General features: G+C 39.1%; 1 protein-coding gene across 1 annotated transcript; it reads right to left on the reverse strand.

The window, feature by feature from the left end:
* Window positions 1-25,549: 25,549 nt before the first annotated feature.
* Window positions 25,550-41,691, reverse strand: BDNF (brain derived neurotrophic factor). The gene is made up of 2 exons (XM_083350306.1): window positions 41,623-41,691; window positions 25,550-27,026 (listed from the first exon to the last, which is right to left on the reverse strand). The coding sequence occupies exons 1-2, from the start codon at window positions 41,635-41,637 to the stop codon at window positions 26,265-26,267; spliced, it is 777 nt and encodes a 258-aa protein (XP_083206432.1). The 5' UTR covers window positions 41,638-41,691; the 3' UTR covers window positions 25,550-26,264.
* Window positions 41,692-72,089: the final 30,398 nt, after the last annotated feature.

Raw genomic sequence — 72,089 nt, forward strand, 5'->3', positions numbered from 1 at the left:
TCTTATGTTTGATTGAAGAAATAAAGATAGCTCAGGCTGAACTATGGGATCCTTGATGCTCTCTGAGTTTGGTTGTTTGCTTGCATACATTTCATTACCCAACTACGTAACATTATCATTCTAAGTGTGGGATTTGCTATCATATACAGTAACTTGCCTGCCAGTATTGGTGGAGGTGTGGTTTTCCTTGGTAGCTCCTTGATTAGCGTATTCTTTTCTTCTTGTTTGTCTGGTGTTAAAACTTGCCTATCTGGTTCAGCATGAATATGGTGTTCATGAAGGATGGGAACTGTATACACCATGACAGTGACAACAGAGCTCTTATTCCTCTGTCCTATACTTTGTGAGAGCATAATGAGAAACTGGTGGCCTGTACACACTGAGTGCCATCTTGACTTGAAATAAACTTAAGAAAGGAACCTGTAGGTTTACTAGAGAAAAAGATCAATGAGCACAATCCAGCCATCATAAACATGTGCAAATATTACTGTTTTTAATTATACCCATGTTTCTTTCAAATCAGTGGAGTTTAAATATATTCATTTCCAACATGTTTCTAGCCACAATAAACAGAGCTTAATGTAAAGACCATCCTCTGTTCTTTCAGATTTTCTCACCATTGTCAGTGTTCTTTCTGTATTGCAATTGTAGTATAAGGCAACTCTTTGAAGAAAGACAAGTTTTAAATGTATGTTTTTTGAATGTTAAAAAATTAGTGCTGTTAATATTACATGTACTTAATGTCACTGGGTATTATTTCTCCACGTTTTTCAGAGATTGACGGCCCGACTCCATTGTTGGCACTGAGAATTTGGAATGAATTAGATTATATCTCAGAATTTCAAGAAAAATCACAAGGTGCTATTAAACATAAATAACAATTAATAAATTTAGTAGTGATGCTTCCTTAGCAATGACTTTCTAAAACAATAATTACTAGGAACTTTTGATCCTCCGAGGTGAGCTGAGTTGTATAAATAGAGAGGATCTAGCAAGAAATCGTCTTTACATTCCATCAGAGTTCAAATCCAGTGCATGGATGATACTGCTGAGAGAGTATTTCTGAACAATGTTTGGACATCTAATCAGATACAAGAAGAATAAGATTCATTCTCTCTTGTTGTCTTTGTCTGTCTGTCTGTCTGTCTCTCTCTCTCTCACACACACACACACACACACACTTTCTCACCCTCTCTCCCCCCCCCTTCCTCCCTCCTTCTCATTCTCCTCCTGTCTCTCCTTCTCCCTGTCCCTAAACTGAATCTCACTCCCAAAGTGCTGGTACTTTTTAATATTCCCATAATTTTTGATATAAACTATTGCCAGAGTGCTTATCTCTTATATAAACAGTGAAACCCCACCATTCCTTGTAAAACAAGTAAATTCATTACTTTGGCTTGTCCTGCAGTGTATTTATTAGAGTCCTTTTCAAGCTAAGCCATAGGCCAGGTTTTATACCATCTATTTATTGAGATATTATCTAGATATTTCCATTGTTTAGTAATGACTAACTTGGCTGGCTAAAGTAAAAATTTAACGAGTTTTATTTTTTACTTTGTAATTCCTTTTTCTGCCCATCAAGTAGGTGTAGAAAATCTAACATGGGAAAAAATCATATCCTTTTGTGAAACCCATTCTTCCAAAAATCTGATACTTCTATTGCATTCCCCCCAAAGGTGAAAGAATGTTCATTTCAAATTACAGCCTTCCCACTGAATACTTCGAAAACACTGTACAGGTAGTCCTTGACTTATGACCATAATAGAGCCTGACCATTATGGTCATATGTTGCAATGATCCTTAAGTGTTGTATCTCATTTAATGACCACCCCCATCCCTGCTCTTCCCAATGAAATGGTTAAACATGCAGGTTGTTAAGTGGAGCATGGGGTGCCTTAGGGGTGAGGAGAAGCCCTTGGAGGCCTAGCATAGACCCAGGTGCACCTGCCTCGGGCCTCCCAAGGCCTCACCCATCCCCAAGGCCCCTGGTGTTCTGCTCCCTGTTCCCTAGGATTCTCCAGGCCTCCACCTCTTCAGCCAGGCAAGGGAGGCTGAAGCCAGTCAGCAGAAGCATCTGGCACACAGACGGCAGTTACAGCCTGTAGACCGAGGCCTACTTTCCATCCAGCCATTTGTTTTTTTCCAGAGAAGCCTGGCTAATGCGACCCGACACGATTGGATGAGGCTGAGATTTCTTGCAGAGGCTGTTGGCCTTATGGCAACCTTGTGTTATTCTCCTAGCAAGCAGTATTCTTGCAAGACTGTAGGAGTCTCCATTGCAAAAAAAAAAAATTGGGCTTCTCTCCAAAAAAGAAAAAAGGTTTTTTGCTGGATGCTGCTAGGCCCTGAAGCTGGTTGAGGGGTCGAGTCCTGCAAGTCCCTTGTGTGGCTGGATGGAGAGTAGGCCTTGGCCTACAGGCTGTGACTGCCATCTGTGTGCCAGTTGCTTCTGCTCACTGACTTTAGGCTTCCTTGCCTAGCTGAATAGCTGGCTTTGGAGAAAGGCAGAGAGGCCTGGGGAAATCTTTTAACAACAACTTTATTGATTAGCCCTTGGGCCATATCAAAGTACAAAGTTCCAGCAACAAACCATCACCAAAACTTGATAAAAGCAATCCAAAATGGAATTTGATAAAATACAATTTAAAATGGAATTAAAATACAATTTAAGTTGAAATAGTAATAAAATACAAATTTAAGATATAGATAAAATATGATAACATTATATTTCGGAGTCACCCTTACAATATACCCCAATCAGTCCCACATATGCAGATCTTAACTGGATCATTTTGTTTAAATACTGTGCTACGTTGAATGTTCTTTTCAAGTTCTGGCCGGACATAAGGTAAGTTATTTTGATATGGGGATCCCAATGGGTCATTCGTTTGGTATATAGACCAAGATACCTGTCTCTCACCCTCTTATACAGACAACAGTCAAATAGGATGTGAGCCAGGTCCTCTACCTCTGTCGCTCCGCAAATGCAGAGACGCTCATTGTACGGTATAGCATGAAATCTCCCATATCTGACCATTGTATCAAGCTGTTCGAATCTCGCTCTCGTAAATATCTCCCTAAGATGTTTTGGGAGTTGTAAATTCAAATAACTGTCCACTTGAAAAGTACATTTGTATTTACTCAGCCATTTCAAGTTACCCACCTTACTAAGGATAGCTATATCAGTTTGTGCTTCTATATCCTTAATTCTTTGGGCAACTCTTTTTTTAGATTGTTCTCCTGTTACGCAAGAAACAGGAAGGCCACAGCTTCTTACAAAATTTGTTAGTTTGGTGATCCAGGAGACTTGTGATTGCAGTTTTATTTGCTCTAGTAGGCATAATTTGGGGAGTCTATCAGTCTCCATTTCATTAACTTTGCACCAGTAGTTATAAGCTCTAATTTTAGATAATGCCTGAATTGTATGAATTTCCAATTCAGCTCTAACTGCTGCAGCAGATATTCTTGGATCTACACCCAAAATACATCTCAGATGCTGGGACTGTGTTTGTTCTAAAGCTGTGGTTGAATAAAGACCCCAAATTTCTGCTCCATACAAGAGCATTGTCGTAACCTTAGCCTTATAAACTTTGAGTAGTGGAGCTAGGAACCCTGGGTAACTATGGTTCTTTAGTTTGAGCAATAAATTCAAACGGGCTTTTGCTCTAAATGTACTTTGTTGATGATGGCAGGCCCAAGATCCAGTCTTGGAAAAAGTTACTCCCAAATATACAAAGGTATTAACCTGCTCAATTGGTTCACCATCTAATTGCCACTTATGTCTCTGGTGGTTTCTTCCAAACACCATTATTTTCGATTTGGATTTGCTAATAATTAGGGAGTTATCCTGGCAATAAGAGCTGAATCTTCTTAATAGCCTACGTAATCCTACTTGTGAGTATGATAATAAAATCATATCATCAGCATAAAGCAAGCTGTTACAGTAAGTATTTAGGATCATCGGCATGTGTACCATGGTATCCTTCATTAACCCTGGCAAATCATTGATGTATAAATTAAATAATAATGAGGCCAGGATACACCCTTGCCTTATCCCTTTATTTGTGTGAATCCTGTTAGTCAGGGCCCCATTAACCCCATACCGCACCCTCAAACAGGTACTTGTGTAAAGGGCTTTAATCAAAGCCAGGAGTCTGGGTTCTATTTTAAGAGATGTCAATTTACTCCATAGTACGTCTCTATTTACCATATCAAATGCTGCTGTAAGGTCTATAAAAGCAGCAAACAGGGGTCTCCTCTTATAGGCATATTTGGCAATTAGATGGTTCAAAACAAAGCAGTTATCAATAGTACATCTGTTCTGTCTAAAACCTGCTTGTTCTTCTGTGAGGATGTTGTTTTCCTCTACCCAGATTTCAATTCTGTTCAAAAGGTACCTAGCATATATTTTTGCTACAATGTCAATCAGGCTTATGGGCCTATAATTACTAGGATCCTTTTTATTCCCTTTTTTATATAGTATTTAGTATTTAATATTTATTATATTTGTATACTGCCCTTCTCCCGAAGGACTCAGGGCGGTGAACAGGGCATATATAAAAATACAGAATACAAAAATTAAAAAAGAATTAAATTAAATAGGAGCCCAAACTAAAACAATAGATGGTAATAAAAAATCCACAATAAAAACCCCAACACATCCCCCATCAGGCCAGGCCGGCTTGTTCAAACAGATAGGTCTTCAGACCGCGTCGGAAGGAGCGAAGGTCAGGTGCCATCCGGAGTTCAACCGGCAGCTGATTCCATAAAGCCGGGGCGCCCACAGAGAAGGCCCTCCCCCTGGGGGCCACCAGCCAACATTCTCTGACCGGTGGCACCCTGAGGAGGCCCTCTCTGTGGGAACGCACAGGGCGGAGGGAAGTTGACGCCGGCAGCAGGTGATCCCCGAGGTACTCCGGACCCATGCCATGTAGGGCTTTGAAAACCATTACCAAAACCTTGAATCTCACCCGGAAGACAACTGGTAGCCAATGCAGCTCGTGGAGCAAAGGTGTAACATGGGAGTACCGGGAAACTCCCAAGACAACTCTTGCGGCTGCATTCTGTACCAGCTGGAGCCTCCGAGTGGTCTTCAAGGGAAGCCCCATGTAGAGAGCGTTGCAGTAGTCCAGACGAGAGGTCATGAGCGCATGACCGGGTCATGAGCGCATGAGCGCATGACCGGGCATCCCGGTCTAGATAGGGCCGCAACAGGCGCACCAGGCGAACCTGGGCGAAAGCCCCCCTAGTCACAGCCACTATATGAGCTTCCAAAGTAAGCCGCGAATCTAGGAGGACTCCCAAATTGCGAGCCCTATCTACGGGGGGGTAAAAGCTCACCCCCCATGGAAAGAGGTGGAATATTCTGAATATCCAGGGATGCCGGCATGCACAGCCACTCAGTCTTGTCGGGGTTGAGTTGAAGTCTGTTCCTCCCCATCCAGACCCAAACCGCCTCCAGGCAACGGGACATCACGTTGAGGGCATCACTGGGGTGGTTTGGGGTCGAAATGAAAAGCTGGGTATCATCAGTATGCTGATGATACCCAACTCCCAACTGCTGATGATACCCAACTCCAAAACCATGAATGATCTCACCCAGCGGTTTCATGTAGATGTTGAACAGGAGAGGCAAGAGGACCGACCCCTGAGGAACTCCACAAACGAGAGACCTCGGGGTCGACCTCTGCCCCCCTGCCAACACCGACTGCGAACGTCCCAGGAGATAGGAGGAGAACCACTGAAGAACTGTGCCTCCCACTCCCAATCCCCTGAGACGCTGCAGCAGGATACCATGGTCGATGGTATCGAAAGCTGCTGAGAGGTCTAATAGGACTAGGACAGAGGAATATCCCCTGTCCCGAGCCCTCCAGAGATCATTCACCAGAGCGACCAATGCTGTCTCCGTGCTGTACCCAGACCTGAAACCCAATTGGCACGGGTCTAGATAATCCGCTTCATCCAGGACCAGAGGGAGCTGATGCGCCACCACACTCTCAACAAGAAAGTGAAGGTTGGAGACCAGACGAAAGTTAGTTAACACAGCTGGGTCCAAGGCAGGCCTCTTGAGGAGAGGTCTCACCATCGCCTCCTTCAAGACGGCAGGGAAACTACCCTCACTCAAAGAGGCAGATATAACCGCCTGGAACCAGCCTCGTGTCCCCTCCCGAGCTGCATAAACCAGCCAGGAAGGGCACGGGTCCAATAAACGTGGTGGAGCTCAACCTCCCCATAATCCTGTCCACTTCCTCAGGGGTCACAGAATCAAACTCCTCCCAGATAACATTGACAAGACCGCCTGTGTCCTGATCGTCAGACTCTGCCCAGTTGGAGTCCAGACCAGTCAGAATCCGAGCGATTTTATCCAACAGATGTTGACTAAACTCGGCACAACCCTGCAAGAGTTCCTCCCTCACCTCCTGATTAAGGAGGGAGTGGGTCACCCTAAACAGGGCGGCCGGGCGGTTATCTGCGGACGCGATAAGGGCGGAGAAGTAATTAGACCTCGCCGCCCTTATCGCTGCGAGATAAGACCTAATGTGGGTTCTTAGTCGCAATCGGTCGTATTCGGATCGGCTGGACCTCCAACAGCTCTCTAGGCCCCGTCTCCGACGCTTCATCTCCCGAAGCTCCGCGGAGAACCATGGAGCTCGCTGGGATCTGCACCGGGTCAGGGGCCGCAAGGGTACAACTCGGTCAAGTGCCTCCATGGCTGCCCTTTCCCAGGATTCCACTAAGGCATCCGCCGAGTTGTGAGCAACGGAGGCAGGTGGGGACCCCAGCACTGCCTGGAACCTATCCGGATCCATTAAGCGCCTGGGGCGGTACCATCTAGTTGGCTCCATACACCCACGGCAGGGGTGGCAAAACAGAAGACCAGCCGCAGCAGATGATGATCGGTCCATGACAGGGGTATAACAGTTGGGGAACCCCCACCAAGATCATCAAACCACCGTCCAGATAAGAAAACCAAGTCAAGGGTGTGGCCTCCCACATGAGTTGGTCCAAGAATTACTTGCGTCAGGTCCATGGCCGTCATGAAAGCCATGAACCCCCGAGCTAACTCAGATGATCGTCCCAGGGATGGTAGATTGAAGTCCCCCAAAACTATAAGTTTGGGGAACTCAACCACCAACCCCGAGAGGATGTTGAGTAGCTCAGGCAGGGCTGCCGCTGCGCGACTAGGCGAAAAGTACACCAGCAGCAAGCCCAACTGCGCCCCAGGACCATATCACGCCCACGCTATCTTCTTGCTGTGGCGCGCTCTGACCCTCTGGCTCCCGCTTGCTGCCCTGGGGAAGAGGGAGGTCTGACTCCTGAGCTCAGGCTGATCTATTTTAATGCCAGGTCTGTTGTGAATAAAGCTCCCCTCATCCATGACTTGATCGAGGAGGAAGGCGCAGACCTGGCATGCATCACGGAAACCTGGCTGGGCCCAGAGGGAGGGGTCCCTCTGACTGATTTATCCCCTCCAGGTTTCCGTGTGCTACATCAACCTCGAGCTCAGGGTAGGGGAGGTGGCGTGGCGATCGTTATCAGAGAGACCCTCCATCCGCGGGAGGCCACTGCCCCTCAGATAGACGGATGTGAATCCCTCCTCTTAAGGTGGGGTCCTGGTGGTCAGTTGGGCCTACTTCTGGTATACCTCTCTCCAAGCTGCACAGCAACGGTTCTACCCAAGCTACCTGACGCCATCTCAGGATTGGCGGTCGAATTTCCAAAGCTTATGGTACTGGGAGACTTTAATCTACCTTCCCTGGGCAGTGCATCAGAAGTGGCCCGAGAGTTCATGGCCTCCATGACGGCCATGGACCTTACTCAAATTACTCAGGACCCAACTCACGAGGGAGGAAACATGCCGGATCTAATTTTTGTCTCTGGGCAGTGGCTAAACGGGCTGGGTGGGGTTACTCCAACATCACAACCCCTTTCATGGACAGACCACTACCTCCTGCGGTTGGGCCTCCGTCACGTCACCCCCCGATGTCAGGAAGCGGAACCGACCAGGTGGTTCCGCCCCAGGCGCCTGATGGACCCAGATAAATTCCAGATGGCGCTTGGACCGATTCCCACCTCCCTCTCCCACAACCCGGTCGAGTCCTTAGTTAATGCCTGGCAACAGGCTGCTTCGGAGGCGCTCGACCGCGTTGTCCCTTTGCGGCCTCTGACCCGGCGCAAGTCCCGACTCGCTCCTTGGTTCTCCAAGGACCTGCGGGAGATGAAGCGCCAGAGAAGGGGCCTAGAGAGCATTTGGAGAGCCAGTCGGTCTGAGTCTGACCGAACACAGTTAAGATCCTTTTCTAGATCCTATCTTGTGGCAATGAGGGTGGCAAAGCGCGCCTACTTCACCACCCTCATTGCGTCCGCAGATAATCGCCCGGCCGCCCTATTTAGAGTGGTCCGCTCCCTTTTAAGTCAAGAGACGGGAGAGGACCCCCTACATGGACGGGCTGAGGAATTTAGTAAATATCTGGTGGACAAAATTGCTCAGATTCGGGCTGGTCTGGACTCTGACTGGGCAGTATCTAACGAGAGGAAATCGATGAAGTTGGCCAAGTACATCTGGGAAGAGTTCGATCCTGTGACTCCGGATGAAGTGGACAAGATCATGGGGAAACTAAGTGCCGCCACATGTTTGTTGGACCCGTGTCCCTCCTGGCTAGTCTATGCTTCTCGGGAGGTTACACGAGGCTGGCTCCTAGCAGTTATCAATGCCTCACTGAGTGAAGGGTACTTCCCTGCTGCCTTGAAAGAGGCGGTGGTAAGGCCCCTCCTCAAGAAACCGGCACTGGACCCAGCTGTTTTAAACAACTTCCGTCCTGTCTCCAACCTTCGCTTCCTTGCGAAGGTCGTTGAGAGTGTGGTGGCGCGACAGCTCCCTTTGAACCTGGAGGAAGCTGAATATCTAGATCCGTACCAATCGGGTTTCAGACCGGGGCACAGCACGGAGACGGCATTGGTCGCGCTGGTGAATGATCTCTGGCGGGCCCGAGATAGAGGTTATTCTTCTGTCCTGGTCCTATTAGATCTATCAGCGGCTTTTGATACCATCGACCATGGTATCTTACTGCGTCGTCTTGAGGGGCTGGGAGTGGGAGGCACCGTTCTGCGTTGGTTCTCCTCCTACCTCTCGGACCGTTCGCAGACGGTGTTGGCAGGAGGGCAGAGGTCAAGCCCTAAGCCTCTTAATTGTGGAGTGCCTCAGGGTTCGGTGCTCTCGCCCCTCCTGTTCAACATCTATATGAAGCCGCTGGGAGAGATCATCCGTAGCTTCGGGGTGAAATATCATCAATATGCTGATGATACCCAGCTATTCATCTCCACCCCGAACCAACCCAGTGATGCCCTTGATGTGATGTCCCGTTGTCTGGAAGCGGTACAGATTTGGATGGGAGAAAACAGGCTTCGACTCAACCCGGCCAAGACTGAGTGGCTGTACATACCGTCATCTCGTTTAGTCCAAGAGGTTCCATCTCTGACTATAGGAGGAGAGATGTTACCTCCCATTGATAAAGCACGCAATCTGGGCGTCCTCCTAGATTCACGACTCAGTTTTGAAGATCACATTGGAACCGTGGCTAGGGGGGCATTTGCCCAGATTCGTCTTATATACCAATTGCGCCCCTTTTTGGACCGAGATGCCCTACGTACAGTCACCCACGCACTCGTTACCTCCCGTATTGATTACTGTAATGCTCTCTACATGGGGCTGCCCTTGAAGACCACCCGGAGGCTTCAGCTGGTGCAGAATGCAGCTGCACGGGTTGTGATGGGAGCTTCCCGATACTCCCATATTACACCCCTCCTGCGTGAGCTGCATTGGCTACCAGTTGCCCTCCGGGTGAGATTTAAGGTGCTGGTACTTACCTTTAAAGCCCTACATGGCTTGGGTCCGGGATACTTGCGGGACCATCTGCTGCCGGGGACAAATTCCCATCGTCCAGTACGCTCACACAGAGAGGGCCTCCTCAGGGTACCGTCAGCTAGGCAATGTCGGCTGGCGACCCCCAGGGGGAGGGCCTTCTCTGTGGGAGCACCAACCCTATGGAATCAGCTCCCCCCTGAGCTTCGGATAGCCCAAAACCTCCAATCCTTTCGCCGCGGCCTCAAAACACACCTGTTCCACCAAGCTGACCTAGACTGACAGGCATTTTAATTAATTTATATTTAGTATTTTTAATTCATTTTAAAATTCTCTAATTTTTTATTGCACTGATGTTCTCAATTTTCATTTTATCTTGATTTATGTACTTATTATATGTTTTATTGTGAGCCGCCCTGAGTCCTTCAGGAGATAGGGCGGGATATAAATCCCATCAATAAATAAATAAATCTCAAAAAGAGAGACTCACACCCGACTATCTGGGGAATGGTGGTCTCCCGCGGACACAAGGTCTCCCTAATAACTACTGCCACTCCCCCGCCCCTACCTTGAGCCCGAGGCCGGTGCAGCACCCGGAAACCTGGTGGGCAAAGATCAACCAAAGGAACACCACCCTCTGGGCCCAACCAAGTCTCCGTGATGCAAGCCAGATCTGCGTGCTCACCCTCAACTAAATCCCGGACAAGGGGAGCCTTATTAACAACGGACGTGGCATTCAGGTACACCAGCCGGAGCTCAGGTGGCTGCACATCCTCGCTCCCAGGACCTCGGGGAAGAAACAGAGGGTCGGAGCGCCTCACCGCTTGTAAATAGCGGAGATGCCCTCCCTGGTATATGGTATATGGGGACAACTATTGCCATCTTCCACCCATCTGGTATATGGCAGGTGTTATTTATGTGTGTAAAAAGACCTGCTAATACAGGGCCCCACCAGTTGGGAAATTTCTTAAATAATTCTGCTGGTAAAAAATCCTTGCCTGGGGCTTTATTGCTCTTTAAGCTTTTAATGATGGACTGTATCTCCTTTTCTGAGACTGGTGGCCAAGGGGGGAGAGTTCTAGGATTTACCAAATCACTGTTTAAAAATAATTTCTTTACTGGTTCGGTGGGGGCAAACAAGCACTTATAATAATTCTCCCAGTCCGCAGCAGAGATTGGTATGTCAAATGCAAATCTCCATTCCTTCAGGATACCTGCTACAGAGTGCAAAATAATACTGAATTATGACTTCTGGCAGCTAACTCAAGTTCTGACCAGATTGAAATGGCAAAACGTTTTTTCTTTAATGTTATAGTTTTTTATATTCCCTTCCTTCTTGTGTGCAGCATCTTAGCTTGTATATGTGCAGTAGGATTCCTCTGGACAAGCCTCATGGCTGCCTTCAATTTCTTTTTCTGTCGCTGGCAATCAGGATCAAACCAGCGAGGTCTACCCACTTGGGCTCTTTTTGTAGTAGGTTTAGCTGTTAGGTGTTTCTTCAGTATGTTACAAAGATTGGAGAATGCATTGAAGGCTGACATCCAGTCAGTAGTAGATGACTGTATTGTTCTAGCCCACTTAGTAGCATTCTCTGTTTTAAGGCATTCTAATATTGCCTTAGTATCAACTTTGGCCCAAATTAACCTTTTATTTTGGGTCACCTCTACCTTTTTGGTGAGCCATCTGTCAGCCATGTTATATGGTCTTAAATCTGAGCGGCCTCGCAATGTCACACTTACAGGCTGATGGTCGCTATTGTCGCTAAGGTGTACTGTGACCTCTGAGAAGAGGTCAGCCTTATCTCTAGACACACAAAAGAGATCCAGTACACTACTTGAATTGGCTAAGTGGTATGTATAAGGGTATGTACAATTCTTGTCCTTACCTCCCAAAATTTGGAGATTACCCTTAAAAATTAAGGAGACTAGGAGCAGGCCAGCGGCATTACTTTTACAGTCTCTCGAGAGCCACTGAGGATGGTTATCAAAGGACTCCCCTGGGATTCCCTTCTTCTGGGCAAGCTCATACAGAGAGGGACCCAGTCTAGCGTTCAGATCTCCTAATAATACCACTATGGACTGAGGGTACAATATAGATATATCTTCTAAGATAACTTCCAAGCCCATCCAATATTCAAAATTATAGTGCTGGGATGTGCTTGGAGGGATGTACACATTTACCAATATTAACACAAATTTGACAGCTAGAAAGTATGGATACTTATCTTCATTATATAATTTCTCTCCCTGCCATTGCAACTCTTGCTTTATAAGAATGCATAGCCCACCAGAGGGTCTCCCTTTGTTCTTTGTTTTTAGGGCTGGGGAGGCCCATCCCTGAAAGCCTGGCAATTGTACTGGTTCATCCACTTCGGTTAGCCAGGTTTCTTGAAAGGCTATTACGTCAAATCTAGAAAGAAAGCTCATTAGTCCACTATCAACCATCCCTTTCCAGCCAGCTATGTTCCAGGTCATCAACTGTATGGGGGTTCTCAGAGGCAAGGTGGTCTGACTTGGTTGATTGGCTAGATGGTGGAAATGCCAGATGTCAACTTGACAGTGGAGCTGGGTCAATATCATCTAAGCTTCCCATATAAACACAGTTGTTGTGAGGTTCGATATTTCTCCTCGTGGGTTGCAGAACTTGTTGTTGCTCCTCTATATCTCGGTTGCCAGTGTGCCTCTGCTCTTGCTCCAAGAATGATTTTTTTTCCAAAGAGCAGGTACTCTGGCTTAAGTCTATAAATGTAGATTTATGTCCATTTTTGGAGGGGCATGGCTGAGGGTTCATCTTGTGGAAAGATGTGGGAACTTCTAAATCAAATGAGGATGTAAGCTGGATTATGTCCTTAGTGTTTGTTAGCTTAGGGGGCACTGTGTGATGAAGCCCTTTGTCTTTCAGTTGTTTCTCAGAGGCTGGGTCAGTCAGTGCAGTTACTCCACTCTCAGCCTGTGTGACAACACCTTTTTTTACTGTTGAGGTAAAGGCAGATTGTTGATTAAATATCTTGTCACAAGGTTGCGTGGTTAGTGGAGCCAAATTAAATAAGAGGCTTTGCTGTAGATTGGGTTGTTGTCAGTGCCTCTTTTAGGTCATCCAATCTTTGAATGATGTTAACTTGCTCAGGCTCTGGCAATGCACTGAATAGGTCAATCAACATTTCCTCTGGCACATCCTCAGCAGTTCCTGCAGCTGTGGGTAACACAGTTCGTATATTGCTTCTTTGCTTTCTCAGGGTCAGTTCAGTTGCAGCAGCCTCAGGCTTAGTAGTGTGAGGGCTGTTGCAGCCTAGATTTAAAGCGACAGTTCCCTCTTGGTGACGCTGTTTCAGGAGAGGGCACACTTTTTCTGAGCAAAAGACCCTTATTGGAAATATTGAGAAAAAGCTCAGAAAGGGCTTCATTCTGAAGAGCATGGAAGGAATTGTGGGCTGCTTGAATGATAGGAGAATTCTCATACGTTGTGTTCTTGCTGGCAGCCACTCTGCATGTAGTAGATCTATCAGAGTGAATTCATAGCGGAGCAGCTGGCTCAGGGACAGCCTAATAGCTTTTCTATTGCTCCAACGCCCTCTATTTACTCTCTTGTCATAAATTTGCAAAGTAACCTGGTTAGTTTGCAGACTGTAGTTATATTGGTCATCTCTTAGACCTTTGCCTGATTGAGTGTTTTCTCTGTAGGTGTTCAAATTTTTGGGAGGAGAACAAGGTCCTTCTCTACTTTCACCTTCTGAGTTAGCCATCCCATGTCTGTCCATGGTTATCCTCCCAAGTCCTTCCACAGTATTTGGGTGGCTCCTAACAAACTCTGCAAAAGACTCTTTCAGGCAATCGACCTTATCCATGACAATTGACAAGAGATCATATATTGAGTTTACAGTTTGAGCTGTAAGCAAACATTGTCTAGAGAGGAAGTCTGTCACATTTTCCCCCTTCAAATTTGCTACATCTCCCTCCTGTGTAAAAGAGGCTGTTGCCAGATTCCAAGGAGGGGAGCCATTCTCCAAGAGGGAGGAGGACAACTCCACACGCTGTCTGCTTTCCAGTTCGGTTTGTAAGTCCCATTCCAATGAGTCACATAAATTAAATTTATCTGATAAGGTGCCTGCGAATGAGTTACTTACTGGAGCAGACTGTCTGTTTGCAATATAATCCTCCATTTTCTGCTGCTTCAAAGGCTTGGATATACTTTCTGCTGCAGAGTGCTGTCTCTTCCTCCTTTTCCCCATTCAGGTTTGTTAAAACAGGTTTAAAAATAAGTTTAAAATTTTGAAGGAGCTCTTTACAGCCTTTGCTGCCTCTCCACCATCTTGGCTCCGCCCCCTGGGGAAACCTGAGAAACGGGGAGACTTTGGGAGGCCCTTGGGTGGTCAGATGGGAAGTGAACCTCAGACTACAAGCTGTAACTGTCCACCAGTTACAAAAGGCAAAAGGAGGGACGGAAGGATGGGAGAAGGGATGGAACAAAGGGAGAGAGGAAGAAATGAAGGAAGAGGGAGGGAAAGAAGGGAATGAGGGAGGAAGAAGGAAGAAGAGAAAGAAAGGGAGGGGACAGGAGGGAGCCATTATCTGTTTGCTGAAAGGGGAGGGAGGGAGGGAAGGAAGGAAGGGTTTCTGATGCTCATTACCATTTTTCCACAGGGAAATTCATTGGGAAAACTGGCAGGAAGTTGGCATTGCTCCCGCTGCTGCTGCTGCTGCTTTTTTGCCCACCCATGGTTATTCTGTTTCCATTTAGGTAATAAAACACCCCTGAAATGATGATCTAGTAGGTCACAGGTTGTCTAGTTAGTAGGAATTAATTTTGAGAGTGCCATCCATTATAACTTGCTACTGAAAACCTCCCTTATTCTTCTCTTTGATAGAATTTATATCCTGGTATTAATTTAGGGAAAACTGTAATCTGTTGCTCAGAAGAACTGGCACTTAATTAGATGGCTAAGCTAATTTATTTGTTAACTTCCATTTGGCAATACTTAACTGAAAAACTACACTCACTCACTAACTGACTGCTGTAAGAAATGAAATGTTGCTGTGAACTCCACCATAAAATAATACAAAGACAACGGATTTTTATTTCTAAAGCTGTGAGGAAATATCTGGATTCACTATTTATAGCTGCAATGAAGCTAAAAACCCTTGGGTGCTTAAATAAAAGAGCTACTTCTAAAAATAACAGCCCTCTCTATTTGGTGTCTGTAATTTTCCAAAAGCAAGAGAGCAACAGAAGCTACAGATTTCAGCCAAACTAACTGTCCTTTAGTTTAAGAATTTGAGGGCTTAGAATAGGCCACAAAAACACTCTTCTGTTTGCTAATACAGACATGCATTCAGACAGCCAGTTACTGTTGGGTTAAGTCTTAATACTGATATCCAGTTATCACTCAGTGTGATGCTGTTTTATAGTTTTGTATTATGAAGATCTCAGGAATGACAAACTTTCGCTTGGATCACTGAATTGGGAATTTCCTCTCTGCAGAACTGAAAGAGGAACAAAATCACTCAGACATACCAATCTCTGGGAGAAAATGACTCCACTTTGATGGGAATTGCCCTTTATAAGAAGACAGGAGGAGATGAACTGCTCTATTCAATTGCTCCTTTAAAATTGTATAAGGCAATTCACTTTAGTAATATGGGTTGACCAACACTTTGCCATTTTAGTAATTACTGAGAAATTTCTGCCTGTGGACTAAATATGTGTGTGATTCAGTGTATTTCCATCATGTGACATTTCTGTCTCGGTAAAAAGTGATGATTATCACATCTATTTTTAATAGATACAAAAGACCAATTCTCAATTTTAAAAAATATACTGGAAATAGCAGAGGTATAAAAGGATAGAAAAACATCCTGGAAGAGGGTAATGGCAAAATATTTCCATATCACTGTCCAGAAAAATATGCAAGAATCAAATCTGAATATAAAGAATTTTGCATTTTCTAAAAATAACAACTTGAACTAAATCATTTATTAATCAGAACTTGTAGTCCATCTAATCAAATTGTCATATATTGATAATCTTCCAGGGATTTAATGAATTTTCAGAAATTTCTGCCTAATTTCTATCCAAAATTTCAAAATAGGTAGAAATGAATAAATGCCCCTACAAATTAAACCATATGAAACAGTCTGATTTGATTCAAATTGGGGACTGGCAATTCTAAGAGACAGCAATCTATGTACTGTTGTGTATTTGTTTGTAAATTTCAATTGAGTAAATGTATATCTTAGGGCAAGAATTTTTGAAGTTACTGAATAATGAGACCCATTATTCCTGTGGGAATAAAATTTTGGAAAGTTATTCCCACTTCAGAGCTGCCATACTGCTGCTGCTTCAGTACCACCACACTGTTGTGTGCACATGATTGTCATTTCCAGTGCTCCCTGACACTTCCACAAGTCAGTTGGGAAGCCAGCAGGAAGTGTATACTCAGTTGTGATTGCTGACATTCCTTCCTAGCTTACCACAAGCCAAAAAAAAAGTCACTAAACAGTTAGCAAAACTTTTATGATGACATTGGCTGAATTAGTACATACTATAAAGGGTCCTACAGAAATTTAAAACTACAGAATTCCACACAACCTTTTTTAAAAAGAAATCTTTCCTACTTTCTTTTCTAGGATTCCAGCCATGACATAGAGTGAAGAATGGTCGGCATTTTCACAAATTGTGTAGGGAAAGGATTTTTTTTTGCCTCTGATCAAAGGTTTTTTGGATACTAGAAGGGCTGACCTGGATATCTGGCAAATTTGGTCCCTTCTGGGAACGACTGTCTTCATCATTGGTGGGATTTAATTGCAGCTAGAGCAGAATGGCTAAGTGAGGCTCAGTGTCACAGAGATAATCAACCCACAGAATAAAAAAAAAGTGGCTCAGAAAAAAACAAATGTTTTCCAGTCTTGCCATCTTGTATCTATTTTTAGAGCAGTAAAAGGTTGGGACAATGCCTAGGACCCATTCACTTATAGTCCTCCTCCAATTGTTCTATATTTATATGGGAGGGCAATCTTGAGCCAACATTCAGAGTGCCAAGAGTTGGAAAGAGAGGCAGGATAAATGCAGAGAAATGTAAAATTCTTTGTGTGTGTGTGTGTGTGTGTGTGTGTGTGTGTGTGTGTGATATTTTTTGTTAAAAGTTTTAGAAGAAGATAAAAACTAACAAAACTAATATGATGTAAAGAAAGAGATGGTAGGAAAAGAAAGAAAATATTCATCACTGGGAACCCCACAGAGAAGTGTAAAATTGTATGAAACCAAGAGAAACCCAAGTGGAGACTTGTGACCACACTGCAAAGTTGAAAAAGGTAGTAAATCCTGAAGTAAAGTTAGTCTTGTCATCATCCCAAAGAGTTCTTAGTACCGTAGGAGATAGGTGGGTTTTTTTTTCTGTTCAATCATGTCTAACTTAGAGAGTGCCTGGACAAGTCCCTGTAGTTTTCTTTTCCCCACAAGTGGTTTGCTATTGCATCTTTCCTAGGACTGAGAGAAAGTATCTGGCCTAAGATCACCCAATTAGCTTTATGCCTAAGGCAGGACTAGAATTCACAATCTCTTAGTTTCCCCCTGATGCCTACACAGATCTGGCTCTAGGCAGAGTTAATGATGCTCATAATTGATTGCCTGGCTATTTATATCACTGTCCATGACTCCTTCGCACCATTCGCTTTCCCTTTAGCTTCTCCTTACACAGAACTGAATTGACCACAATGTTTATTGTACAGTATGAAGTCACAGATGTACTTATCAGCCACCATTAGTGCTTTAGCATGTACCAGTCCTATCCTTCACCTATATTCAATTATGGAGTTTCATTCAATTATGGAGTTCTGAAGGAGAATCTAAGCATACTACTTGATGTAGCCATGCTATTCCTAGCCATTTTTTTATTGATTAAGCCAAGTGAATACAAGATTTACAAATTATATAATTGTGGGAGTTTTGCACAGCAAATTAGATTCAAACCCAACAATCTAGTGTCATTTAGCCTAATACAACATATGAGGCCAACCTAAGAATCTTCTCCATAATTAGAGATTTTGGTCATGAAAAGCTACTGTTTGTGAGTTGAATTTTCCACTCAACCTAGGAAGCCTGAAAGGGACAAAAGAGAACTTTTGTTTGTGGGGATGTAGAAATGTGTGATCTTCTACTTCTTTTCTGAAGCCTGAATAGGACCATGTCCCCTTAAAAATAATAGGATACTTACAGTGTGACTTAGCAAGCCAACTTTAGTAGGATTAAAGCTGCTAGGAGCAAAAAGTTGGATAGATTCAATTTAAATGTATTGATGTGATTTGGATATTGGTGTCCCCATTTTTCAACTCAGAATGCTACACGGCACCAACTATATTAAATAATAGTTCTACTGTGTACTGCATTGATCAGATTTCACCTCATGTATTATATCTAAGTCTAGGATCCACATGTAAAGAAAGATTCAGACAAACGAGAACTGATTCAGAGACATGTGAGAAGCATAATCAGACCTCCCTCTATCCAAAAGGATGACACACTAAAGAAAGTCAAATTTTACTTTTCAATGCTGCATGTTGCCGAACACAGAATAGTTGACTAAAGTTATTGGAAGACAAATTTCATTTGAATGCAATAAAAAATAATCTAATTGTAAGGGTTGATCAACAGTAGAGCCCAAATTAGTTACAGAGCGTTCATTTCTTCAGTAACCTACCAGAGAGTTGAACTGGTGCCCACAATGAAAATGTTATGGTCCAATCATATTTCAAATTTAAATTCCTCATCATAAAGTACATTACTTAGTTCTCTTATGTGGTCTGTAAAGAGCTCATGAAGGACCCAATGGAAGACAGTGATGTGGGTTTAAGATATCTCAGATAGTTTTAATTTTAAATACGTTGGGTTAATAAAATCCTTCTTTAAATGTAGTTGGAGGATACAATGGCATAGAAGCACACCCTTCACCTTCTCCATCAGTGGTACCATTTTTTTCTTCTTTCACAAGATACAAATCTACCTAGACATATCCATCAGGCATGAAGTTTCCAAGCACAGGATGAGAGTAAAACATTTTGTTGCCTAGGGGCAAACAGTTCATGCATGGGGGCAAACTGACTGATGGGCAAATTTGATTTCAGTTCTGACGAGAAAACAATGTCTTCCATCCCACCTGAGAGCAACAGTCTAGTTTGCTGGATGTGGGACAACCTAGGGCACAAACTGCTCTGCCTCCAACTCTCAACACTGCACCTCCCATTCAGTATGTGCAATCTACAGTGACTGCCACCTTCAGCCTAGTGGTAAAGCCAGCCTTGCCCAAGCATCTATTATATATAGCATTTACATATTAACCATGAGAAAGCAAATGATAACATGATTTCTCTCAAAAGTAGAACATACTGGCCTTATATAATACTTCCCTCCGCCCAGTACGCTCCCACAGAGAGGGCCTCCTCAGGGTGCCGCCGGTCAAAGAATGCCGACTGGTGGCCCCCAGGGGGAGAGCGTTCTCTGTGGGTGCACCGGACTTATGGAACCATCTTCCGGTAGAGCTCCGGATGGCGCCCGACCTCCGCTCCTTCCGGCGCGACCTTAAAACCCATCTCTTTAAGGAAGCGGGCCTGGCCTGATGGGATGGGGTGGGTTTGTTATTATGACTTTAATTTTAAATTTGTACTATGGGCATTGTTTAATCATGTTTTAATAATTTTAACTTTTGTATCTGTCTTTTACGTATTGCCCTGTTAACCGCCCTGAGTCTCTTGAGAGAAGGGCGGTATATAAATTAAATAAATAAATAAATAAATAAATAAATACGCAATGATATGCTTTTCTTCCTCAGGGAATGAAACTGATGGCTTGCCTCAGAGCTAAAGTGGAGACTGCTACTTTTGGTTCCAACTGGTGATAAGTATGTAATGTTTGTTAGTATGTAGTTACTTAATCCCCTGCACCCTAGAGTTCATTTCAGAGTTGAAATTGCTTGGAATTGCTATGTAATTTCCCCCCACGTTTCAGAGTGGTGCTACAAGCTGGGGAATATTCTAGGAAATTGAAATGGCTATTCAACTCCAGCAGCATATTTAAGCATTACTGCTGAAGTGGTATGCATGCTATACTGTTGAGGAAGTGTTCTGCCATAGAACAGAAGGGGGGCACTGCAGGGTGACTTAGATGCAAGTTCCCACCATTCTGAACCAGCCCTTGCAACTTTAGTTGATGTGCTGTGTACGCTCAGTCTCAATTAAACTGGTAAAGTACACACATTGAGTTTATTCTGCTGAATAATATTAATTGTATGCTTTGGAGATGTGTTTTGTTATACATCTGAAAGGTTTTATTTAATAATCTGGAGTACCTTAAATCAACTAAATTAGAATGAAAATAAGATGTCTTACATGGGTCTGGATAAAAGTGTTGAGTGTGAGTGCCATCTTTTTAAACATTGAGTTGCCCACTGAGATGCACACAACGTATTGTTTTCTTTTTTAAAAAAAAACGAGTCTCCTCAACATGTCTTTTAAAGTAAACTTTTAGTAGAGTTCACTTTTAGTAGAGAGAACTACCATTTCTTGAAACTGTTGAAGAATTTACTGGCATTTATATAGATGGGAAAAGTTTTATTTTTGGATTTCCTAAAATTTAGTTTCAGTATGTTTTCAGCAAAATGGCTATGAGACAGTGATATTCACAAGTGTACAAAGGCTTGGCAGTTGTAGAGAGGCAAATTTGTTTAACAGTATATCAGATATAGTGGAATCCACTAAGAGGATGTCCTTATACAGCCATGGTTATTGTTTTTTAACATAGTAACAGAAATGACTGAATAATAAACTGATTTAATATTTTCGTTATTATCCAGTACTTCTTAGTGAAGCATATGTTTATTATATTACCATTCGAGTACAGCCTAAGTATAACATTTCTATAACTCTCATCCTACTTTTTTTTAAAAAAAACAGGAAACATAAGACTGCAGAGCCAAATTACGCATACTTTATAATAGGATTGTACCACTTCAGACTGTTGGCTGGTAGGTTGCTTGTGTGCAAATCACCTGCCTCACATCTGGCAAAGGGAAATTAGGAACTAATGGGCTTGATCAAGACCTGTTAGCTGGGGAATTTTGGGAGTTGAACTCCAAACATCTTACTGTTTGCCAAGGCTGAGAAACACTGTCATAGAGTAATCTCTCTAAAATAAATGGGACATGTTAATGATGTAACTCCCATGGATTCAAAAGATCAATTTCAGTCCTCTGCACATTTATCTGAGATTATCATAGCTTCCTTTTGTATTGCTCAACTAACAATAATGAGGACGGACTTTATATCATTTTAAAGTTGATGAAATGATACATGAGAATACAGTAAAATGCTAGTTGGGATATGGCCTAGATCTAGGTCCATGTCATTGTTTCTAACATGTTACCTTTTTATAGACAGTTTTAGATGTAGGAGAAACTTTCAAAGAGATGATTCTGCATTTTGAAATGATAGAGCTCCAGAAGAAATCTGTATATTTTTCTGTAATGTTCTATTTTGATAAATCAAGTTTCTGAACTGTCTGCTAATTATTGTTCCTTTTGCCTAAGTTCTAGGCACTGCTTTATACAATAAAGAATGGATTTACATATGCAGTATCATTTCTGAAAGAAATAGAATCACCCTTAATTGTACAAAGTAGCATGTGCGCCTTCAAGACATTGCATGTGTTCTGCACACATTGAATTATGGCATCTGCACAAAATTCATTTGTTCTGTGATTTAATTATTTGACTTGAAAGTTATAAATGTATGTTTAGCCATTATTATATTTTAAAGGTAATAAAAGCTACTGGGTCCAATTCAAAGTTAGTCTTTATTGTTTTCAGCTAAATAAAAAGGCTTGATTCTGGGAATTATTCTTTCCTTTTCTTTCCTTTCCTTTCAACCTCTTGAAATACCCTCCCATTTGCCAATTTGTCCAAATATGAAACAGCTGCCTAGCTGCCTTACCAAAAAGATTTTATTGTTAAAATAAAAGTAGATTTTGTTTCGGGAAAAAAGAACACACATATTCTTTGTAAAACTCATGTTTGGTTTACAATTAGAGAAAAGTCACATGGTCCCCAAAAAGCCAAGGGTATTTTTTCTACATATATATGTATGTATATGTGTGTATATATATACATATATATATGATATTTAAAAACATAAACATCTATATTTAAACATATATTATATGTTAATCAGTACATTTAAATATAGCTTAATTATATTTACAATGTGATGCAGATTTTGTAAGGTTTAATGCCAGATTAATTTTTTCCAAAAAAGTCCAATAAAATTATATAAATATACAATAAATATCTGTTATACATGGAGAATAAGAGAGAGAACAAGGCCACAAACATTAACTTACATTTCCAATTTTTTTCAAAACAAAACAATAGGGCCAATGACAATGAAATATTTCCGCCACAGACAAAACACAGCAAAACGTCAACTGACTGACATTTTTGAAATCTCAGTTCCACTAAAACTGCCAAGTCTGTTTTAGTGTATTTTGCAATAGTAGGTCTGGCCTAGACTAACCAATGGGTGTTAAAAATAGTGATGGGGCTGGGCATGTGGGGGGGGGGAGCTTAAAAATAATTGCAATGTTTAGGAAAATAATTCATGAAATGGTAATTTGTTGCATAGCAAATTAATGTTTCTGTATCCTAGTAAAGAACTGTGACTATTTGCACATTTCAAATGCAGCTATCAGTCTAGGTTTACTACTGTTATATGAAATGCACCTTCATATTACGTTCCCATTCTGTGATCCTCAAGCCTCATCCTCATCCTTCTTGTCGGATAAAGTGGGAATCCTACAGCAACTAGAGAAGGTTAGACTTTAATTGGAAGGTTTATAAGCTTATACCATTATGCGTCTCCTTGTCTATTCCCCAATGTCTTGGGTGGCATCTTTCTATTATTATTTCATAACCATTAGGGAGATATTTCTTTAATGCTAACTAATTCTAGATATTTCTAATTGCATCTTGGTTAATTCATTTCTTTTTACTGTTAAAAATTAAAATGAAATAGCAACATTTTCAATTCAGAGTAAGATTATGCCTATCCAAAATCACTGTGGATACCAAGATGGATAGCATATAAATTTAATGAATAAATAAAATAAATATGTTCTAGATCCCCCCCCTTTACAGGTCACACTAATAGAGCATATTTGATATGCAATTTTGATTATGTTTAACTCTTTCGGACTGCAGACTACAGTTGTTGCTCATCATTTAAGGGAATTTGGATGGCTTATTTCAGAAATCCCTATTCCTGTGGCAGGGTTGGAGGGAAATAATTTTTTTTATGAATATGATTATTTTTGAATCTGTGTACTGTAGTTAAGAAGGTTATGTAAGAGTAACACAGAGAAAGAAAATTTAAGCTAATAGATTAAGAAAATCAGGATATGGAAATATCTCAGAGATTACTTCTGCTCTCAGTTGTGTGAACAAAAAAACACCTTCTTATATGGAATGGTTTTATCCAATCTTTTTATTTATGTAACAGGGATTTTTATAACAGATATTCTTTTCCATTTCATAATAAGAAGATGGTATTATTATAGGTTTAAAGGAACAGGTTAAAGAAACGGATGGTCATAGGCTGGAAAATGTGAGTCAACTCCAGCTACATCTTCCCTTACAAAGGATAATGTTCTATCTGTTTTGCTTTAACAACCATTTGGTTGCCTGACTTTAGGCAGATATTGTTGAATAATGAAATGGTATTTACTGCTTAGTGTCATTGATCAATAGCATTGGTTTACTTTAATACTAAACTCATGTCTAAGGACAGCATGTTCAGCTTAATCAGAATCAATCCTATTTTTCAAATATTAGAAGCCAGTAAAAAGCTTTGCTATTTTAGTTTTTTTAAAGAATATGTACTTAGATTTTTTTTCTATGTCCACATTTTCCTTTTGATAACTCTACACTTGCATATTAATGATATGGGATGACTAGTTTCCATGATTAAAGTAACAATTCCAATAGTGGAATTACAGTAGCTAGTACCTAAGTTACTGATGCTTTAAGTAAGACATATTCTGAGATCTTAATCTTTTAAAAAACACCGATTTTGGTAAAGAAATATTATCTTAGTTTTGCTAGCCCCATTCCCTCAAACACTTAAAACTCCCCCAAATCTATGCCTAAACTGTATTAAAGACTGAATTAGGCTTCTCTAGCTCCTCCTCCCAGGAAACTACTAATCAAAGAGAAGGGCATTTGCTTAGCCTTTTTGTTGACTTTCTAAGCAGGTTGTCCTTCAGAAATGGAGAGGGAGGTATTCTATCTGCAGTCTGAAGTGGTACAGTCCAAACTTCACCTATTTATATGTTTCTTATATCAAATATTTATTTGTAGCAAAACAAACCATCCTGGAAAGCATGCCTTGTTGCTATGAAATAATGATAGATACTAAATAACATTGTTATTACATGGATCATATGAGAAATGCTCTTAGGGGAAAAATGCACTTCTTCAAACTTCTTGCAAGAATAAGAATACTTGTATATATTAGACTAATTGACTATTTGTGTTCTGGGTTGTGTTGGATTTGTTTATCATTATACATGGCCTAAGGCTTTAATTCTGTGGTCAGCTCCTTGCATGTGCATCCCACTGAAATCAGCTATAATTAAAGTGCATACAACCGATGCCAGGTTTGTATCCCATCGTTTAGGGATTTTAAATCAAAGCTCCCTGTAGGAGTTAAGGCTATTTTGTGCTACCCTTTAGAAAGACATAGATGCATATAGCCATATTTAAAAGCAACAGGTAGTTAGGTTTTGAGGTAGAAGGCTCTGTCTTTCTGATTCCAGAGCCACTCCTTCCAGCTTGAATTGTTTCATAGTACAGAAAGCCGATACTTGAAAATGAAAATATTCTTGACATTACTTTTATTTTAAGAAGATCAGGCTGTACTATGTGTATTTCATGGATCTCCTTTACAGTTTCGCTGAGTTTCCATGGGTGCTATTCAGTTGAGATTACTACACCTGCCATTGCGAACAGAAGCCAATTAGCTATAAACCCTCAGTAAGTGCTGTACAGTGCTATAATTACAATAATAATGGCACGTTAGCCATTTTTGCACAAATATGATCAGATGTTCAGTTTATTTTTCCTTGGGATCTAATAATGTCATTTAACAATACTGGTTTTCCAATCACAATAAATTAGTTGTCCTGATATAACCCTGGCTGCATGGCCAGTGATTCTCCTATGGGGATATGATTCTCCATCCCCATCAATAGATGCACCTATTAAAGCTTGATAATGTCTAGCATCAAGTATAATGGATGCATATCAATGTGTGGTTCTTCCATGTTTGATTGAAATATAATGTTTGTTCTCAACACCTTGGGAGAGGGAAAAAAATTACATCTGAAAGAGACTGATGCTTTTGCTTCCCAAGATAAGAAGATCCCATATGCAACCCGAACATGAAATAATGTGTTAGAAGCCAGCACTTGTCAACCTGGTGACCTCCGTATGTGCTGCAAATGCAGCTTTAAGTGGGGATTCTGGGAGATGCACTCTCCACATAGCTGAAGGATGGAAAAGGCTGTTACAAGCAAAGTTCAAGGAATCCCCTTGGTCTGTAACCAAAATGGAAGGGTAGCTTGTAGTGTAGACTAGAAAAGAGCACTGGGCAGAAGATCGACATTGACTTTTTTAGTTGCCTCTTCTTTATTATTTTTTTCAGTAGTCTGATTTGATATTGCAAACACCTTCACAACATACAAAAAAGAAACAAAAAAAAAATCCCAAATTTGTTTCTCCAGAACATATATGTCAATGGCAGGGAGAAGGGTCTCTCCTATTTTCAAACCATGTGGGAATTTTAAACTTTAAAAAAAAAAGTCAACAGGAAAACTATGACAACAGCACCTTGACATTATTTTAATTCCAACGCTACCAGAATTTAAAAGCAGTTAACAGATATAATACTAACAGGAATAAAGATACTTACTGTCTAAAATGTAAACGGAATGTTTTGGTTCAATTTTTTTTTCCAGAAAGAGGACAGTTTATCATCAATTCACAATTGAAGCAGCATGCAATTTTATTTTTTTAATTTTTTTTAAGTTTTCAATTCTTGGCAACGGCAACAAATCACAATGTTAGAGGAATGTAATGCAATTTTGTTTGTTTTCAAAGTTGTGCGCAAATGGATTTTTTTTCCTTTTGTTCCCTTTTAGGTAATGGACATGTTCAATAAATAGATTGTGGAACCACGGTACTGTATAAACTTCCTTTATACATGCAGTCCATAAAATTATTTTCTTTCTTACTGAATAATTTACCCTGTTATGTATATATACAAATAGATAATTTTTGTCTCAATATAATCTATCCAACATGAATCCACTATCTCCCCCTTTTTATGGTCAGTGTACAAACACAGGAAGTGTCTATTCTTATAAAGCGCCATCCAACTCTCTTTTTGTTATCCATGGTGAGAGCGCGGACGTAAGACTGAGTAGTTCGGCACTGGGAATTCCAGTACCTCTTGTCTATGCCTCTACAGCCTTCTTTTGCATAACCCTTCGTGCTGCACTTGGTCTCATAAAAATATTGCTTCAGTTGGCCTTTGGGCACTGGGACTTTTTCCAGGACCGTAACCGTTGCTCCGGACATGTCTACTGCAGTCTTTTTTTCAGCTGCTGTCACCCACTCACTAGTACTGTCACACACGCTCAGCTCCCCACGGCGAGCAGGGTCAGAATGGCGCCGGACCCTCATGGACATGTTTGCAGCATCCAAATAGTTTTTATACTCCTCAAGCAGGAAAAGCAGAGGAGGCTCCAAAGGCACTTGACTGCTTAGCATCACTCGTGATGAGTACAAGTCTGCATCCTTGTTTTCTTTGCTGGGCTGAATGACCTGCTGCTCATCCAGGAGCTCCTCAATGACGTGTTCAAAAGTGTCTGCCAAAGATGTTAATCCTCTGGTGGCATCATTGGGCCCACTGAGGGTCTCCAGATTTCCCTGTGTCCGAAGACCAGGATAAGCCAAGCTGCCTTGTCCTCTGATACTAACTTCCTTCATGGGGGCAGCTTTCATGCAACTCAAGTATGAAATAACCATAGTAAGGAAAAGGATGGTCATCACTCTTTTCACTTGGTGGAACTGTTCAAGAGAAGAAAAAAGAAATGGAAAATAAATTGAAAACAAATACTTTTTTAAAAAAAATTGTGAGTGACAAAGATATACATCAGTTGTTTACTTTTTACAACAGTTGGAAAAAGCTAGACATCTATTCATCATTCTACGATCTGGTAGTTTCAAGATGGATTGGGACTGCTACTGCCAGAATTGCAACTCAGCACAGAATACTCACTGGCAAAATTTCCATGAGTTGCAATCAAACACATTAGGAGGGCATCACATTGGGGAACATACATAATAAATCCATCCACTATTAGAACATGGATAACCCAACCTGAAGTTTTATTCAGCATCTGGTTCCCATAGGACTATACTAGCATGGAGGATGCTGAGGGACTTTCAGCACTAGGAATTCATATTTGGTCACAGAGGTTGGAAACTCTGGATTAACACAGATAATAGAACTACAGCCTGGTTTAGAAATTAGATGGACCCATGATTTGTTTAATAGTGGTGTGTTGAATAAATCAGAGTTAGTTGGATTCACTCAACATACTTAAGACATAAGCCATAGTTCACAAACCCCAAAGACAGGGTCCAAAACCAAACAAATTGCATCATGGCTTCTTGCAGTGTTTGAAATCAGCTTAAATATTACTCTATACTAATCACTATACAACAGTGTTTCCCAGTTTTATTTTTTTATATCATATATCAAATGCTGTCATTTTAAATAGCTGTCTACAGCAGATGCTCTTGATTGGAGTATCCTGCTAGGAACAAGTTAAAAATGTTTGCCTAAAAGTCCCAAGGCCTTTGTGGAGAAAATGTCACACTTTAGGCATGATAATTAATTATTCTCTATTTGTATGACAAGTGTTAACAGTATGTTTGGAAAGGTTACCAAGCATCTGTGATACACTTGCAGTAATTGGAAAAAAATCAGAAAATTATTGTCTTTTGCAGGAAAATCTCAGTTTGGAGTTTGAAATTATATGAACTAATTCTGCAGAAATAAAAGTGGTATTACATCATTTTACATGGAAAAAGATATTATAAATAGAAGAGCCAATAATACTATATTATACCTGATCTGCAAACAAACAAAAACACTGAGGGACATTAGCTGCATACAGATTCTACATATAGGTCAATCAGATTCTAGAAAAAGTTCAAGCATTATCTTCAGACAAGACTCTTTTTTACAATGACCACTTTTACACCAATCCCAATAATAAAAAGTAGACTGTCATTATAAGTCAAAAGTTCTGTTAAACAACTCTGCATTTTAGTAATTTCTAGGAATCTAATAAAATTGAAACTGTTCAAATTTTAGAGGTCAAGAAGTTCCATCATATAGGTCTTTATCCCTCTTAACTTATGGCAAAAATATCTATTAACAGATTCCTCTTGGTTTTTCATAAACTGAGTTTATACTGGGTGAGAAAACAGCCCTGCAGATACAGTATACCTAGGTAGAACTCAGTTTAACATGTAAATAAACCACAGCCTGTATAAACCATGATTTGAGCTAAGCATTACATGCGCAAATCAAGCCATTGAGACTTATTTAACCAACCATGCCTGGAATAAATCAAGATTGAGCATAATGAATCTCGTTGTTTGTTGTTTGTGGAATTACAGTGCAATGACACAATGTTTTTTGTTATTTTTTTAAATTTGTTTTTAATCATTCTTTGTTTAAATTTTCCCTTTCTAATTATAGAATACTCAAAGTGGCTAATAATCTCTAGTTATATACCAAAGTTGAGATACCTCTATTCAGACTCTGTGTTCCAGGGTATCCTGGGTGAATAGAAGCTGATACTACTTTTATATTATATACAAAGTTAAGCACAACTGCTTTCTACTCATTTGAATGCATGCTCACTACTTCCGAACAGTTGTTTACAGATTCTAAATAAATAGATATGACAGATGCAGATGTTTAGATACACTTTCAGTCAATACTTTGTAACACTTCTTTTGGCAGAGATAACAGCTTCCAATATTTTCCACAGCCGGCCAAAATATTTTTACTTTTGGCATTTTTCCCTACTGTTCCTTGCAGAACAATTCTAGCTCAGAAATATCCTTAGGTCTCCTTATATGCATTGAATCCCACCCCCCCACACACACATGATTTTCAAGCCTATAAACTATGAAGGCTGTACCAAAACCTTTTTCGTTTTTCTAGAAGCAGATTTGAAAGATTATTGTCTTGTTGAAATAGCCAACCTCTTTCTAGGTTTATTTTTTTCATCGATTATGGAACAGCTTGAGAATCAAGAAAAATCACTGGTAAAATTACCCCAAGCTGAAAATACTTGCAAAACAGAACCTACACATTACTATAAGGAATGTCCTGAAAACTTTACCTGACACTGGAGTAGGTATCCACAGGTCCACACAACAGTGTTGCTTATACAATGATCTGCATGGGAGAGTTGTCAGAAGGAAACCTCACCACAAAAACCATTCTCTAAATTGTGCAAAAGAAAACCACAAGAAACCTGAAATATTTGGGATCGAACTACTTTAGAAAAATGAAACAAAAATTAAACTGTTGGGCCACAACTACATAGGATACATCTGGAGAACAAGGCCTAAGTACTAAAGAAAATAATATTTTGCCAATGATGGGTGTATTATGCTTTGGTGTTGTGGGACAACCAAATCTTCTTCTGATGAGTTTAATAAACAAAGGTGGACATAGAATGCAGAATAAATGTATAAAGACTTTTATCTGATTACAGAAAACACTTGGAAGCTATTAATTCTCCTCAAAAAGATCTTATAAAATTCTAACTGGAGAGAGTTTACAAACTTTGATAGCTGCCATATACATTGTTTTCTTATTTTGATAAACAACAGCACATAGGGCTTAGCTACACAGCCTAGGAGGGTACATGTAGATAAATATACGCCATTTAATATTTTCTGAAGACCTGTCCTCCCAACAGAGCTTTGTTCTCATAGATAGCCTGCTGCCAAAGTAGGCGGAAGCCAGTCCAATATGTTCCAGCATGAACGCATGTTTGATCTGGAAAAAGATCTCCCATCTGGACAATCCATGGTGCACTGAAGAGAAGACATGGTAAAAGGTGATGACCAGCTCCAGTTGGCTTTGAAAATCAGCTATCTGGTTTATGGGTTCAATGCCTGTTCTACAATATTGTTTTAGTTGATGAACAGAATGGAGCCCTGGCTCCCCTAGAGTAGTTGGCTCATTGTCGACCCTGAAATTGGCTTGCCTATTCCCAGTTTAATATATGTAATTGAAAGGACTCAACCCTTCTACTACTGTAGCCTGTGCAGTGGGGAATTCTTGTTCTAGGTTACCATTCTTGGGGAATCCCTAAATCTTTGCTTCCTCTCTTCACTCCATTTAGAATATCATCTAGAATAGAAGTGGCTTCAACATATAGTCATTTATTCCTCTTCTCCTATCCTTTTGGATATGCAGAGCTTTATGCACACTGATTTGACACAAGAATCAGCAAAGTGATTTCTTAGACTTCAGCTTTTCTACAACATTTATCCAATATCTGCATTTTGACTGCAAGATCTGGATGACCACTATTTGGCAGTCAACAGGAACAAAAAGTTCAACATTCTCCTATTTACTAGTGGTTGACAGGCCAACTAGTCAATAATCATCAGAAAAATTATGCAGAAATACCCAAGTGTACTCAATGCAAAAAAGACATCTTGCACAAACCAAAATCATTTACTTGAACTCCACCACCAAGAACATTTATGCAGCACCTGCATAAATCCAGGGAATTACTACACAGCAATTATGATAAATTCTTTGCAGCCATCTAATGGTGGTCTGGCTGATAGGTTGACTGTTATTTGGGGGAAAGCCAAATAAAAAAAATATATTGGGTGTGGTGGCTGAACCTTGGAAACACCATCCTGGTACATTCTGCCTGGTGACTGGAGGTTGGGTTTCTTATAGTTGGTGATTTTCAAATTTTACTCAAGGACAATTGCCAATTGTTGCCATTACAGTGTGTGTGGAAAAAAAGCATGGCCCCATTCCTAATGCCTATTTATTTATGAAATGTATATGGTCTCCCATCTTAAGCAAATGATTTGGGGTGACTTATTAAAGACATATTGTGGGTATAGCTTGGTCTATCTCCATGTGATTTTTCAGCTCTGGAATGGGAAGAAAGCATGGCAAAGTGATTGTGTAGATAAACCCAAACATAAGTATCAGTCTAAATTTACAAAGCTTAATTTTGTACCTTACAGAGATTGTGTCAGGTTCTGTTTACTTAAATGCTCAGTGAAACTCTATCACCACCCTACCTAGCATCTCAGTGAATTCTTTCACAAGAAAGTACTGTCCTAATCCATGAATAACATCAAACATCTTTCTCATCAACCAGATAGACAACAGAGGGCATGGTTGAATGCTGTAATCAATTAGTGTATGGAAGGCACATTCTGTGACTTGTCAGGTTGGTAGTGAGCTTTTAACAGAATAAAATAGGGTTGGGAATGGATCTTGGAGGTCTTCTAGTCCAACCCCCTGCTCAAGCAGGAAACCCTATAACATTTCAGACAAATGGCTGTCCAATCTCTTCTTAAAAACCTCCAGTGTTGGAGCATTCACAGCTTCTGGAGGCAAGTTGTTCCACTGATCAATTGTTCTAACTGTCAGGAAATTTCTCCTTAGTTCTTGTTTGGTTCTCTTCTTGTTTACTTTCAATTCATTGCTTTTTGTACTGCCTTCAGGTTCTTTGAAGAATAAATTGACATGCACACCCCCTTGGTATTAGAGCACCTTATACTTTTCAGTCACTGTACACCTTCACCTCATTTCCTTGGAAAAATAACTGTGGAGTGTAAGACCACTAACTCAGTAGGAATTGACTTTTTGATTTCATGCCAGATAGCCTGACTAGGACAATGTGATTTGTCAAAATATGCAGAATGAAAATGCTCCTTTTCCTGTCACTGAATTCTCTAGGTTTCTTGCTCAGCTAACTAGACTTAGGGGAAAAAATACACTCAAGCAAACTGTAAACATCTTATTCATAAGTCCATGTACTTGGACTTCCGTAAACTTGTATTGCATGTTTCTTATCCCTGATCACTTTCCTTTCCCTCTTCCCCAAGCAAAGAGACAAACAAGTACATATACTGCTGTGTGCCCTCTTCTATAATGTTTTTAAAACAAGGATGCCAGAATTTCAAATGATTCCAAATTTTCAGATGAAGATAAAACATGATGGATAATTACAATAAATTACAATACATTGCCCAATTATTTGGCAAGTTCCAGTTGCTTATGTCAGTGATGCATCTGAGACTTCTAAAAGATGGTTTAAACTTTTCACAAAATTAATTTGAATTGATCTAATATGGCAGTGTCCAATGCCAGATATTGGCATGTGGATTCAATAAATGTGTGGCAACACAGCAAGTGAGCAAATGGAGAATGGTAAAGTACATTTCCCCCCACCCCATACCTTCTTCACCACCCACCCACCACCTGGATTCCCATCTTGCCCTCTGTTTAATGAATTTTCATAGCAGATAATTGGCATAGGGAGACTGCAGAATGAGTTCTGGAGTTAGTTCATTACCAGCAGTGGCCCACACTTCTGAATTAAGAGGGAAGAGAAATATTCCTTCAGAGAATAGTTGGAAAGCAAAAATGCTGAGCGCAATCTAGGGGTCTCAGTTAGAACCTTCGAATTATTTATTTTTATCCCTTGCAGTTATCAACTATGAGCGATTTGAAATCCAAAAAGTATATTGTTTTTAAAATATTATTAATATGCTAAAACCCTTCTTCCCAAGGTAGCTTTGAATATAGTTAGTCAAACCCAAAGAAAAACATTTTAAAGCCGATCTGAATTTTATTAGTAGTCGTTAATGGAACTCCAGAGAAAGAGGGTTCCACCTTGTATGGAGTGTCTGACTTGGCTGTTTTCTCTGGTAATGAGGAAGCATGTTGAATGTTCATGCATCCTCTTGGGACCTGCATGAAAATCTTGGATCCAAATTGCCATGTCTGCTACTGAGCTGCTGACTAATCATCTGGCATTATGGAAAATGGGATGGTTTTTCAGACAGCATGGGGAACAGCTAATGCTCCAAGTTGGGAATAAATTTGACCTAAACATTTGGGTTGTAGAATGGATACTGTATTCTGTTGAACATTCGATTGAGGTACTGTCCTAGAACAGACAATTTAAAATGTAGGGCATTTCTTGTCCTGAATAATGAATATAAAACACACTACTGTTTAATTCCATGTAGTCAAGAAATGCATGCAATTAGTATTGATTTAGTTCTCATCTAGCCTACTCGTGTGTTTTAGCTCCCACTGTAACAGTCCACACTTTGTGAGATCATATTATTCATCTGGTGAAGTAGGTTGGGCTGTTGCCAAGGAACATTTCTTCCATAGATACCCAAGACCTCATGTCTTGCTAAACTATTGCCAGCACTTAGGTCTGTCATTCCTTACATGCAAGAACATAGGTATCTGCAAGTATCTTCATGTTGCAAAGACATGCATTAACAACATTTGTAAATACTTAATATTTGTTTTGCTGGAGTGAGAATGTATTGTTTCAACAGGCTCCTCCATTATTTTGTCTATGCTATCAATTAAGGTTCCCAATTTGTGCCCCCTGTATATTTTTATCACATACCATACTACTATAAGTCAAGCGTGACATATATAATGGCTGTCAGATGTTGGCTGTCATCTTGTTTTGCAAATATTAGTATTTGCACTTTACTAACTGTGCTGAAAAGCATGGGGGAAGGGAGGCAACACAGAGAGAATGCACTTCAATTCTCAGATCTTATACCATATTATACCAAAAAAGAATTTGAAAGGGGTTTTTTTAGCAAAAAAGAAGAGGTGGTACAGTATGGCTACACAGAACTAAAAGTCATCTATCAGCAGTACACATTTTAATACTATCGTGTTGGATTAAGTAATGTAACAGTATTCAGACCATTTCTTTGCTTATTACTTATTCTATCAATCCCATATTTTTTCTCTTAATGGAGTGGATAAGGCAGTTGCCTTTACTCCATATAAGCAATAAATGAAAATACCCTAAAATTAATAATAATATGATGATGCTTTATGACATCCAAAGTTCTTGGGAAGCACAATGCAGATGGAGGCTAACACCACATTTTTGAGTATACAGTAACACCAATAATCAAATTAAAGTCAGATGACAATAAGAAAAATGAAATTAAGGCCAGCTCAGTTGCTTATCTATTAGTTATCTCTCCCTCTTTCTTCAAACAGAGGCAAACGTTCATCTAATAAATAATATTGTTGAGTTCTATAACACAGGAGAATGCCTTTGACTATAATGTAAGATGCAGTGATAGCTTCCAACAATTCCATTCTGAATAAGGTGTCTGCTGTTAATACTTAGTAAGCAATGTAGTCAATCATTTATTTTTATTTTAAGTAGTAGCATTTTTCTTCAACCTCCAGCTTCTGATTAAGGCACTAGCTTAGAAAATGGGAGGCCATGAGTTCTAGTCCCACCTTAGGCAGGAAGCCAGCTGAGTAAACTCCCTTTCTCTTAGCCTTAGGAAGATGGTGATAATGGCAAACTACTTCCAAAAACCCTTGCCAGGAAAACTGCAAGGACTAGTCCAGACAATTACCAGGAATCAATGCTGACCTGAAGAGATGGAAAAGAGTTTTTGAGATGCATTTATATGTAAGTATGGTCTGAGTCTCCTAATATAGATTGCAAAGATGTGCTGGTAAATATTAGGAGCTGACTCTGCCAGCTTCGTTGCTGCCAGCAAGCTAGCTATGGAAGAGCTCCCTAGGCGTAGTGGCTTAGCTCTACTTTCAACAGGCCAAAAAAATTCCAGAAAATATACTATTGGCTGTTTCAAGCCAGTGGGATCTGGTTCCAGCATAATGATGCAGATTGATCTGTACAGGTTCCTTTGGAGTCAACTATAAACATCAACACTGATTGACTGGCCAGCAATCTGAAAGAAGTCTGGGTTAAGGGGCAAATTTTTGTGCTTGCTTGACGGTTGACCTTTACTGAAGATCTTCGATGTTGCCCCAGAGGAAAGCATTTACTACCAGTAGCACTGCTTCTCTAGCCATGCTGAAATCCAGACAACTGTATGAAGTATTCTGTGCTTGGAATATGGGCTTGTGTTTGTCAAACAGCAGCCCCTCACCCATCAATTTGACATAGCAAGCTGAAGATACTTTCAAAAACAGATGGCAGTCTGCTGATCTAAGAAAAGGAAATGTTTTAAAAATCTTTCAAGCATGTCAAAACCCTTGGGCATATGTAAAGTTTAGTTTGGAAATTTCAGCTCCCGAATTTTAAATGCATAATCCAAATCATGTAGTAGGGCTAAGTAGTAGCTTGATTCATTATGCACCGCATTCCAAATATTAATATGCATATTCTATACACCAAACCTACAGTATTTCTGTTTAAAATTCACTATATGTATATAATGGGTATGCAAATTTCCAAATCTGATAACAGTCATAATGGTCTCCCTGCCCTCATTTAAAAATTCTTGGAGGAAAAGCAAACGATCCACACAAATGCTGGATTATAGCCATTTGTGCTGATTGGCATGACTGCAATTTCATTCATTTTTATGGCTGAGAAGGGCGAGAGCAATATCAGTCCTCAGGCCTGTGCTCCCTTTTTAAAAATCCATTCCCCTCCAGGTCAAATATATTTTTTAGCCTTGTCTATCAATTATGTTTTTAAAATATTTAAGTTCAAAGATGAGGAAGGGAGCATTTGTCAATAACAATAATAAAACACTCAGACATTCAAGATTACATTGGCTGAGCCACATAATAGAAATGTTTAGAGCTATCATCTGGATATGCCTTCCCTATATTTATTAATAAAATTTGACCGAGGAATATAGAAAAAGGATCTACTGCTTAAGGTACTGTGCCACCCAGAATAGTTTAGAATGATCAAACTGTAGGCTGTGAACCCAAATATATTAAAACAATAATCCCATACAAAATGTTCCTATATATGGCCTGGCTCATAAATCAAGTGACTGGGAGCAATTTAATTTGCAAAGGGTACTTGATTTTTGCTGCATAAATCTGAATGAGTTCTAGATCAGATGTCCCCAACCTTTGGGGCACCAGGGACCGGTTCAATGGAGAGGTTTTTCTGAGGACTGGAGGGTGTGTGGTTTTGTATGCTGCCTGCATCTTATGGATGGGGCTTTGCTTGTTTGTGTGGACCAGTTGCTGGCATGCTACGCCGTGGTACTGGTCCATGGACCGGGGGTTGGGGACCTCTGTTCTAGATGGCAACAATGTGATACCAGAAAATACTAAATGTATTCCTAAAACAGGTAAACCTAGGATTACTAGATCTGACTGCAAAAATCAGAATGATCATCAAATGCAGAATTAGTTTCAAATAAATTTCTATATTCCTTTTCTGTTACCTAATGATCTAGTTTTGCAGCCTAGATCTAGTAGCCCTATCTTAATATGAAGATTGTGTACTCCAGATGATATTGGGAAGGAGGTGTCTAAAATATAGCTTAACCATAACTTATTAAAAAACTCACATGACTGCTAGCTGGAGGAAAAGAGATACAGAAAATTAACTCTAGAGGTCATCTGGAGTTTTACAGTACCTATCTAACAATTCTAGTTCTAAAAATATTGTGTAAATAGCTTCTTTATAGCCTGGAATATATGAAATTTACCTGTAAAGGTAAAATTCTTCACCACTATATTAACATATTTTTCTTCAATCCATAAGCAGGTATCCTTTGCACTGTCCTTTTTGACCCTATTCTTTCTCCTCACACTTTTAATAGCAATAGCACTTAGACTTATGAGAAGTGTGAGAATTATATGAGAATTCATAACTATTATTTCCAAAATACAAAGAAAATAAAATTATTAATCCATGCTATATTAAAGTAACATTTCTTTTAAATTTATCAAAAGGAAATGGCAATCTGATGCACACTGATTATTTCTAAGAAATAATAATAATAATAATAATAATAATAATAATAATTATTATTATTATTATTATTATTATTATTATTATTATTATTATTATTATTTTATTTATATACCGCCCTTCTCCCAAAGGACTCAGGGCGGTGTAATATACAAATATATTTATTGATAGATAAATCACTGTATCAGCAGGGGAAAATAAGTTTAGAAAACTATAATTTTATTTTGTGCCTCTGCATATATGATTTCATTGCTTCATTTCCTACTTTTTAAATCTTTTCATAGGTGTGTAAACAGATACTGGAATGGATTGCATGTTAGCACATGATTTGCAAGTACTGAATCTACGAAGAGCAAGAAGGATTAGAGTCAGATGCAAGTGCCACTGGCTGTTCAGTACACACAAGTTATCCTTGAGGATACATATTCACCCAACTGTATAATTATTTTTTTAATTACTGAAAACACCCCATACACGCACCCTAACCACATACTAATGACTTCAAGTGCTTCTAAAATAGCGACGTTAGAAGTATTCCCCTTGTTTGACTGTTTAGTGGTTTATAATTTGCCCAGATAACACAGCAAGCCAACTATATTATATTACAACAGATAATGGCAATCAGTATTAAATACAGTGGTTGAGACTTCAAAATAAACAAGAGATTATGTGGAAACCAAGCTATAAAGTTACAACATGAAAAGATATTTTGTTCTGTTTAAGAATGTAATAGCTTTTGCATCAATCATGAAACTATTTGAACATTAGATAAGACATTGATTTAATAACTCTATTGGCCAATAATTCATGAAGGTGGAGATGATCCAATATTCATGTAGAAATGGAATGCCCATTCTTTATCTTTCTCCATATTCTAGATTTTTTCCTTTGATATTCTGAGAATTTTTTTTTAAAGCTACCATCCATCTTGAGGTAGGAAACACTATTTTGCATCACAGAAAGACCATTTTAATCCTGCATTGTGTAACCATGATGGCAAACTATGTGAAATAACCACAAAAAGTAAATAAGCGAAAAAGTATATTCCAACAAATATTCTACCTCTCATATTAGGGCTAATATAAACCTAGCATTTTTTCATGTTTGGTAGTTAAACCTACATTAGAGTTATCAGGTCCAGACTGTAAAAATCTGGATGATCAATAGATGTCAGCAAAATGATTCAGAAAATTGTGTCTTCTGCCATCCAGTGTTCATTCAGGGTTTTGTAGCTCAGGCCTAAATCACCTGTATTATCTAAATTCATTTTTAAATTTTGCTATGAAATGAGTTCCATAGTTTAACAATGAAAAGTGTAAGGTACTTTTGGGTCAAATATTTTGAGAGAGGAGGAAAACTTTTTTCTGACCACTTTTTCCATTTTATACAGAAATGTATTCACTTTCATCATGTCCTCTAATTCATTTCAAACAACTATGAAACTGATTGACAGAGAAATTCCTTCTGTTGCTTCACTATTTGTTAGTCATTGCTCACTTTCAGACCATTGTTTCTACAGCCTGAACTTGATCCCAGTGTGTTTCATCCTAGAAATATAGTTGGGGGGGGGGACTTCCAGTTCTCATGTTCAGGGCAGGAACCGTCCGACTATCCCAGACAAATGGCTGTCCAACTCCTGTTTGAAATCTCTTTTATTTGTTTTATTTGTTTTATTATTATATTAAATGTCTGCCAGAATCAAATTCTATAAACTGTAATTTGAAGAGAATGTTGAGGCTTTTTTATTAGAAACCTTTGAACTTTCTCAGAATTACAGATTTCTGGAGAAGAAAGGGAGATGGTTAAAGCAGTGTGCACCTTGAAGTAAACATCTTGAAAGTGATCTACACTTTAATCTGATTCAAACTTTGTGGTAGGTATCTTCCAATATACAGTGCCTGTAATCAGTGTTATTTGAAGTACTTCGCACTCAAGACCTGATTCATATTGGCAGAAATACAATATCTTCATCATTGTGACAGACTTTTTCTATGCCAATGTCAGTTTAAATTGTTGACTTATGGACTTACGACCCTCAGGATGAGGTTAGATGAAACGTGGGTTGGTTTAACTGATGTCATTTGAAGAGTGTCTAAGCAACCTAGAAGACTTTTGATAGCTCTCATAACTTCACAGTGATGAAAATGCTGTTTGGTAATTATAAGCAATCATTAAACAGATTACGCAAACAATGGGATCTAATTGAGCTTCGTTTTGTTTTTAAACATATACCACCCACTTTGTCATAATTTTTCTGAGTCAAATTCAGTGCGCTTGTTCTAACATATAAATCCCTTCACAATTCAGGACCTGCCTGTCTAAAGGAAAAGCTCTCCTTTTATATTACTAACTGTCAATTTCACTCAACAATTGACCATTCTTTAAAAGACCCACTAAGGAAAGAAGCCTAGCTGGAACACATTGAAGCTAGAACTTTTCTGCAGCGGCTCTAATGCTGTGAATTTCCCTTCTCATTGTTTTAACCTCTTGGGTTACTTTTTAAGTCACCTGAAAACCTGATTTTAGAAACTGGCATTTCCTTACAGAAGCTCATTTATGTTTACACAAATGCTACTTTTAATTGTGATGTGATTGGCTTTCTCCTATTATTCGGTGGGTGTATTTGTTTTTATGTAGCATATTATTGTTTCATGTAAACTGGCTTTGCCAGGAGCATGTGAGTATATATTTAAAACATAAATAAATGAATAAATGTATTTATTATAATGCATAGATATATACAAAAGTTCTTTTTTCCACAGAGGCCAAGATTGATTTGGGACTAAGTAGCCCTGAAAAAAATGTTTACAAAATTCAAATGGCTAAACAGTCAAAGCTAACCAACCGAGTGTTATTCAGTGAAGATGCAATAATTATATTAATTTTACCAAAATCCAATTTTTCCTTTTTCTACAATGTTCTCATTAGTCTTACTTGGTTATCAGAAATGAAAGATATCTATATAGTCTATGAGAACCACTATTGAATGATGTTTCTTTTAAAAAAAACACCTTCCATCAGGAAGAAATTAAACCAGGTGATGTCTTGACAGCCAATTCAGAAATTTAGTTTTTTCTATGATGGACTATTATGAAAAAAAAGTTTTTGATTATGATCTGTCTGTAACTAAATGTGGACATTTATCAGATGCTGAAGGATCAATAAGATGCACTGTGAAAAATGTGATGCGCATTCCCTGAATTTTGAATTAATAAAGGTGGACGATGATATTAAATTGGACAAGCCTTATTTTTAGAGCTCATTTTATTGGATTAGAAATACAAGTCTATGCTATGAAAACAGGAAAAGACATTCAGCAACATATGGACAGATCCAAATTAAGCAGATGAGATGTAGATAAGTTCTAAATTGCTAGGATTTAAGAAGGAAAGATCCAGTCTTTCTACCATTTGCAAGGATTCCTTTCAATTACCACTTTAGACAGTTTCACAGTTAGTTTAGCCCATCTGTATTCATGTCCTATTCCATGTCTCCTTTGTTTGGGTGCTTCTGTCATGTTGCTGTGCAGCCTAAGGCTTTGCTGAAAAGCACAGCTCCAGTTCCAGGTTTGCATAGTTTTAAATATCCTGTCCATGTCTCTAGATCCACCCATGTTCAATTAACAAGTGGGGATGGGTGAGTGAAGCCTAACTGGATCACTACTGGTTTTAGAATGTTGTTGTTGTTGTTGTTGTTGTTATTATTATTATTATTATTATTATTATTATTATTATTATTATTATTATATTTTTATACCGCCCTTCTCCCGAAGGACTCAGGGCGGTGTACAGGGCAATAAATATAAAAACGAAATACTAAAGTTAAAAAACAATTAAATATTATGCCCGAATATAAAACAGTAATTAAAAGACATATTAAAACCCCAACCCTAACCCATCAAACCAGGTCAGATTGCTCGAATAAATAAGTTTTTAGATTGCGCCGGAAGGAGCGAAGGTCGGGGGCCATCCGGAGCTCAACTGGCAAGCGGTTCCACAGGTCTGGCGCGCCCACAGAGAATGCCCTCCCCCTAGGGGCCACCAATCGACATTCTTTGATCGGAGGCACCCTGAGGAGGCCCTCTCTGTGGGAGCGCACTGGACGGAGGGAAGTTGACGCCGTCCGCAGGTGTTGCCGTAGGTAATCCGGACCCATGCCATGTAGGGCCTTGTAAGTCATTACCAACACCTTGAATCTCACCCGGAGGGCAACCGGCAGCCAATGCAGCTCGCGGAGCAAAGGTGTAACATGGGAGTATCGGAAGACTCTCAGCACTACTTGCGCGGCTGCATTCTGCACCAGTTGGAACCTCCGAGTGGTCTTCAAGGGCAGCCCCATGTAGAGAGCATTACAGTAGTCCAGACAAGAGGTCACAAGCGCATGAGTGACTGTACGCAAGGCATCCCGGTCCAGATAGGGTCGCAACTGGTGCACCAGGCGAACCTGGGCAAAGGCCCCCCTAGTCACAGCTCCAATATGCTCTTCTAAAGAGAGCTGTGAGTCTAGAAGGACCCCCAAGTTGCGCGCCCTATCTACGGCCAGTTTGGCCAAAAAACCCCAAAACCAAACCACAACCCTTAAGGAACATAAATTATTAAGGAACTTGGAATTACCTTTCCCCACTTCATATTTGGAGCAGTGAAAGTAGGGGAAAGATCCTGGACTAGATCTGGCCTCTCAGATGTAGCCCCCTTTTCTCAATTGCCACGCCAAATGCCAAAGCACATGATCTGAAGAAATATGAGAATGTGAATAAAAGGCAATCTAACATACTGCTAAGATGGATGTCTCATGGCAACAAATTATATTCATTCTGTTTTGTATTGTCTAGGAATATTGTGGCGTATGCAAGCAACAAGCCAGGCAACCCTTCCTCTGCCACCATGACCATTCATTGCCAACCATCCAAAGAGGCATGCAGAACTAATATTTCTAGAGTTCTGTTAGTACATGCCTGAAAAGTCTTGTACAGGAAAGAAATGTTTATAAGAAATGCAACATTCCAGGATACAGTAGACAGTTCTGATGGGGAAGGTCTGGCCAAACCTTTGATAAAGGAAGAGTGATAGAATCAGGAGGATCAGTGGCCATTCAGTTTTATTTTCTAAATACACTACCTACCTTTGCTGAACTTCTGATGCTGGGTGGCCCTGGTTAAAGTAGCAAAGAGTAGACAAGTCAATATGCTGTTAGCCATAGCTGGTTGCTGGAATGGAAAGGTCTGAGAGCATGCACTGCTGAACTAGAAATGCCAGTTAGCACAGCTCCAATAGGCATTAGCAACAGCAAGCTTTGTTATTTTGCTTGTAAACTATTTTATTTGTTGGTGAAGATGTCAATCATTTGTGAGCTAGCCATTCCACAATCTCTGTGGTTTACTCCTCCTAGCACATGCCCAGTCTACTTACTCAATCAAGCTTGCATTCTGGTTCTGAGCTGGGTGGCCTCAGAAGAAAGTTAGAAGCAGAAGGCTAAAATCCCACCACAACATACTGTAAAAAGGACAATATGTCTGACTTGCCATAATGAGCCATTTAGTTAACAGCTGGGTTCAAGGAGACCTTCTTCTCAGTCATTACACTGAAGCTCAGGCAGCAGGAATATGTTTGTAACAAGAATAGCAGGCAAAGCTTATGCATCTGTGTAATGCTTTAATGAAAACTGTGCAGGCAGTCATGGCTGATTCCTGTCCTGACTAGTACATTTTGAACATTCTCTGCTATCTCTGTTTAATTACATGGTTTTGTTGCCACAATACCAGAATTGCCCTGAAAACCTTTGGCTGTGGGATACACTTGAAATGAATGGTTTTGTTCCCCAATTATGAATATTTACACAAACACTTATGCACTGACTGTTATTTAAGTGAGTAACAAGTGTTCAAACATTGTACGGTAATTAATAACAGAACACAATGCACCAGTAGTATATAATCATTGGGTAGGAACTCTGCTGAAGGATTTACTACAACCTCCTCATGCCCCCCAAATGTATATAAATACACCCTAACAAAAATAATATAAAGTGATTTATACATTTATCAGATTTGTAACTGTATACACACACATATGCATTTATATAAATTATTTATACAAAGTTAAATGGGGCTTTAGACTATGTTTCTCCTTCCACGGATAGGAAAGGATTTTGCCCCCTTGCTAGAGAAACTGAACCTTTCACTCTTAATTTATGTATTTTCAGCTTTCCATTTTAAACCATCTGACACAAGGAAAAACCTGGTTTATTTCAGGCTTGTCTCTTGATTTAGAGCAGGTTATGGTCGCTTCTGACATTCCTTCCATTAAAAGTAATACCTCGTTACTGTGAGAAAAAAATTCAGCTAATATAAAAGGTAAAAGTACTACTTCATAGCTTTTGAATTCAGAAATCTTATAACTTATTATGGGTCATAATCGCTCATCATCATGAAACACATACGGTAGTTATATTTTAAACATATCAATAGCAGGTGGAAAGAGAGTGAGGGGAAAGAAGAAAGTTTAATCTACAGAAGTTTCCTATGCATAACTAATCTGGATTTGTATGAGGGTGATGTTACCATTTTTTCCACTTTCTGCAGGATAAAATGTACATAAAATGTAGAATGTGTCTGAAATGGTCTGATGGACTGAATGAAGACCATCAATAAAAAAGGATGTATGTTATGTTATCTTCTTTTATGCAGGATTCTCTCATGGTATGGCTTTTTGCAAAGCTGCTTTGGAAGAAAATAATAAGTATTTTCAAAGACGACATATCAGATATTTGTAACAAATGTTTACTGTAGAAATATATGACACTGGCCATAAATATTTATTTTTCCTCAAAATGTAAATAGGTAAGAGCCTTTATGCTGAAGTCTTTAAGAACGCTACATTGGGTGGAACAATCAGTATTTTAAAATACCATAAATCAGTTTTCTAGTCTAAACTTGCATACAATAAATCAATGACACTGGCCATAAATGTTTTTCCACATTGAATGTAAATACTGGAACCCTTTATTATTCACTAAATCACTTCTGCAACAATCCATTCAGGCTGGCAAAGTGCAATTTATTTTAGTTTTCTCTAACTTGATTGGCATTTCCTGTAGGACCATAGGAAATGCTGAAAACTTTTCTGATTGTAATCCACCTTAAATATACCTAATCTGGGCTGCAAAAATCCAAATGAGCACTAAATGACAGGAAAGAGACACATCAAAGCAGCTTTTATCTGGCTAGGATAATATTGAAAGGGTACCACATAGATACTTCATTTTTCAGCTATAAGTGTTCACTGCAAAATTCAAGCCTTTGGATCAGCCAGTTTTCCTGAAGCATTATTTAAGTTAAACCAAATATATTACGCACAGTAAGAAAACAGACATTCATATTCTTTCTGGATTGTCAATCTCATCTGGAAACTTCCAAGATGAATTTAAACATTATTCCCAGGACTTCCTGTCAAAGTAAAATTTGACAGTTTCCTCTGGAAGGTGTCTTCTACCATTAAGGCAACCGGGGACAACACAACACTGGAATTAGTGGCAGAGAAGAAATGTGTAAGTTGCAGTAATTGCTGTTTGATGTTGTAAGCATTGGAATGAAATGCTCCCTTCTCTGCAACTCTTCAATAGACAAGAAGTCATTGGGGCTACCCTGTCTGTTCTACCAAAATCTGGATGACCTCTAGATAGCAGCAAATAAATGCAAACAGCTGTTCGATACGGTCTGAATTTTTACAACCACATAACATAGCACTAGAAGTCCCAGGCAAAAGGTAGGTAATCAAGGTGATCTTAGTCCAGTATTTGTTACTTGAGGGACCCACCAGATGTCTTGGACATACTTGCAAGCAAGAAATGGAAACATACACTTGTTTTTTTGCAGCTGGTATGGGAGGCATGCTATTATCAACTTGGTGATAAACCTGCATTCCATGAATTTATCTAATTTTTTTCTCAAGCCATCCAAGTTAGGCTCAATTACCATTGGACATTTCATTTCTCTTAAATCTCCTTTCAATTCCATTAGATGGCTTCTGGTCCTATTGTATTGAGAGGCAAGTGAAAGTTCCTTACTATTTTATTCATGCCATACATGAATTTATATATCTCAGTTTTGTTCCTCTTTTCTTCTAAGGGAGGTTTTCAAGATCCCTGATAATTTTCATTGCATTTTTCCCAGTTCTATTATATTTTCACAAGTACACAGTATTAGGTTTGGACATATCATGGATTTTTTTTAATGCCAACATTTCAGTGTTGGCAGGTTTGTTTTCAATCTCTATCTCAATGGTACCTAGGATGGAATATCCCTTTTTCATAACTATCATTCAGCTATCCATAATGAGCCCAATATATTTTTGTCCTGGCTAGTTACAGAAAGTGTTAAGTTTTACTCACTATTGTATATGTTTTTTGCCCTGATGCATATCACTTTAGAGGTACTTAAACTGAACTTTATTTGCATTTGGTTGAGTAGTCTGGTGTAATCTGCAGACTTAGACAGCTGAATACTTACTCATAAATCAAGATAATTTATGAACAAATTAAAAAGCATCAGTTTTTACAAATATCCTTGAAAGACTCGTTGATATTCTTTACTCCAATTCTTTGCTTTCTGCTTTTTCAAAACTAGTCAGCAATCCATTAAAAAAAACCCTGATCCTCTTATCCCATAACCTCAAGAACCTTTGATGACGCACTTTGTCTAAGTACTTTCAAAGTCCAAGTATACAGTGTTGACAGGGTCGTCTCTATCCATGTGCTTGCTTATATTGTTAAAGAAAAACTCCAGAAGATTGGTAAGGCAGGATTTATCATTGTAAAATCCACACATATATTCCTCTATATGCTTAGTATTTTTTTTGCAATTGTGTCTACAATTTTCCCCCAAGCTGATGTTAAACTGAGCACCCTATACCTTCCTAGATTTCCCCTAAATTCGTGTTATTTAAAAAATGGTATGATGATGGTTACCTTCCACCCCTTTGTCACTGAATCTGATATAAAGAGCAAGTTACTAGTTTTACATCTGAAGTCTTAAGTTGAGCTGAGTGGTGACATCAGGAACTATTGATATATCCTGTCAAGATGTTCTAGAGCAGGGGTCTCAAACTGGTGACCCGTGGGCCGGATGCGTCATGCACAGACCACACCCACCCCAGCTCCACAAAGGCAAAAAATGTCATCTCACAATATGTCATGTGACGCGATCAAGTTTGATACCCATGTTCTAGAGTATTTTTGTTATTATCTGACTCTCTGAGAAAATCTCTCAGCTATATCTTCTCTAAGAAAGACAGGTGTAAATAATTCAGTCAATTCCTGAGCAATCTTCATATCCTCCTTGACAATCACTTTTACTCTTTTTTTTTCATTCTAGCCAGATGCTTCCTGGCTGTTTTCTGCTTCAAATGTAAGTACTTAAATAATTTCTTATTGTCTCCCTTTTATTAACCTGATGGTAGGATGATGATTTCTTGTTACTTTTTCTGTCAAAATTTGTGCTGCTTTGTTGTCGTTGCTGGAACCTTCTTCACTTTCACAACTGCCTTGACATTGCTAGAAAGCCACGCTGGTCTTTTCTTAGGCTTGGCTATTTCTTTCTTATATTGTGAAATATACATTTTGCCTAAGCCTCAATTATTATGGTCTGAAGCATCACGGAGAGATACCTCCTTGTTGCCTTTTCGTTTCAGTCTTTTTTTCCGACTGAAATCCTCATTTTTTTAGTTTTCCTTTCGTAGTCACAATTTTTAACTTCTTGCACTAGATCACAGTGACTAGCTAGGATTAAATCTTGGGGCACCTGTCTTCTGGTCATTCTGAGACCAAATCTTCTAAGATATTGTCATTATGTAACTCAAAAACTGAATTCTTTGAGGGTAACTGAACTGTTCTATCCCTTCCCTTATTACAGTTTTTTTTCCCTTTCTGTACCTCAAAATCACCATATATATTTTTATCAGGTAGGTTGTATTCTTTGACTTAATTTATATTTGTGATCAGATGTTCTTGCCTATTGTGAAGGGATACAGTCTTCTAATGTTTTCTAGTGTATAAACCAGGGGTAATCAACCTTGGCTCTTTTATGACTTGTGGACCATGCTGGCTCAGGAATTCTGGGAGTTGAAGTCCATGAGTCATAAAAGAGCCAAGGTTGCCTACCCCTGGTATAAACCTATACCTCTTTAATATGTCACACAATACCTTCCCCCAGTTTGTTACCACAGAAGAATTGATGTGCTCATTTCATGTTGTTTGCCTGAACAATTTTGCTTGGCATTTTTAAAAAAAATCTCACACCTTCTTATTAATCCACTTCTAATACTGGCCCTAATCTTGACAATATTTTATGAATTCCAAATTAGATACTGTTCAGTCTCTTCCCGCCCCCCCACCAGTCATCCCCAAGAATCTTTTTAAAGCTTATTTGCTACTTTATTTTGGTTCAATTGGAGTCAATTTTTTTGGTAGAGATTCAGCTGGTCCCAAGTCTGACTTCACTTCTTCTGACACTATTGTCTTATCCACACATTGAGACTATCGAACTATGTCTGTCTAGCTGGTCATGAACATAAAGCAGGCAGGTAGCCTTTTCCAGAATGCTACCTTAGTGGTTCTGGATTTCAGTTTATTAACTAGCAGCCTACATTGGCTTTCAGGTGTAGCCAGCTACATTTCCATTGTTGGCTCCAAGATGTAGCACAATGATTGTTTCATCTCCAGCACAATATTTCAGTTCATCTCTATAGCCCCTACTATGTCTGCAACCTTTCCACCATGCAGGCAAATCATTACGAAGTCTACAAATCAGCCACAAGTCTATCTCTTTGTGTTTCTAATCTTTTAATTGCTCACAATCCAAAGTCTTCTTCCTTATCCCCTCTTAACATCTAAGGAATGGATTCCTCTTACATCATAATCTTCCCCATCTTTAAAATAATATCCTCTCATCTGAGAGTATCTCTAATTCCATCACCTTGCTTTCAAGGGACCAGACTTTCTCTCTGAGAGTCAGGAGTTTACTATATCCAGGCATAAGCTCATAGGTTGCGCCCAGTGGGCAAACAGGCAAAGCCATTCTGGGTTTCTACTTTCATACAAGCAATGGTATTGGTTTTCTTCTTCTTTACCAAATGTTTGACCTAACATATAACCTTGTCTTCCTCACAAAGTTACTAAATTTGTCTTATGCTTATTTTTTGGGAAGTGGGAGTATGTGTTGAGGCACAGGCAATCCTCTGATCCAGCAGACTTCTTCACTTGCAGTTTCAAGGCTGACATACTGTCATGTCTGTCCTAAATATATCTCGTTATTCAGCAAAACATACAAGTATCTCTGCATGAAACAAAGATTAAAAAAAAAGCTGTTATGTCCAACAGGAAGGAAGGACCTGCAAAAAGTTTTTTTTAATAGATCATTCAGCTGAGACTTTAAAAGAAGAAAAGTTTTATTACTGCAGCAGTTTCAAAGTAGTAGTAGTGTTAATTTCAGAAAACATATTAACAAAGAAGGGCACCTGTAAGAAAGCTGAACTAAAAGATCAAGTAAGGCATGAAACACCAGGTAAATGTTACGTCTTCAAGGTTAAGACTTACATGTTATCCAGCCATGCAGGAAAAAGTAGATAACAAAAAAAGCATCTAGTGATATGTAAATAAATTATGCAGCCATCTATTCCAAAAACCCAAATTAAAAAGATGATCACAATCCTTTGCACTGTAGTGGCCGAGTAGATGTGTAGTGGCATAATTTCCTTTTATAAACTTTCAGATCCATAGCGGGTATTGGGAGCAATAGCTGGTTTCTTTAGACATCCCATTTTTCCCTGTAGCCAAGTGAAACAAAGATGGATTTTTGTGACTTACCTATAACCGTGCAGCAACACACCAGCCACACTCCTGAAAAAGAGCCCTATGCTTTAACCATTACAAGGCACTGGTTTCCCACAGGTATCATATTGATATTTGGTACATCAGCTTTTCTTTAATGGTTATACTTGGGCTTCTAACCTAGAAGTAGGCAAGGCTGCTGATTACCGGTAAAATCTTAGAGGTATTTTTTTTTCTTTATACATATGCTAGCTCATTCCCATCTGTGCTGTTAAATTAGTTCCTGACTGTAGGTTAAATGTAGGACATGTTGTCAGGAGCCTAAGGTGGAATGGCCAGAGCTCCTGCTATTGCAATATGGCCCATTTTTAACTCTTCCCTTCTTATTCAGGTTTGTAATTTATAGGCATGCAAGCAAAACCATTGTTAGCTTTGGAACAGAAAGAGGGCTGTTTATTCAGTTTCATTTTCACTGCCAAAGGGATACATAGTCTTTCTAGATGCAGGTTTCCTGCTACACACACACACACACACACACACACACACACAAAATTGATTTAAGATGCAGATTTTCCTTCCTCCTTGCTTTTCTCCTAGTTACATCATACACTGCAAAATCACTATTTAAGGACAGGAAATTACTGTGTGCATAAGGACAAACTATTGTACACATAAATGTTTCTAGAGGACATCAGACATGTTTTCTGATAATTGAGCCAGCAGCTTGACAAGAGTTTGAGTGTCACTCTCAGCTTAAAATAAAGAGGTGGCTGTGTTTGTGATAGTGCCCACAAAACAAGAATTGTGTGCTTAATAAGAACCCCCAATTGTATTATGGAAAAATATATGGAGTATTGGTCATTCCAAACAACTTCAAATCCTTATAAGAGAAATGGTAGGTTTGTCTTCTACCAATTCTATACCTGAATGTGTTTTACATGCAAGACAGATGATTGGGTATTTAATGGCATCATATGGTGGGCTGGGAAACAATTTAACAAATCCCCTGTGATTTCTCATTCCACATTAAACTCAATTTACAGGAAAGAAACAGGAGGTTAGAATTGCTTAAATATTTTTTGATATAATATGAACTATTATATAAAATGAGTTCTAACACCGTATTTTAAAAAGTTTTACATTGCAGGCCTAAGTTACTCATAAGGGGAGAAAAAACCTAAGCAACTTACTGAGACTTTGGAATGAATATCTGCAAACAGTTTGTATTGCTTGACTATGAAATCCAGCATGTACTTTTGCTTTACTGTACAGTATGTCATTCTGATATAAGGCATTTCATATATTTTTGAGACAAGTTGATTTGCATATTTTAAGCCTTATTCTTCAACACAAATGGATTTGATTCTTATTAGATGCATAGGCTTTGATTTCTGCATTAATAAAAGCAAATTTAAACTCCTTTGCAAATATTGTAGTATCCTTCACAATGGGTGTTTAATTTATACAGAAATCGCTTATTGAATTTGTTCTGGCTTGACCTTCTGGCAGAATTTTGTGGCATGGACTCAGGAAATGGACCTTACTTCAAAGTCCACTCTTATATCCTTACTTCACTTTTTTTTCTTCTGATAGTGATATGAAGCATGATCAACGTTAGGACATTAACAAAAAGACTTGACTAAGAATGCCAAGAATGACATATTTGGTCTTTGAAAGTTAGATTATGCACATTTATGCAACTCTATGCAATTGAAATAATACAAATCATTGTAATAAAATCTAAATATGACTTATTGCATATTTAAAGAGCAAAATTGCACTATCACAAAATACATAGTTACATGTAGATAAAAAAAACAATTATGTTTTTTCCCCCTAACAAAGTCAGAAATGTAGGCAGAAATAATTTGCAGATGAACACAAGAATAGAGTAGGACAGTTATGGTAACAACTTCTGTTACATTTTACAGTACTGTTTAATCAGGGCTTTTTTTGTCATAGAACGCTCAGAACGGATTTCCGGCACCTTTTTTCGATGGAACCTTGTAGGGTAGGCAAGGCGGGTTGTATGACATGTGTGAGTTCTGGCACCTTTTTCTTTTACAAAAAAAGTAGTGTGTTTAATAATTGGGTTCAAACTTGTGGAATTTGTTTCAGAGCAGTTCGGTTTATCTTGTTTTTGAAAGAAATTATGGCAAGTTGGATCAAGTAACAATTAGGATTCTCTTTTCAATCAATTTACCAAGCTAAAGTCCTACCGGAATAGAAAAAAACATTCATTGATTCCTTCCCACCTGCATCCACTGGTAGGTGGCACAATCAGTTCCAGAGCTCCAAAGTGAATGAATTTTCATACAATTTGGAACCCACAGGAACTGGGTAGCAAATCACATTACACCCTCTGTAACATGATTCTTACTATGTTCTGGTAAAATAATATTCTGATATCCTCCAGAATGTTCCATTTTTGATCCAGAAAGCACTGATTCAACTGTTTCAATTTCTTAGAACCAATTACTTCAATAATAATAAATGGTCATTAGATAATCTCTGTGTCTGCCCCTCTTTCATTTTTCTTGGATATCGTCTATTTATTAAAGATGTATTAAAATTTTTCCCCCTATTGCTTAAAACTCCAACATACTAGTGTCCACCTAGTACTTTTTGTAACAGAAAGCAGGAGACAGGGCATAAACAGAAAAGAGATAGGTAAAAGAGGAAGGGTAAAAAAAAAAAAAGCAAAAGAAAAAATGCATAAAATTACTGATGGAGAGCAAGGAAACGGAGATACCTTATATAGAATGTAGAAGTAATATGGCATTCTTTCTTTAAATTTAAAACGGTAGGAGTAAAAGACATTTTTTCATTATATGACACTCTTCACTATTACAAAAAGCATAGTATTAGAAGTATTAGATAAGGTAAAGGTAAGGGTTCCCCCGCACATACGTGCTAGTCGTTTCCAACTTTAGGGGACGGTGCTCATCTCCATTTCAAAGCCGAAGAGCCAGCGCTTGTCCGAGGATGTCTCCGTGGTCATGTGGCCGGCATGACTAGACGCCAAAGGCGCACGGAACGCTGTTACCTTCGCACCGTAGTGGTCTCTATTTTTCTACTTGCATTTTTACGTGCTTTCAAACTGCTAGGTTGGCAGAAGCTGGGATGAGTAACAGGCACTCACTCTGTTACGTGGCACTCGGGATTCGACCCGCCAAACTGCCGACCTTCTGATTGACAAGTTCAGCGTCCTAACCCACTGAGCCACCACATCCCTTAGAAGTATTAGATATCTCCCCTCTAAAATTCTGGTGATTATATTTTTCAGTCTATTGCAACACTCAGCATGTAAACTTCTGTTTATGAGTGATATATTGAAAGAGTTAAAAAGGTAGTTCAAGAATCTCTTCAAGCTGTTGCCTTCAAAAGAGCCTGCATTAATTCGATTTTCCAGAAGTATGATCCTGTGCAATGAATTTTCTTCCAGGATTAAGATAGACGAAGGACAAATCTAATGATGATAACAAAAAAACAAACAAACCAAGAAACCTGGGATTTTTAATAGGATGTATGTAACACACCACGTTTTATGCCACATGTACTATTATACTCGAAAAAAAGGAGATTTGGGAAAGAAAATGTTCTGCCTAAAAAAGATAGACGTAGAGTTCAACACTTGGATTGAGGATATTCTAAGCTACCTCTAAGACACAGAATTTGCTTTTGTTTTCCTCTGAATCCTATAAACCTGTGCACCCCAAAAGCAATTCCCCTGCCCAAATTTCTGCACTTTAGGTTTAGTTCTTTAGGTCTTCTGTCGATATTATTTAATAATAATAATAATAATAATAATAATAATAATAATAATAATAATAATAATAATAATAATAATAATAATAATTTAATTTGTATACTGCCCTTCTCCCGAAGGACTCAGGGCGGTGAACAGGGCAATACACAATAAAAATAGAATACAAAAATTAAAAAGCCATTAAACATTATGCCCATAAAATTAATACATATTAAAATTAAAACTATTTATAAAAACCCAGCCCCATCCCATCAGACCAGGCCAGCTTGTTCGAAAAAGAACAAGCATCCTGCAAGCAAACCTTCTCAGCTAGAGTGAAGTGGAATAGTAATTTAGCAAAGGATCCCATAACTTGGGGAGGAGACAAAAGGAAGGCTTCTGAATCTATCAGAGTACACCTGAGAATCAATTCTAGTGAACCAGCTTATTCCCTGGTGTTAGGAAGGTCTGAAAGATATTATCTTATTTTCAGTCATTCTGTTGGAATGAGAATGGGCGACATGTTATGGCAAGTGTGTATTAGGAAATAGGTGGGCACAAAATCCTAAGCATCTAAAATTGTATCCATTTAATAGGTAGTTGCTGCATCACATCAACGACCAGAGTCCAACATCAACCTTTGATTTGGCAATAAACTCAAGCTCTTTGTGTGGCCATATTTCTCCTGTTAATGCTACTTATATCATTGCAGGAGGTAGGATATTTATACCCCTGGTTTCCCTTATGGAGATCATATATATAATAGTGATAGTTTCACTCAATTTCTTTTGTAACTAAATAGGAGAACAGTTGATGCAGGAGAGGAGATAGTGGGTGTGGAGTACAGAATTCTTGGAAAGATAAGGACTCTACATATTTCTGATTCCAGATTGTAAACAGACTTTTAAAGCTATTTCCAAATTACCACTTGATGCTGCTCTTGAGAGAAATGTTATTTGTGCATTATACATTGCATAATATACACAGTCTTCAAGAGATCCATAATAATTATTCAGTTTGTAAGAGACGGAGATAATAAAGCAGCTTCTGTGATTTAGGCACTCTCTCTATTTTAGTAATACAGAACCTTTTCAGCAGCCGTGGGCAATGACATAAAGGGACTTCAGTTTGGAGATGTTTACTAAATACCACATTTCTGGTCCACCTTTTTATTTGTGAACTCCAAACAGCCTACGGTACATGAGGATCGTCTCTCATATAATCCTCATAACAACAACCAATTGAGAAGGTTGAGTTGAAAACATGAAATTGTTTGTTAAACTTATGATTTAAACAGTGAGATGCCTAAACTCACCCACTGAACTCAGTGGTTGAATGGGAAGTTGAATCTGTTCTCAAAAATTGTAAATAACCCTCTCCTATAACTAAGTTTCCTTCTTATTTGTCTTAGCCCAAAATTGGTGGAAAATTATGCCTCTATTCATTGGTAGTTCAGGGATGTATTCTAACCATACCATTTCAAAGACCCCTTACAGCTAGAGAAGAGGTTGCTTAGGTGTACTGTACAATCTGAAAAATTCTTTCAGAAATTGTAGTAAGGTTACCTATCATTTTATACTACAGGGTTTTTCTTTTCTGTAAGGACAGTAGTTATATTCTTAGCTTTAGCTGTTTTAGGTAAGAGGTTTACTAATAAACTGTGATTTTTAAAAACCAATAATTGGTATGTTGACATTTGTTGTAGTCAAATTCTGTTTATCTATTCAATGGGATTATAATAGTATAGTTGAGGGTAGGATGTATAATACATCTTTGTGTGTCAAGACTATCACCATCAGCTAGAATATCAACCTTGTTTACTAGGCTCTAAACATACCACAAAGGTTTCGGACCTCATTGTGAAGATTTTTTTCTTTCTTTCTATTATGCTAGACCTTTATTTTTCATGATGGAAAGTTCAAGACTAACCCGAGAAAATACTAACTAAATCTGGAACTCATATTGATGTGCCAGCAGCATTCATGGTGCAGTACTTCAGTGGAAACAACAAGAAAAGAGAGAAGAAGCAGAAACGGAGTAAATAAAGAAACAGTATGGGATTGTTTCACTGACAAGGCTTAAACTTAGCAATGGAAGAGCCTGGGAATATCAAAGGGGATGGGATGAGCACAACTATATTTGTTTGGGGTTGCTTAGACTTTGTGACTGTAAAAGGTCTTTATAGTGCTGTTCCACATAATAAGCATTTGTCCATTTGGAGAAAATATGTTTCCAAAATAAAAGATTTCCACTTGGGGCCAGGGAGAGGGGGAGCCATACTCAAGATGCTTCATGAAAAATGGGCACTTACACCCTCATCCTTCTCTTCTCATATCCCCAGGTGTTTGGAAAAAAACTAGTAAACATATTTATAGACTAAATTTTCTAAAAATAGAAAAAATGAGTTTGCTATTATTGGTCTTGAAATGCCCTGTTCTAACCATGAAGAAAGACATTGGGAATTGGTTTACGAAGACACATGAACCTTAGCTCTTTTCTCACCTTATTGATTAACTTACTAAGCTTAGTTTTTTATGTTTTTTATGTAAATGAGAAGATGGCAATGAATTCCAGGGCAACAAAATTTGGGTGTAGAGAGTGCAGAACAAAAAGCAGAATGACAAATCAAGCATTTGAGAAGAATTAGAATGCAAACTCTGTATTTTCCACTGAGCAGAAGTTCTGGAGAATGTAAAATATGAGAGAGAATGAGGTGTGGTGCCTAGAAGTAAGACATGTATGAAAAAAACATAAATACAGCAGGAGCAATTCTGCTTTAACATCCTCCCAAGCTTCCTTTCACATACTTCTTTTTAATTATTTAAATAAGAAGTGAAGTCTTTAAAAGCTTTTGTACAGCTAGTGCTTTCACCATGAAATCTAGGTCTTTGAAACCCAGAAAATTTAATTTATAAATGCTATCCCCTTTGATGAAAGTAAAAAAAATGTAAATAACTGCCTCATAAGCAATATTAGTCTTTGAAGTTTGAATGTTAGCTTCCGCTGAAAATATGGAAAGATCCTTGTATCACCAAGCAACAATAGAAAAACATAGCCATGTTGTGCTTTGTGACATAATTACTCTGACATATTATTTTTGATGGGCTTGTCTAAAGCACTTCTTTCTTTATGAGGCAGCTTGAAAGATTAGAACAGATGCTAGTTCTAAATGTATTACTAGTAGCAAGCATGGAGATAAACCTGGAGGGAAAAGATGTGCTATTAAAGTAGTATCACAAGCAAATCCCAATGTAACACTAATGGCAAATTTTCTAGAGATGTGTTAAGAAAACGTATGTAGATGATAACACAAAACAATATAAAAGTGCTAATTTCTGCAGTAGTGGCTAACAAAATAGAAGACTTGGGCCTGAGATGGAAGCAGCATTGGCTGCTCTATATAAGGCATGTTCAACTTGTGGCCCAGGGTCACATGCTGCCATGGACAGGTAGTTACATGGCCACACAATATCATAAACATTTAACATTATTAATGGGATTTTATCTTATAAAACTATGTTATATATATTTTTGCATGCGACCCAAAACTATTTCTCTTTATTCAGTATGGCCCAGGCAAGCCAAAAAGTTGGACACCCATGTTCTAGATGTTTTGTGGGGCCCAAGTGGGAGGAGTACACCTTTTGTCCTTCAATATGGACAATCAAGGTATTTCTGCTTATGAGTTGAGGGTTGGGTGCACTCCTTCCTAAGGAGCTGTTAATAGTCATAGATGAAAATAATTGCCCTAGTTCCTTCAGGGCTTTCCCACATATTTTTAAAGAAAAGTCTCCATGGAGTTTTTGGGAAATGTCAACTATTAGTTAGATACAGTATGATCAGCACCCTGGTGGTACCCAGTTGTACAGTTGTATTCTAAACCACACAGAGCATGCTGTTAATGTCTTGACCCAGTGCATGGAAACTTTGTTAGGTCGAATGGGGGAAAACAGGCTGAAGCTGAATCAAAGACGGATTTGCTGTTTGTGTATCAATGTTCTCTGTCCCCCTTGGCCACCAGTCTCAGAAAAGGAGATACAGTCTATCATTAAAAGCTTAAAGAGCAATAAAGTCCCAGGCAAGGATTTTTTACCAGCAGAATTATTTAAGAAATTTCCCAACTGGTGGGGCCCTGTATTAGCAGGTCTTTTACCACACATAAATAACACCTGCCATATACCAGATGGGTGCAAGATGGCAATAGTTGTCCCCATATATAAAAAAGGGAATAAAAAGGATCCTAGTAATTATAGGCGCATCAGCCTGATTGACATTGTAGCAAAAATATATGCTAGGTACCTTTTGAACATAATTGAAATCTGGGTAGAGGAAAACAACATCCTCACAGAAGAACAAGCAGGTTTTAGACAAAACAGATCTACTATTGATAACTGCTTTGTCTTGAACCATCTAATTGCCAAATATGCCTATAAGAGGAGACCCCTGTTTGCTGCTTTTATAGACCTTACAGCAACATTTGATATGGTAAATAGAGACATACTATGGAGTAAATTGACATCTCTTAAAATAGAACCCAGACTCCTGGCTTTGATTAAAGCCCTTTACACAAGTACCTGTTTGAGGGTGCGGTATGGGGTTAATGGGGCCCTGACTAACAGGATTCACACAAATAAAGGGATAAGGCAAGGGTGTATCCTGGCCCCATTATTATTTAATTTATATATCAATGACTTGCCAGAATTAATGAAGGATACCATGGTACACATGCCGATGATCCTAAATACTTACTGTAACAGCTTGCTTTATGCTGATATGATTTTATTATCATACTCACAAGTAGGATTACATAGGCTATTAAGAAGATTCAGCTCTTATTGCCAGGATAACTCCCTAATTATTAGCAAATCCAAATCGAAAATAATGGTGTTTGGAAGAAACCATCAGACACATAAGTGGCAATTAGATGGTGAACCAATTGAGCAGGTTAATACCTTTGTATATTTGGGAGTAACTTTTTCTAAGACTGGATCTTGGGCCTGCCATCATCAACGGAGTACATTTAGAGCAAAAGCCCATTTGAATTTATTGCTTAAACTAAAGAACCATAGTTACCCAGGGTCCCTAGCTCCATTACTCAAGGTTTACAAGGCTAAGCTTACAACAATGCTCTTGTATGGAGCAGAAATTTGGGGTCTTTATTCAACCACAGTTTTAGAACAAACACAGTCCCAGCATCTGAGATGTATTTTGGGTGTAGATCCAAGAACATCTGCTGCAGCAGTTAGAGCTGAATTGGGAATTCATACAATTCAGGCATTATCTAAAATTAGAGCTTATAACTACTGGTGCAAAGTTAATGAAATGGAGACTGATAGACTCCCCAAATTATGCCTACTAGAGCAAATAAAACTACAATCACAAATCTCCTGGATCACCAAACTAACAAATTTTGTAAGAAGCTGTGGCCTTCCTGTTTCTTGCGTAACAGGAGAACAATCTAAAAAAAAAGAGTTGCCCAAAGAATTAAGGATATAGAAGCACAAACTGATATAGCTATCCTTAGTAAGGTGGGTAACTTGAAATGGCTGAGTAAATACAAATGTACTTTTCAAGTGGACAGTTATTTGAAGTTACAACTCCCAAAACATCTTAGGGAGATATTTACGAGAGCAAGATTCGAACAGCTTGACACAATGGTCAGATATGGGAGATTTCATGCTATACCGTACAATGAGCGTCTCTGCATTTGCGGAGCGGCAGAGGTAGAGGACCTGGCTCACATCCTATTTGACTGTTGTCTGTATAAGAGGGTGAGAGACAGGTATCTTGGTCTATATACCAAACGAATGACCCATTGGGATCCCCATATCAAAATAACTTATCTTATGTCCGGTCAGAACTTGAAAATAACATTTAACGTAGCACAGTATTTAAACAAAATGATCCGGTTAAGATCTGCATATGTGGGACTGATTGGGGTAGATTGTAAGGGCGACTCCGAAATATAATGTTATCATATTTTATCTATATCTTAAATTTGTATTTTATTACTATTTCATCTTAAATTGTATTTTATTTTAATTCCATTTTAAATTGTATTTTATCAAATTCCATTTTGGATTGCTTGTATCAGGTTTTGGTGATGGTTTGTTGCTGGAACTTTGCACTTTGATATTGCCCAAGGGCTAATCAATAAAATTTGTTGTTCTCTGTCAAAGCCACTCTTTCTCTTGATGGGAAAACACTACCCACGAAGGAAGAAATCTATGACCTGATTCCTAGACTCATAACTACTTCTAGCTGAACTGCTAGGCGAGGAGATCATTTGCCTAACTTTAGCTAGTGTACCAGTTGCAGCTCTATCTGGATGAGCAGACCTTGCTACAGTAACTCATACTTTTATCACTATTACCTTGGACTAGTGCAATATACAGTACACGAGGCTCTCTCTGAAGACCTTGTGGAAAGTGATACTAAATGCAACAAACCACCTATTAACTGAAACTTGGCACTGATAATACGTTACACCTCTGCTTCGAGCAATGCATTGGGTTCCAATAAGCTTCTGGGTGTAATTCAATGTACTGCATTTGACCTCAACACTACGTGGCTTAGCACCTGAATACTAGCAGATCCACCTTCTTCTGTAGTACTGGTACTAGGGTACTCCGGTACACGTAATCCACCTCCATAGAGTTGCAGAGACACTGCTTTTCATTAGCAATGACCGCTCTTTAAAATAGCCTTCTGGTGGAGATCAGGCTGATACCCATCTTGATTTCCTTTAGGCAAATACTCAGAATGGTGCTCTTCCACACAGCCTCTATAGACTGATTTGCAGTATCTAGTCTGAATGAATGCATGAACTGTTGAGGCATTTTTATGGGTCATTATGTTGAATTTGTAATCTTGTCTCTTAGCGTGAACATACGTATAATGTATTGTAATTGATTTTTTTAGCATGGATGCTTTATGTCTTAAAGATTTGGGCTAGCTATTATTCCATTTTCAAACACAATTCTGATGGATAAAACTAGTTTGCAATCATATTTATCTCTTTGATAGTAACTCCCCCAGAGTTACTTTAGTAGATATATCAGATTTGGCCTACAAATTGGCTTTGAATAGGACATTTAGTCCAATATAACTTTACATACATAAAAAGATCTTCCTTCCCCAACATTAAAAGATAGGAAGGATAAAGATATGGATTTTTTTTTTGCTCTGGCACTCTTTACTATTTGGGGGAAATAATTCAAAAACAGACATATTTGGCTTAGCTTCAGGTGAAACCTGACTGGTAGCTTTTGTTTCGGATATTATTTTTTCTTTGACTATTTTCTTATTATTTTATTATAACAGATGGTTTACAATAAATTATTACATTCAGTATCATGAAAACACAGGGCTTGATAAAAATAAACAAACTACAAACCACTTGGATCTTTACGTTATGGTAATTAAATACTAAACTGATAAGGCATTGAGTATTACGGTATACTGCCTAACAAAACTAAACAAATGATCTATGGAGATTCTCAGACATCCAAGTAATGGTTGTCCCAAAGGTGCTTTTTTCAAGAGGCAACTGGATTTTCTTTGTTTTTCCTTGAAGATATTTTGCTTCTCATCCAAGAAGAACTGCAGAAGCTTCTTGGATAAGAAGGGAAATGTCTTCAACAAAAAAAAAAAGAAAACCCAGTTGCCTCTTGTAAAAGCACCTTTGGGATAAACAAATGATCAGAAAAAAGCCTCAGCTTTCAATGAAGCAAATATTACTTTTTGCTACAGTAGGTTTGGAAATCCCATTTTTATAACTATTTTAGTGGAAATTAGTTATGTACTATATGTATCTAATGCTTCCTCCAGTTCCTTATAGGATTAAATATAAAACCCAATGTAATAAATCTTGGGTAGAGTCCTACTGATCATAATAAACCTCTTTAGTTCTACTGAAATTAGTGGTCAAATTAGTCATGACTAATATTAAATGTAAGGGATGCAGTGGCTCAGTGGGTTAGGACGCTGAGCTTGTCGATCAGAAGATCGGCAGTTTGGCGGATCGAATCCCGAGTGCCGCGTAACAGAGTGAGCGCCTGTTACTCGTCCCAGCTTCTGCCAACCTAGCAGTTCGAAAGCACGTAAAAATGCAAGTAGAAAAATAGGGACCACTACAGTGGGAAGGTAATAGCGTTCCGTGTGCCTTTGGCGTCTAGTCATGCCGGCCACATGACCACGGAGACGTCCTCGGACAAGCGCTGGCTCTTCAGCTTTGAAACGGAGATGAGCACTGGCCCCTAGAGTTGGAAACGACTCTTTACCTTTACCTTTAATATTAAATGTAACAAAACTATGACTAACTTCCTGTGATCTCAACTCAGTAATTTCCAGTAATTAAAGTTTACTGAAGCATTGAATTTGTTAAGAAAATCAAATAGTTCCAAAGACTGCTTTTATAGTACTGTTTAACAACTTATGTATGTTGTTTTAGCTGCTTAGGAAAACACGCAACAATAAAGTTTAAAATTTAAACTTCCCTACTTTAAATGCTTTGTGACTTAGCATCTACATTTTTAAAAATATATATACATAAATTATCAGTTAGATAACTGTTGGTACTTAATTTATAGCTGAATTAAGCTCCTCTTGATGACAACAACTAGCTCTGCTTCTAAACAAGAGATCATCCTTTTCTGCCATATAGTCCTGTATGAAACATGTAAGCAATGGAAAAAACAAGGCTGTTTTAGCAATAACAGTACTTCATTGTTGTCACTACCGTTTTTAAAAGTAATCATACCCATTATAATGATTTTTATTGCTTTCTTTTTGTTAGTTCTTTATATGGCCAAAGATACATCTTGGCAACACTCAAACTAGATCATAAACTTTATATGCTTGTGTAGGAATGATCCCGATTTAGTGCATGGTATGGAACCGCTTGCCGGTTGAGCTCCGGATGGCCCCCGACCTTAGTTATGATAAAGTAAGGTGCTTGTTATATATAATATCAAAAACATGGTCAATTGGCCATTGAGAACCTGAGCATGGTTCTGTAGGGTGGAAAGCTGCAGTTCATTTTTCGGACGATGGGATTTTTTTAAAGTCCCCTCTTTGCAATTAATTAAAAAATGAATTAGCTACTCCCTTTTCTTCCTGCTAATTTGATTCACTCCTCACAACAGGGTAACCATAAATGTCAGATGCTCTCTACTAGATCAAGGTTGCATATCATCAATGTGCCAAGACACAGGATAAGCAGCTAATATTGCAAAGGCCTTAATGCTGACTTAATTTTTCCAACATCTTTGCTGTGAATCTTGACCAAAAAATTTATAGAAGACAGGTGAGTACTAAATTGTTTTGGTGTGTCTCACTTGTCACAACATGTCACCATATAGGTAGTCCTTAATTTACGAGCACAATTGAGCCTGAAATTTCCATTGCTAAGCAAGAGTTACGTGAGTTTTGTTCCATTTTATGACCTTTCTTGCCACAGCTGTTAAGCTAGTAACATGTCGCCAAGCATCAGAATTTTGATCATGTGACCATGGATGCTGCAATGGTCATAAGTGTGTAAAACGGTCCTAAGTCACTTTTCCCAGTGCCATTGTAACTTCAAACGTTCACAAACAAATGGTTTTAAGTCGAGGAATGTCTGTACTGTACTACAATTCATCAGCAAAAGAAGCAGAAGGCCACATCCACTAGTGTGAATTGACAAAGACTCTCAGCCTTCACCTTGGGTGAACTGGCTTTTAATACCAGGAGTTAAAACCTAACTGTTTTATCATTCAGACTCTTTAGCATAAAAACCCCCCTCTCTCTTTTGGAAGCATTTTTAAAAGACTTTCAAGGACTTATTAATAAAGGGCAAACTACACATTACATGTTGTTCCACCATTCAAAAGCTACCTTTCATAAAAAATAACGCTAAAACTGGCATACTACTTTGCCATACTGCATTAGTGAGTATTGTATAGTTTGTCCCAAGGGCAAAATGCAAAGGGCATATTATTTCAGTACCCCTTGTCTCAGCGATATACAAAGAGAATTTGTTCTTCCTAAGCCAGAGCTCAGCTATTCAGAACAAAACACTCCAAGAAAGAGTTCAGTCTTGAGAAAGGCAGAGCGTGCCAGCATATAAACCTCTCTTAGCAATAAAAGTTGTTCCATTAAACTTCAGCTCTGCAGTGGGGAATGGGGCCGAGTACTCATAACAGTTATATGAAAACAAGTCAATGCAGGTTAGTATAATTAACCTATTAAAAAGGATATATCCGCTTGAATAGCAATCATCATACTGCATGGTACACAAAGCACATTTTCAATTGAACCATAAATCAAAGGATAGAAACAACATCTGTAGATATTAAAGAAGCATTCACTTTAAACAACAATTGGCTTTACAATTACTAAAGATAAGTTTTTTTACTTTCTGTTCTAGTAACATCTGGTTCAGCCCCGGTCCCAAGAAAGGAGCTTGACTAAATAATGATAATTGTTGTAAGGTATAGTTTCCTTCAGTGGTGGGATTCAAATATGTGAACAACCAGTTCTCTGTGTTGATGCCGCTTCTGGAAGTCCATTCTGGGCCTGGGCAACAAAAAATTAGCTACTGGTTCTGCTGAACTCGTGCGAACTGGCTGAATCCCACCACTGGTTTCCTTGCTTCAATTTAAGTTCCTGGAACTGAAACAAAAGGTTGCTTCTAGTCATGGAGCTAATTGTATGTGTAGTTATGGGAAACAATCATCAGCAAATTGTCCCTTTTCAACTACTAAAACATTTTACTTTTTTCTTTGTAAGATACTGGTTTTGATAGCAAACACAAATGAGCAGAATAATAAAGACCCACAACATGATACTAATATGCCAACCCTTAGGTAAACACTAAACACTACTCTGTTTTCTGAGTCTTCCTTTCATATAGGACTAGTATAGTATTGCAATCTTAAACACAAAATGCTGTTTATGAAATTATGTGACTGCTAAAGTTGTAAGTGATCTCATTTTCAGATTTTTTTTTAAAAAAAATCATCATATCAAACTACCATTAAACATACCGTATATTTAACACATACAACATTAAACATATACAACAACTGGACTTGTCCTGTTCCACCCGCCTTTTGTCTTCTATCCAGTAATCCGGTGCAGAATAAAAAGTTTAAGCCTTTTGACTTGTTATGCCATCCACAATTTACAGCTTCTGAATGATGACATCCTCCTGGTTAACAAGAAAAATAGGGCTCTAACAGCGAGTGCAATTTTTTTAAATGGGCTTTCCAGCTGTGATTCAGTGAAGTTGAACACTAAGTGGCAGTACTACAGAGGGAAAATTGTTCCCTGTTGTTGAGTTTCAAAGAAAGGTCTTTCTTTTTATCTCTTTTCATTAAATAAACAATGGTGAACAGCTCTTTTTCAATTGCCTCATATTGGAAGTTAAGTAGTAGGTTTTATCTGCAATCCTGAGTAAAACAGAACGCTTGTATTTTCTCCTGTTTTCTGGATTAGGCCTCTAATCTTTCTTATCAGGAACAGCTATAATGTAAGAGGCAGGTAGGTTTAAGGCAAAGGAAGTGGGCAAATAAAAACAGAATAAGTGTTCTGTACATTTTGCTATTTTGGGGGAAATGGATGGGGGGCTTTTAAACATATATATATATTTAAACATACATAACAAAACTGTATTTCATATGGAATCACTACAGTCCTTAAAATTCCCATTCCACTACAAAATTCACTGAGTAATCCTCTATTCATCTTCCTCTGCCTCTGTGCGTGAGGAAAAGTGAGAGAATTATGTTTATGTAGATAAAGTTGTTATTACATTCCAAGCACTGAAATTCCATCCTTCATACACATGAAGAGGAGGAGTAAGTGACTAGACATCCTTCAACATAGAGCCAACAGTTGTCTCAGCAACAGTCAGTAGGAATAGATGAGAGTGGAGCAATCTTCTATACACTTTTCAAGGTTTCCTTTGGGGGGGTCAATATGCTTGTTTTGTGACTGATCGATATCAAATTTCATAACTGATTCTCCATATATGGAGAAAGGATACAAGTAGTTACCTCCCTTCTGGAAACTGCACTGAATTTACAAAAATTCCTGAAAGACAATTCACAGATAACACAAGGCAGGGTAAGATAGGTAAAGAGTAATTCAAGATTATTCATGTCACAGATTTAGGTGTTTGCTCCTCTCCCTTTGACTTCATCCTTGATCATTTAAATCAGAATATATAGATAATGTGGAGAGATCCATAATACGGCTGCTTCTCATTTAATTCCCTCTCTTTTTCTGTCATACACGGATAGAGACACATTACAGGTACAATAGTAAATGCACTCAGTTACTGTCATATGATTGTTCTCTGCTCTGAAGTAGAATAGGTTTCTAAGCACTACTATACTATGTAGCTAATATACTCCAGTGCCTATGACCAATATTTTGTAAATGGAAACAAATGGTGAAAATCCAGAATGCACATTTCTTACACATTAATTTTATCATCTCAAGCTTAAAGTATCTTTAATGCTTTTTCTCTAAGGCATGACATCCTAACATATCAATATTTTCTATTATCCATGTACTGAATATAACAAACATACACACGCACACACACACACACACACACACACGTAAAGGTAAAGGTTCCCCCGCACATGCGTGCTAGTTGTTTCCAACTCTAGGGGCTGTTGCTCATCTCCGTTTCAAAACCGAAGAGCCAGCACTTGTCCGAGGATGTTTCCGTGGTCATGTGGCCAACATGACTAGAGGCCAAAGGTGCACGGAACACTGTTACCTTCCCACCGTAGTGGTCCCTATTTTTCTACTTGCATTTTTACGTGCTTTCGAACTGCTAGGTTGGCAGAAGCTGGATCGAGTAACAGACGCTCACTCTGTTACGCGGTACTCGGGATTCGACCCGCCAAACTGCCGACCTTCTGATCGACAAGCTCAGCATCCTAACCCACTGAGCCACCATATATATACTGCTCAAAATATAAAGGGAACAGAAAATAAGACATCCTACTCTTAAATACAGTACATTGTGTTGTTTAAGTGTTCCCTTTATTTTTTTGAGCAGTATATATATATGTGTGTGTGTGTGTGTGTGTGTGTGTGGTGGGGAAGTGCTAGCGCCCACATGGCAAAAATGGGGCGGTGTTAGTGAGTGCTAGCACCACCCTGTTTGCGTCACATGTGCTTGCGGCCCTGCACGTGCATGCGTAAAATGCTTCCCCCTCCCTTTCCCTCCGGTCTGCCAACTGAGAAAAGATGGAGACCTCTGGGATAAGGAAATGGATGAAAATTGGTCCCCTGGCCATGAATATGGCTCAAAGTCTGGAGTGCAACAATGAATCAAAGAACACTCCAAAATTGAAACAATGAGTGAACAAGTGCCAGATGCTCCTACAATTTTCTCCAGAATATAAGTTCTTTCCTTGGTTGTTGTAGATGATCCAGATGATGAACTCTACCACACCACAAGTCACTCCATCTGTAAATTATTCCCAGAATGGTTTACAGACATCACATGTTTTCCCCGCCATATTTCCATCCACATGCTCTGTAAACTCTGGAATACACAGAAGGCACCTTAAGACAAACATTGTTTAACCTAAGCCAGCCTGTCAGTGCATACCATTTTTGCTTCAGACTTGCAAATCTGTGAGTTTAATGTACCTTCAAGAATTCCCAGTATTTTATGAATTAGCAGACTTGCTTCACAGAAAGAGAAATCAACTTTCTCTCTTCTCAATTCTTCACAGACTTATGTGTGCACCACAAGTGTTTGTCTGCATTGCTTGATGGCTTGTAAAACATTCCTTTTCATGAATCAGAATGGAATGTATGCAAAAAGATTATTTAAAAAAAAATTAACAAATGCCTATACAATGAGAAGCCTACAGAGCTTTCTTTTCATAGCACAAGATGAAAAGTACATTTTAAGGCTTTTTCCTTCAGTTAGAGAAGTAATTGAAACTGATTTGGAAGTTATGGTGTGACAGGCAGTCTCCCCAAGGAGGGAACAACTACAGGGCAGACCTCTGGAATCAGATTTCACCTGTGGAAGACCTCCTCTCCAATTTTGCAGGAGTGGTGAGGGCTTTTAGAAGACTAAACAAGATCAGTGAGGATTTGTGGTTAAAACTGAATGATAGGTAAAGGAGGTATAAAGCAGCTAAGGCAAATAAAATATTTGCATTACATTGCATTAGACACTGTTACATGGTAAGGATTGCTAGTGCAATCCTTGCTAGTATAATCTAGTATCTGTTCAATTATCTCCCTATCATTCCTTTTACCATAATGCATACATATGGGATCTGGGATAGACTGAGTTTTATAGTGTGTGTATGTGTGTACCCATCCATCCATCCATTTTATATAATTGCCCATCGGGAGATAAACAGACACATACATACACACACAATATAGAGTATATACAATTTATTTATTTAGTTAGCGTATGGCAAATATACACCGTACATACATATATATGTATATATCATATCTGTATAGATATATGTCCTAAATGGAATAAACCAAGGATGGTTAATGTTCTCTTTTTGTCAAGGCTACGCAGAATTATTTAAATGCAAACATAATAGCAGCCGAAACATGAATTTAAAATTGAATTGGTAAAACTGCCAATCAAACATCTTATTATAAAAAAGTGGAAATCAACATTAAATCTAAGATACAGTAAATATATTAGCACCCTTAGTATCTGAAGTCTGGAAAGATAACCATTTTTTTCAGGAAATGAGCTACGTTTAAAAACAAACAACCCATTAAAAATAAATAACATTTCAGATTCGTCTAGGTCAGGGGTAGGCAACCTTGGCTCTTTTATGACTCATGGACTTCAACTCCCAGAATTCCTGAGTCAGCATAGGAATTCTGGGAGTTGAAGTCCATGAGTCATAAAAGAGCCGAGGTTGCCTACCCCTGGTCTAGGTCATCCCTACCTTTTTCAATTGGGCTTTTTAGAAAGACTTTGACATAATTACCATAGTGAAAGAGTTTAAGGCAAATGTTTGCTCCCATGAATTTACTGACAGGATGCATTAAAAGGTTCTCAGTGATACTACCATACAGTAACTTCATGAGCTTCACTTCATCTGGGTGCTTCATCTTCTCTGTTTTTAGACAGGCCATATAGCTGAGCTACTGCCTTGATGTGTGCATGGATTTATAAATATCACACTAGTTCAATTTCTAAATTTTTTAAATCAACCCATAAATTAAAGATAACACAGGTACTTGCTACTTGCTATCTATCAGGATAGTTTCTCTGCATACATTAAAACTCAGTTACTAGAAGTATAAATAAGTAATAGTTATTGATCCCAAAATGGCAATAACCTCAAAAAATGTATACCAAACAAAATTTTAAAAAGACTTTCGGAAAAAAACCTGTTAATGTTCAAGGCAAGATGCTAATGGCAATTCTGGGAAAAAAGAATATACATGGTTGTAACACATTGCTCTTTTAATCTTATAAAAAATTGAAGAAATAGAGCAATCAATAGTGTACAACAAAGCTGCCAAACATTTCATTCGTAATTTGGACATCCAGAAACAATCACTAAGTAATGTTTTCAAAAGCTCTGCATCTAGGTTATTTATACCAGATTCCAAAATAAATCCACTTGGAAGTAATATCCAATGACTTAGATCAAAATTCAAATAAACCAATTATGAACAATATCTACAATGATAGTCCTAAGGCATTTTATTACTGGAGAAGTAATCTCCATGTAACCTGAGATTTACTTCTAAATAAAAGTCCTTAGCATTAGTATTACCACCTTGTTAAAGCTTAATGTCAACCATTAATTTAACAAAAGCTAAACAAACCACAGTTAGAAGCCTCTACTGAAACACTGGCAAATGAGGAAAACAATGCCAAGGAATCTTACACTGCAGTTGTAAACATTCCTTAGATATGGCGAATATATGATTATCCTATAAGTCTATGGCTTATGCCATCACAATTAGGAAAAAAAACCCACCGTATTTATAAAGCAAGGAAAACTATCAGCTTAAAACAATGCACATTCTCCAATCTTTAATTATTTATTTTGGTCATACATAAAGTACAGGTAGTCCTCAACTTATGACCACAATGGAGCTCAAAATTTCTGTTGCTAAGCAACAGCTGTTCAGTTGCCCCAATTTACAACCTTTCTTGCCACAGTTGTTAAGTGAATCACTGCAGTTATTATGTTAGCAGTACAGTTGTTAAATTAATCTGGCTTCCCCATTGACTTTGCTTATCAGAAGGTCGCATAAGGTGATCACATGACACCGCAACAGCCATAAGTGTGAAAAACGGGCATAAATAACTTTTTTTCAGTCCCAGTAACTTTTCAGTAACTTTTAATGGTTGCTAAACAAGCTGTTGTAAGTTGAGATCTATCTGTAGTACATTTGCTTGGACGTTCACCCACTATAAGGGTCATACATGTTCTGCCCCATTGCCCTCCCCATCCAAATATTCTGAACTGACACCACATAACTGTATTTTGAAGGTCTTACTTAGACCACAGTTCAATGTTTTTTCTGTAGCATCTTGGTTATGCTTCCTTAGTTACAGAGCAATAAGTAATCAGAATCTGAGAATTCACTGCTACCAGCCCTTAATCAAACAACCATAAATCTAGGCTGCATTTACAAATATCATGATTCACTTTTACATAGAGAGCTTTAGCATCAAGGTTCAAGAAGCACAGGGCTGTGGTTAAGAAATCGGTTATGCAACAAGCAATTTACTCTATATGAGAAAGCTTAACTTCAGCTAAGGGATGTTTGTCTATTATGTTTTTAGGATAGCCTAGTTGAGCAACCTGATTCTTAAGTAGCTAGAATGGCACAATCCTCCAATGGGATTACAATTATACTTATGGGAAAAAGGAAGGCAGAACTAACTTGTGATAGTAAGTACCTATTAGTAAGAGCCCAAAAATGAAATGAATCAGATGCACACATCCAAAAAAAGATTGAAAGGACAGTGCCCACACTGAGGGTTTTGAAATTTGCTTTCCCATAGCAAACAGAGTTATCTGTAGTCATCCTCTTTTTTTCATTCACAGTTCCTGAAGAGAAAGGGATTGTTGATGATTACAGAGACCACTGATGAGGACCCTGTACACAAAGAGGGTTATCTAACAAAACACAAGGAACATTCCCTCTTATTTTGAGTGTAAACAGTAAACAGCTAAACAATGTCAAATATAAGGCAGTGGATGTTGTTATTATCACACTCTCCATAAAGCACTTAATAATTTGCTAAAAGCATTTTCACATACTCTTCCATCTAGCAAAGTGGACAAAAATGACAAATAACTTTATGGCCCTGGAATTTCAGCTATGGTAACTGGCGTGCCTGAAATTCCAGGAAAGGTTACGTTTCAACAAGTGTATCTTTCCATTTACTTACTGAGCCTCACTGGGTAGAGTAGATGCATAATTCTATGCTGTAGCCAAAAAATTGTTTCCTATTGCATTCCATTTATAACCTTTGGCAGTGTATCATACCTATGTGGTTAGCCATGCCTATTGCTGCTACTAAACAGCCCTCTTCTCACTCCATACAGCTCTAAGGATTTCACATTGTCCAAGTCCTTAAAAAAAACACACAGAGAAAAACGAAGGAAACTTTTTCACGGTTGCTGTGTTTGTACTATATGTGCGTACTTCAGGTTCTGAATCCATATTGGAAGGCATCTGAAGTCTCATAGCCAGCTCTGAAGAAAAGATAAATCATCTCTGGAAATGGCTTTGTTTTCAAACAAAGTTCACCAACTCCCATTCGATTTAAACACACAAAGTATCTTACTGCAGTTCATTAAATTCTATACAGTTCTGTGCTACCGAAAAGTGCCCAATCTACTCAAAGCCTTTGGAAATTCAGAAGCAAGCCATAATTGGCGGCAGACTTCCCAGGGATCTTTGCAAACAGCTGGTGCTAAAGTTTAGCAGTGTAAGTCTGTTCTTCTTCCCCAAATATCGTTAAGGAAAATCTATCACCATGTGAAAGTATACAAGCAGTGTTCTTCAACTCACTTTCTCCACAATGCTGTCCAATTGGCCTTGTTAATTGGGAATGGCAGGATTTCTTACCCAAACATACCAAAGGCTCCAGGCTAGGGATGGCTTGGGGTTCAGGACCACAGTACAGCTAAGGCTTCATCAGCACATCTTCCCACCCTAATTTATCATTGGGTGAAGACTGAATGCCTTAAACATCCGAAATTCATTTCTTTCTCACTTTAAGCCCAATTTCTATTCTATCTGTGTAATGTGTAAAAAAAACCACATTATTGGCTAGCATGCATTTCAGCATCAGAGAGGTTTGAACCTGCATCCGTTGTTCAGTTAAATGGAGGTGTCTTCTATTAACGTAAAGCGATTGTCTAATTCCTTTCTGAAAAATAGTCTCACATAAGAGTCCCCCTGCTTTGTTTCGCCTGGTGCCGATGTGTCTGGGGTTTTGTTTTTGGGGTCACCATAAAGTGTGAACTGGGGTCCAGGCTGATATTTCACAGCCTGGAAATCCTTTTTTCTTTTCTTTTCATCGAACGTAAAATCCAGCAGATCATACAAAAATGAAGCAAGGGTTTACTATTCGGGATCCCGAAGCCGGCTTAACGGCTGAAAGCAAAGGCGTCGGGGCCCAAGGGAGTTAAAACTAAATAAGGGGCAGAAGGGACTTCCTTGCGCTTCCACTCTGGGCCAGCAGAGGGCCTCCTTCCCCACCGAAAACTTAAGTCGCATCACAAAACTCTGGCTACCGATCCGGCGCGCAAGGTCTTGGCCCGGCGGCGGTTTTCGTCAGCTGGGGGCTCGCAGCCTCTCCTGGGCCGCCCCCAAACTGCACCAGGGACCGTCGCGGCCCGAAGCCGCCCGCTTGCGGCAACTCCCAAGTCAAGAGCAGGAAAGGCCAGCCAGGTAGTCGCCAGCCACCCACGAACCCGCTTCCCCGAAAGCTCTTCCCACGCTGCGCTTCTCTCCTCACCAGGGAGCGTTCCTCGCACGAGGTGCCCCCCCCCGCTCCCTTTCCTTTGCCCGGCACAGAGGCTTCAGGGGAGCCCGCCTCTGAGGGCCGGGAGGTTGGGGGGGGGGAGAGAGGGAGAGAGAAGCGCGGGAAGGAAGCGAGAGCTCTCTGGCTGAGAAAGTTGCAGAGGACGAGCGGAGCCAAAGGGGGGAGAGCACAACAGGCTGGGCAAAGGCGGCCGAGCGAGCGAGCGAGCGAGGCTGCCAAGTGCAGGGACGCCCGCCAAGGCACGAGCCGAGCAGGTGCCTGGTGCCCAGACACGAGTGTCCGGCGGGGTAGGGAAAAGAAAAGAAGACAAAAAAAAAAAGGCGGCGACCGAGTCGCCCACCCAGCCCGCTGTCCGTCTCCGGGGAGCGAGCCGGGAGGGTTTCCTTTTGTGGGGACTTCCTTTTCTGCCCGCCCGAGTGCCCTTACCTGGAAGTAGAGCTCCCTGAACCTTCTTGGAGGGGAAGGCTTCCTCCCGGCCAGGGCCC

Source organism: Vipera ursinii, assembly GCF_947247035.1.
Source record: "Vipera ursinii genome assembly, chromosome: 1".
Taxonomy (NCBI): domain Eukaryota; kingdom Metazoa; phylum Chordata; class Lepidosauria; order Squamata; family Viperidae; genus Vipera; species Vipera ursinii.